The 71425-nt window shown below is 34.9% G+C and overlaps 6 protein-coding genes, 1 long non-coding RNA gene and 4 pseudogenes across 9 annotated transcripts; 7 read left to right on the top strand and 4 right to left on the bottom strand.

Annotated features, from left to right (window-relative positions):
- The first annotated feature begins 686 nt into the window (after nucleotides 1-686).
- Nucleotides 687-5517, top strand: LOC122580674 (4-coumarate--CoA ligase-like 9). Of its 3 annotated transcripts, XM_043752944.1 has the most exons (7): nucleotides 687-1820; nucleotides 3323-3512; nucleotides 3924-4069; nucleotides 4409-4476; nucleotides 4561-4663; nucleotides 4741-4846; nucleotides 5208-5517. In XM_043752944.1, the coding sequence occupies exons 1-7, from the start codon at nucleotides 750-752 to the stop codon at nucleotides 5276-5278; spliced, it is 1755 nt and encodes a 584-aa protein (XP_043608879.1). In that variant the 5' UTR covers nucleotides 687-749; the 3' UTR covers nucleotides 5279-5517. The 3 variants fall into 3 exon arrangements, with proteins under 3 accessions (XP_043608879.1, XP_043608884.1, XP_043608890.1); XM_043752949.1 differs by lacking the exon at nucleotides 5208-5517 and having other exon boundaries at nucleotides 4741-5085; XM_043752955.1 differs by lacking the exons at nucleotides 4741-4846; nucleotides 5208-5517 and having other exon boundaries at nucleotides 4409-4468; nucleotides 4561-4657.
- A 5842-nt stretch (nucleotides 5518-11359) lies between these two features.
- On the top strand, nucleotides 11360-14185 carry LOC122593067 (annotated as a pseudogene).
- A 1499-nt stretch (nucleotides 14186-15684) lies between these two features.
- Nucleotides 15685-16941, top strand: LOC122585946. The gene is made up of 3 exons (XR_006321828.1): nucleotides 15685-15834; nucleotides 16118-16424; nucleotides 16535-16941. It is a non-coding gene; the product is annotated as an uncharacterized LOC122585946 (long non-coding RNA).
- Nucleotides 16942-22080: 5139 nt separating this feature from the next.
- Nucleotides 22081-27612, top strand: LOC122605091. Its single transcript, XM_043777970.1, has 13 exons — nucleotides 22081-22246; nucleotides 23303-23400; nucleotides 23551-23958; nucleotides 24070-24127; nucleotides 24295-24434; nucleotides 24515-24814; nucleotides 24888-25211; nucleotides 25825-25971; nucleotides 26070-26297; nucleotides 26404-26467; nucleotides 26569-26708; nucleotides 26840-27148; nucleotides 27251-27612. Exons 2-13 carry the CDS (start codon nucleotides 23323-23325, stop codon nucleotides 27467-27469), a joined length of 2415 nt encoding a protein of 804 aa, XP_043633905.1. The 5' UTR covers nucleotides 22081-22246; nucleotides 23303-23322; the 3' UTR covers nucleotides 27470-27612.
- Nucleotides 27613-32713: 5101 nt separating this feature from the next.
- On the top strand, nucleotides 32714-33608 carry LOC122586741 (annotated as a pseudogene).
- A 547-nt stretch (nucleotides 33609-34155) lies between these two features.
- LOC122593061 (ankyrin-1-like) lies at nucleotides 34156-37617 on the bottom strand. The gene is made up of 4 exons (XM_043765404.1): nucleotides 37279-37617; nucleotides 36489-36764; nucleotides 36233-36370; nucleotides 34156-35700 (listed from the first exon to the last, which is right to left on the bottom strand). Exons 1-4 carry the CDS (start codon nucleotides 37615-37617, stop codon nucleotides 34156-34158), a joined length of 2298 nt encoding a protein of 765 aa, XP_043621339.1.
- A 6336-nt stretch (nucleotides 37618-43953) lies between these two features.
- On the top strand, nucleotides 43954-45834 carry LOC122593050 (annotated as a pseudogene).
- Nucleotides 45835-46179: 345 nt separating this feature from the next.
- On the bottom strand, nucleotides 46180-48770 carry LOC122581470 (annotated as a pseudogene).
- A 9259-nt stretch (nucleotides 48771-58029) lies between these two features.
- On the top strand, nucleotides 58030-60618 carry LOC122609499 (aminoacylase-1-like). The gene is made up of 2 exons (XM_043782541.1): nucleotides 58030-58223; nucleotides 59053-60618. Exon 2 carries the CDS (start codon nucleotides 59109-59111, stop codon nucleotides 60471-60473), a length of 1365 nt encoding a protein of 454 aa, XP_043638476.1. The 5' UTR covers nucleotides 58030-58223; nucleotides 59053-59108; the 3' UTR covers nucleotides 60474-60618.
- On the bottom strand, nucleotides 60610-62250 carry LOC122609509 (OVARIAN TUMOR DOMAIN-containing deubiquitinating enzyme 4-like). The gene is made up of 5 exons (XM_043782552.1): nucleotides 62145-62250; nucleotides 61911-62032; nucleotides 61328-61368; nucleotides 61021-61119; nucleotides 60610-60931 (listed from the first exon to the last, which is right to left on the bottom strand). The coding sequence occupies exons 1-5, from the start codon at nucleotides 62191-62193 to the stop codon at nucleotides 60769-60771; spliced, it is 474 nt and encodes a 157-aa protein (XP_043638487.1). The 5' UTR covers nucleotides 62194-62250; the 3' UTR covers nucleotides 60610-60768.
- Nucleotides 62251-64073: 1823 nt separating this feature from the next.
- Nucleotides 64074-69576, bottom strand: LOC122607877 (U-box domain-containing protein 45-like). Its single transcript, XM_043780949.1, has 6 exons — nucleotides 69427-69576; nucleotides 68501-68596; nucleotides 67744-67929; nucleotides 67140-67247; nucleotides 65553-66709; nucleotides 64074-65008 (listed from the first exon to the last, which is right to left on the bottom strand). Exons 2-6 carry the CDS (start codon nucleotides 68549-68551, stop codon nucleotides 64234-64236), a joined length of 2277 nt encoding a protein of 758 aa, XP_043636884.1. The 5' UTR covers nucleotides 68552-68596; nucleotides 69427-69576; the 3' UTR covers nucleotides 64074-64233.
- Nucleotides 69577-71425: the final 1849 nt, after the last annotated feature.

Genomic DNA, 71425 nt, shown 5'->3' with positions numbered 1-71425 from the left:
CGGCACTGAGCAGTTTCTTTCTTTCTTTCTAAAGTTGAAATCTGAAAAACATTCGACTTATATAGGCTCGGTACATGGCCGAGTCCAAATTATGTATAACAGCGTAAAACAACTTAGATAGTCAAACATACCAAATTACCAACTCATGAATTGGGTCCATCTCAGCCCATCATGCTTTTAACATGCTAACCCACGAACCACACTTGATCCATGAGTAGGGTGAATGAAATAAAAAACGGGTTATCTTTCTTCTACTTCCCTTTTTTTTGTATTGAGATTTCTTTTTAAGCACTTTTTTTACTTGATAAAGAAAATGTTTTCACTAATGATCCCACTAAACACGAGTTCGAGTCTTTGAACTTTTTTTTGAAAAATATAATTTTTTTTTGTCATCATACATATCATACTATTGGACATATCTTTAACCCCACTAATTAAATTGATAGATATACCTAATAGTAAGATGATGACATGTGAAAAAATCATGAGACAATATTAGGAAAAAAAATTAGTAGAATCCACGTCTTAAATTTTTAAAATTTTAGATTGATTTTTATAAATATGAATTAAATTGATTTATATTTTTCATAAACCAGTTAACATACTCCAAAATTAAATATACAGTAGCACAGTAGTTTCCAAAATAGGCATCTTATTGATTCCTACTCAGGCCTTTTCTTTTGGGGTATACTCCTAAAATCTAGAATCCCCGTCCTCTCCCACTTCCCATCAAATTTTCAGACACCAAAATGACGCCCTCAAATCCAAATTCTTCTTCATCACCATCAATCAACCCAGAAAACGGATATTGCTCAAAAACCAAAACCTTCTACAGCCTCAGGCCACCGTCACGTCTCCCCGATAACAATTCCTGCTCACTCACCAATTACATCTTCTCCCTCCTCCGCAACAATTCATCCCCTACGTCATCATCATCTCTCATCGACGCCACATCCCGCCACGTCATCCCATACTCAGAAATCCCAGTCCTAGTCAGCAACCTCTCACTCTCTCTCCTCCAACCACCATTTTCTCTCTGTAAAGGAACCACTGCTTTCATCCTCTCCCCAAATTCATCATACCTTCCGATTCTATATCTCTCTCTTTTACATATCGGCGTCATTGTTTCCCCCTCTAATCCAGCCTGCTCCATCGGTGAACTCTCTCACCAGATTAAAATATCTCGTCCGGCCGTTGCGTTCGTAACGGCCGAGACACGTCACAAACTCTCGAGTTTCGGTATTCCACGTGTCATTGATATCGATTCTAACGACTTCAAGTCTATAATCATGACGAAAAATTCAAACAAATTGAAATATGAAAGGAATATTCTAGAATACTATAATGTAATACAGTCTAGAGTTCTACAATCAGATACAGCTGCGATATTGTATTCATCCGGAACTACCGGAAAAGTTAAAGGAGTGAAACTGAGTCATATGAATTTAATATCGACGATCGCCGGAGCGATTTCCGGAAAACAAAATAGGGAGAATCCGGCTGTGTATCTGTGTGCGGTGCCTTATTTTCATATGTATGGATTTGGATTGTGTTTCAGGATGATTGCGTTTGGAGATAGTTTGGTATCGATTTCGAGGTTTGATTTAGGGGTGATGGTGAGGTGTGTTGAGGAATTTAGGGTTACTCATTTGGCGGTGGCGCCGCCGGTTGTGGTGGCGTTGGTTGATGAAAGAAATGAGAGGTTGGTGAGTGGAGTTAGTTGGAAGTCGTTAGAGTGTGTTGTTAGCGGAGGTGCGCCAGTTACCGTGTCGGTTATTGATAAGTTTAAGAAAAGGTTTCCAAATGTGCCGTTGATTCAGGTTAGTTGTGTAACCGGAACTTGGAATTTTAGTTATTGCTATATATTGTATGTATATGTGTTTTTTTTACGACTTTATAAGTAGCCACATTATCTGTCGATAAGTACAAGGATGTTACAAATATGTTTGATAATAGTAATTTGAAGTTTGATACTGTATAGAAAAGCAAATTTTAAAGCAGTGGCGGTTCTATATGCATTCTATGGGGGTCATTGTACCACCCTTGCAACAAGTTTTTTTTTAACAAAGCCTATCTTTAAGCCGTATGGAACCTCCTTAGAAATTTATAATGAACCTCCTTAGATTGAGATGAAAAAAAGAATCCTTCACAAGTATTACAAACAAAAATTAGTGTATCATCTAACAAGAATTCCAGACAAAAACCCCTTTGAAATTGGTAGCTTCTCTTCTATGAGTTTGTCCATTTTTCTTTCATCTCATCGGTAAAGTATTTCTTCAAATCTCCATATCCCTAACAGCCAATTCTTTTTTGATACTTCATATATTCATATGGGTTTTTGGATTTAAAGTTTCTTGTTAATGTTAATTTGGATAAGTATGAGTTTATGAGTGATGGTCGATGTATATTGATAGTAAAAATAGGAAAAACAAAAACAAAAATATAACAGCCTCTGGCGTAAAATGAATTGGTTGTATGATATGATCCCACATCGGCCAAGTATGGGATTGGTTGGTGGTTTATAAGCCTAGGTGTCCCCTTTTCCTTGAGCTAGCTTTTGGGAGTGAGTTCTACACTTAATTTATGGCATGATGCAAGCCTATTATGGGATGGGTTCGTATCAATTGGTATCAGAGCCATCCCTACCTTTCGAGGTTCCAACGCTCGGAGTGGTGGCTTGGACCCAAGAAGAAGGGTGCCAACCGTGACCAACGAGGACGTTGGCTCTTCAAAGGGTGGGGTATTAATATGATTCCACATCGGCCAAGTATGGGATTGGTTGGTGGTTTATAAGCCTAGGTGTCCTCTCCTCCTTGAGCTAGCTTTTAGGAGTGAGTTCTACACTTAGTTTATGGCATGGTGCGAGCCTATTATGGGATGGGTTCGTATCATTGTACTTCAAATGGTGCAAAGAAAGAAGTCTAGAAGAGTCATAGGTGAAAATAGGCGGTGGCTGCAAAAAGTAATTCATGTTACTACAAATTTATATTTTATGCATTTTTCTTTTCTTTCATTATACACATTATTTAGTGTTATTGTGAGCATATGATTGTCTAGTATACTTTATACTATAGTTAAAACGTAAGCAAATAGATGTACTATCATTTCATATTTTTATGTTCGTATTTGTGACACGATCGGTTGACCTGACCCGTTATGGTTTCGATTTTTTCCCCCGCATTTTCGTGGCAATCTCGACGACCCCCCTTACTGAAAATCCTAGATCCGACATTGTTTTAAAGTATGATACATTTTATAGTTTTTTGGAGTATTGAATAATTGAACTAATGCTATTGACCTTATGGTAAATGTTGTCTGTTAGGCGTATGGATTGACTGAAACAACTGGTGGAATCTCACGAGTTGCAGGCGCATATGAGAGCACTATAGTTGGCACAGTAGGGAGGCTTATAGGCAATTGTGAAGCAAAGATAGTTGATCCCGAAACTGGGGTTGGATTGCCTCCTATGAACCACGGTGAACTATGGGTTAGAGGTCCATTCATTATGAAAGGTACAAAATTTATACATACTTTCTTTATTCAAGTACTAAATAGTATTAAACCGAATCAAACAAAAGCTATTTTGGGTAACAACTGCATTGTACTTGATTTTAAATCCAATTCTATGTTAAGGCACCATTGCATATGTTAGTAGCCAAGTAGGTATGGTATTTTCACTTTTGTATGTTAACCTTGACCTTGTTTTTCTTCACTTTAATGATTTTTAGCTGTTCTTTTTAAAAGATAGCTCAGTTTTGTTTGTCAGCATGATGAAAACGAGTCCAACCACAATACCACATTGCACATGATTGGTTTGGTTTGGGTTCTTTTGGCAGCCAAAAATGTAGCACTTCCATCCATAGTCAAAAGCATTGAACATTAAAATGTACTGATACTCAGGTTGTTTTAACTTTGTTGTTTAGGGTATGTTAATAATAAAGAAGTTATAGATACAATGGTGGACGCAAATGGATGGTTGAGAACAGGTGATCTTTGCTACTTTGACAATGAAGGCTTTTTATTTGTTGTGGATAGGCTAAAAGAATTGATCAAATACAAAGGTTATCAGGTATGCATTCAAATCTCTATTGCTGAAAGGCAAAATTAGGTTGGGTAATGGGTCAGAATGGGTAATGGTACAGGACGGGTCAGATAGGCCCTAAATGCTGCTTTTCCAAGATTATTTTACATACCATTTCTTATCAACAATTGAGTCGAATATGATTATGTTACTTAGTATTTTTAAACCATTCTCTTTTTAGCTAAGATATTGACTTCACCTGTTTAACCCATTCGAGGTGAAACATTACCCGATTTGACTATTCATAATGATATGGCTTGAACTGCAATCCATGGAAGGAAACATGTTGATGACCTTTCTAAGCGATTTAACCTGCATGTAATGTAGGTACCACCAGCTGAATTGGAACACATTCTACATTCACATCCTGACATTGTTGAAGCAGCGGTGATTCCGTAATCATTTCACCACTTAATCTAATGTCCACAATCACAAAAGTGCCAAATATGTATGTAATTATGAAGTGTGTGATTTTGCAGGTATCCAGATGAGGTTGCAGGGCAAGTACCCATGGGGTTCATTGTTAGAAGAAAACGGAGCACCATTAATGAAACACAAGTGAAAGATTTTGTTGCAAAACAGGTACTTTATTTCTTCATTTGCTTCTTTTTGTTGAATTTAATCATGAATAAGCTTATAATAGCAAAAAATCAAACTAGGTTGCACCATACAAGAAATTAAGAAGAGTATGTTTTGTCGATTCGATCCCAAAGAATGCTCCGGGAAAGGTACTGAGAAAGGATTTGATCAAGCTGGCTCTTTCAGGTGTCTCATCTAAGCTTTAGATAGTATTTTTGGTTATTGGCTTTGAAAATGATGAATAGGGTATCATTCATAACAGGAATGGGTACACGGGTTAGAGTTTCAAACTCGCTTTTATGTAGATTAATTCTTATTAAAATTTCAAGGCGATTGTCTCGAGATTTTGTAAGGTCCCTTCTCCTTGGAGGCATTAAACATCTGGTTTTTCTTACTTTTTAATCTATATGTAAATATGTGTGTAACTTTAGCACTCGCTAGCAGGTATAATTAAGAAGAGAAAGTCCTTATTTACAAACAATTGATTTGCCCAGTCCTCTTCCTAGTTAAGAGATAATCTATTAACCAGCCTTTTATTCTATGTTAGCAACTGAACCTGCAGCCCTTCATGGTTGGAAAAATAGGAACTATGGGAAAGAAAGCAGTGCAATAAGGTGATAATGTGTCGGATTACATATGACATACAAAATTTCAAACAATTAAAAGTTCGATCGGGTATGACTTTTGATGATAGAACTTTATGAACCTCAACGGTCATCTCCTTTGGGGTTTATTTGCAGGCAGCATTGTGTTTGTGACCCCTTCTTGCTGTAATGGTCTATAAGACTATACCCCTTTTATATATAAAGCCAGCTAAGAAATCTTTTTGGTGATGCACCCAGGAATGATCAGTTTTTTAGAAACATTATGAAGTAGTTACTATTACGAAAGGTGGCAAAATGGGCCAGTCATTTCATAGAATAATTATCAATTACTATTAAGTAAGAATCATTTGTGAAAACCAGACACAGCGATTTAATTTTTTTTTCTAATCACTTAACATGATACGAGTATAATGTTATATAAACTATCATTTCGAAATGTGCTGACTCTAGAAATTAAGCTTCGAACTGTAAGTTTAGTACTATTCATCTTTTAATATCTTATGCTATATTTTAATGACTTGCTTGTCATCAACCCCGACTCCGTCTCTGCTTGTAGTAAATCACTTCCCAAGAAAATTGAAATTTATAATTGCTCGATAAATTAATAAAGCAATTGTTTTTAGTATAATAATAGATTTGAACTCTATGTTTACTGTAACATTTCACCTTGGATGAACAGATATTTAAATGTTTAGTTTATTGTAATAATAATAAGAATAAGAATAATAATAACTAATTTGTTTAAGCTTTATCCATTTAAATTGAGCTCCCTTTTATGTTTATCTATTAACAACTATCTTGTATAAAATTATTACGATTTGAAAGTAATTATACATTTGTATACATTGTCGTTGATATTATAATATATAATTATCGCATATTTTAATTTTGGTTGATACAATTTTATATGACAATATAATGCGAGTTGTATATCTATATAATTTTATCATATGTATGAGTTTAATCTAATATGTTACTATAGCATATACGTTTATTATTAAAAACAAATGAAAAAGAAGGTGCTCCGGATATATCAATTTTTTTCAAACATTCAGTCGGTATGCGACATCAGGGAAACCTCACAGTATAATGGTGAAGTTTTGCACGTACCCTAAACAACGAGATGTTGACCATAGTCCATAGGCCGTTATAAGTATTCGGAGGAAAAAACCTCAAGACTTGTCATCCCTAAAGATGAGACCCAAGACATTGAATAAAACTTGAAATACCTCTGAACAGTTGGACTAGTCATCATTGGCAAAGAAGATTAATATCAATATACTACATATAATAAATAATAATGATATGTGTCATACGGAGTATATCATTAGAGAAAGGATAATAAATTAATAATACCATCACTTTTTATTAGTTTACCATAAAATACAAATTTTTCAGCATACTGTATAAACTAATAATGCTTATATATATTAGATATATCACTTCTCGGATACCACTTCCCATGTCATTACTATACAAAGAATATTTATATAATATCTCAAATTCTCAATCCATTGACCTTTGACCATAGTCCATTCACTTTTTTTTTTTTTAAAAGGCACCTAACTGATGAATGGCTAACATCCAACCCGCGTCCCGCCAAACTGATATCCGAAGAATGATATTAATATGTATTCAAACACGTACAAGAAAGATTTGATTCTCATTTTCCAGCCTCTTATGGATGCATTATGGAAGATGGGGGTACTTAAAAGTCAGTTTCAGATTCCGGAAGGAACGAAAGAATGATTGTTTTTAACTAGATTTTAGACTCGTGTCATATAAACATGAGTTTACGACATTACCAATATTAGATGGTAGTATATTATAATTTAAAATTTAGTTTATTATTATTCTTGATTTAGTATATTGGAATTATTAGTTTAAAAGTGTAAATTTGTGATGAAAAACAAAAAAATATACATTAAAGTAAAAAATAAAAATAAAAATTAACCTAAGAAAATTGAAATTTATGATTGCTCGATAAATTAATAGAGGAATTGTTTTTAGTATAATAATAGATTTGAACTCTATGTTTAAATGAACAGATATTTAAATGTTTAATTTATTGTAATAATAATAAGAATAAGAATAATAATAACTAATATGTTTAAGCTTTATCCATTTAAATTGAGCTTCCTTTTATGTTTATCTATTATCAACTACATCTTGTATAAAATTATTACGATTTGAAAGTAATTATACATTTGTATACATTGTCGTTGATATTATAATATATAATTATAGCATATTTCAAATTTGGTAGATACAATTTTATATGACAATATAATGCGAGTTGTATATCTACATAATTTTATCATACGTATGAGTTTAATCTAATATGTTACTATAGCATATACGTTTATTATTAAAAACAAATGAAAAAGAAGATGCTCCGGATATATCAATTTTTTTCGAACATTCAGTTGGTATGCGACACCAGGGAAACCTCACAGTATAATGGTGAAGTCTTGCACGTACCCTAAACAACGAGATGTTAACCATATGTCGTTATAAGTTTTCAGAGGAAAAAACCCCAAGACTTGTCATCCCTAAAGATGAAACTCAAAACATTGAATAAAACTTGAAATGCCTCTAACCAGTTGAACTAGTTATCATTGGCAAAAAAGATTAATATCAATATACTACATATAATAAATAATAATGATATGTGTCATACGGAGTATATCATTAGAGAAATGATAATATTACCATTACTTTTTATTAATTTACCATAAAATACAAGTTTTTCAGCAAACTGTATAAACTAGTAATGCTTATATATGTTACATATATCACTTCTCGTGAGTGGCGGAAGATATGAAGGACCAAAAGGGGTTATGGTCCCTCCAAAATTTTGGACTATATTTAGTTATTATATAATATTTAAGGATAAATAAAAAATTTTATATATTTTTATCCCCTCAGAAACAAAACATAAACGCAGAAAAGAGAAAATCTACCCAAAAAAATTGACTACTTCCCATATGATTACCATACAAAGAAGATTTATATAATATCTCAAATTGTCAATCCATTGACCTTTGACCATTGTCCATACACTTTTTATTTATTTAAAAAGGCACCTAACTGATGAATGGCTAACATGCAACTCGCGCCCGGCCAAATAAAACAGTTCAACATTACTTACATATCTCCAATCTACTACAACATTTCCAGTTTACTTCAAGATGTACGGCCATTCAAGATTTCCAATTTACTTGAAGATTTCCAATTTCCAATTTACAGATCTCCCATTCCATGGGTAGGTAGGTGTATACGTGATTAACAAAAATAAAATAAAATATCCTTTCTATATATAGTTATGATCAAGGAAAAAGAGAAAGTAGGTAGAAATTTGGGGCTGATTGATTTGTTTTAATAAATAAATTGTATCTATCTGTATATATGTTGCCTCTGACCGCCTACAACAGAAACTAAAAATTTTACTATCTAAACTCTAAAGCAATAGTTGTTTTTGGTTGTTGTTTACGATCACAAAAATGTGGCAAATTTTGTTTATTTCAGCAATAGCAAGATCCGTGTATTTAGCTATTCATCTTCTAAAAAATAATGACAAGCCCGTGTATTTAACAAATTTTGTTTTCACTTTTTTTTGAAATTTTTTATATGAATGATTGAATGGTGTATTAATTCATTTTTATTTGGTTGCATTGAAATGAAAATATGCTGGTTTTGCAAACCAGGATGGAGCACAGGAGTCAGATGATGAGAGGTACTGTAATTTTATTTTGTTTGGTTCAACGTTTAATATTTCTCTCGCTATCAAGCTTGCTTTTAATTTGATATTTATACATTTGCAGTCCTTGGAATGTAGCTCCAGATGCTAGTGCGTTTGATGGATTTTTGGCTGAGGTATATTAATTTTCGTCGCTAGAGTAGTTTTTTTGGTTACAAGTTTCTCTATTTGTTTTTAATATTGTTAAATATTAAAATTGTGCATACTACAATTGCTATTTATGTCCTTAGAAAGGAGTAACCTTTTTACCGGAAAAAAAAATGAGTATATATATATGATACTTTTTTATTACAAGATTTATTCATTTTTGCATTACCTGAGATTTTTATTATCTGCTGATCGAAATATATATTTGTGGATGCAGTGGGCTCTTATGACACTTCTAGACCCAGTCCTTAGTTTTGAGAAACTCATGTACCTTGGGTATGCTGGTGATCCTTCTTCTGCAGTAAGAGGTGTTGACCACAAGAAGCAACACTTTGACCGAAATGTCTTCCAGTGCTTTGGTTTCGGGCCTGAGGAGGCGGGAAAGTCCTCTTTGTTGCAGTCTTTTGTTGGAAGGTAGTTCACTAAACTAGATTCTGAATGGGGTGGCACTACAAAGTTATGATAAATCACATAAATTAATGTATGGGTCACAATGGTTAATATTTTAAAATGGGTGGCCGGGTGGGGAAATGAGTCAAATTGGCCCACAAGTCTCTCATGAAACACCTTTTTTTTTAAATCTTCTTCTTGAGTTGTAAATAATTTGTAAGTCATACATGATGAAAACCATTATATTATCTTCGTAATATTAAAGTTAGAGTTTCGTGAACAATTTCAATAGATATGTTTTTTAACATTCAAGGTTTTGTACTATCAAGAGTATACTTTGAGCTAGCTTCATCCCGTTTGACCTGCTTTACTTGAAGTTACTTTGTACTTGTGTGACCCGTTAGACATATCATAAAATTATTTTGTACTTGTTCAGTTGTTTGACACTTTGAACTGTTAGGCGTAGGAAGTTCAAGCAATGTCTATGCTATGTAGTGGACTTGTTTTCCTTAAAATATGGTAGCTTGAAGTTTGTTCTTTTGACATCTGTCTTAGCTGTTTGTTTTCATCTTGAATTTTCTTCTGCCATGTAGTTCAAACGAGGCTTCATGGTTAAGAGCAACAGAATTGCTTGTTCAAATTGCTAATCACGGGGAGTCGACGGGCTATGAGGTTCCCTTCGTCATTGTTGCTGGAAAAAATGACCTTGAACCATACCCAACTGCAATACATGATTTAACAAGGGTATACATATTTTTAGTTATCAAGAATTAAAATCAAACATATTTTTAGATTTTAATGAACAAATGTTCTTTTTGACACCCTAAAAAGCATGTCATTACTCATCCATGACATTATGTCTTCATTTACATTATAAGTGACAAACTGTTGATAATTTAAATATTTATCTTTGTAGGTGAGTCAAGATATGGAAATAGAGGCACATATACCTATTAGTACAAAGTTGGGAGACTTCAATGACATATATGGGAGAATTGTAGGAGTAGCTAACCACCCTCGTTTGAGCATTCCCAAAACAGAATCTGGCAAGACCCGTACACTGTATGACAGGCTTCTTAACCATTTTTTAATGGTTATTTCAGGTAATGTTGATCTTCTACTTGTCCGTTTTTTTAGTAAATGTGTAAATTGAGGTTACAAAAACAGTATTATTACAATATACAAATGAATTTTTGGAAAAATTGACTTGGGCATTGTATGCATTAAAATTACATATTTTCAACTGTCTGTTTGATTGTTTTGATTTTAGCATAAAGGAGGTGGATATGGTAATTCCCTTACCCTAACCACTCTTATCATTTTTTGGTGGGTGTGGTAAATTATCTGCCCTCACTCTCTTTTTTCTAACTATAATACTAATATCCCCTTGGAAAAATGGGACAACTCATAAGAGTTGATGGCTTCGAGGCATCTCCACCAATTAATACCTTTAGGAGTGAATAGTTGTGAGCGGCTTCTCTACCTGAAAGTTGCAAAGTTTGGCTCCGTTTCAAGGTGGCGGTGGTGTACCCGCGCGGTGAGTGGGCACCTACATTAACCTCCCTAATATGTTAATGTGACTTTTTTGACCCATTTGGAACAACACAAAACCACAAGCTGCTCATTCATTGTAAATTATGGCTAAATGATGACCATTTTAAATATTTCTGGCGAGTGTTGATGATGCTAACTATGTTACATTTTTATTGGTTTTTTTTTAAGGATTTTGATGCATTAGGTGTTGAATAAGGGTGTTAATAATACTAGCTTGTGACAGGTTGTAAAAAAGAAGTGTACATGGAAAAAGTATATGAAGAGTTGGATGATGCAAAAGCTGAAATCGAAAAGCTTAGATTAGAGTGTCGTGCGAAAGCTGATCTATGTGACGACTTAAAGAGATCACATGCAGACCAAGTCAAAAAAATCCAAGAACTAAATCAGAAACTCGTGAAACAAGATCAGGAAGTAGAAGCAAAGGCTGCTGAAGTTTTTGATACAAAGCAGTCACTTGAAGAGCTCGAGTGTAGACATAAAGAGATGGAGAGTGTCGTTAAGAGTCTCACTTCAACTAATAGTAAGCTTCGGGCTGATTTTGATTCAAAGCTTCAGGAGAGTGAAGAGGAGAAACAAAGGCTTCTTTCTTCATTAGAGGTGGCCAATGTAAAGATGTCGGATTTAAAGCAACAAAATCGTGCTTTTATGGACAGGATTGAGGTTTTGAAAAAAGGGATTGTGTCAGTTTTACAAAAGAGGGGATATTTTGGGAAAGCTGGAGGAAGAAAAAGTGAAGCTCGAGGAGCAGCTAAATGGAAGAATGAACAACTTCAACACTTAGATGCCCATAAAAAGCTTAGAGATAATCTAAAGGCAAAGGAAAAGGACTGGGATATGGAGAAGTGTACATTTGTTGATCACATATCCGCAATGGAAACAAAGTTAGGCTCTCAGTCTAAAGTTTCTGAAGGTTATAGAAGACGATTAGAGACGTGTAGTGAAGCTCTGGCTTGTGAAGAGAATCGAAGGAAGGGCTTAGATATCCAGCTTTTGGAGCTTGAGGAAATGAAGTCAAGACTTGTCATGTTAACCAATGAGAAAGAGTATGCTTGTAAGGAAATGGAATGTAAGATTGTCAAGTTGGGGGAAGAAAATCAAGAATTGGTTTCCTCTCTCAAAGAATCTCAGATTCGAGAAGCAAGTAATTCTTCTTCAATCATAAAGCTTCAAGAGCATATTAAGTCCTTGGATCATAATCATAATGTAAGAGAAGCTGAATGGAGTTCTCGATTTGAAAAATTGGCTGCAGATTTTAACTCTTGCAAGCTCGACTTAGCTAGTAAAGAGGTCCGTTTGAAGGATACAATGAAGGAATTGGACGCTTGTAACTCTCAGGTGTTACAGCTAAGAACAGAGATCAAATCTTTGGAGCAGATACTTAATATAAAAGAATCCGAATGGAGCTCTCAGTTGGAGAAATTGATTGAGGATTTGATTACTTGTAGATTCGAGTTGGAAAGTAAAGATGCCCGTTTGAATGAGTTAATGACAGAATCGGATGATTATAACTCCCAGGTGTTACAGCTAACAAAAGAGAAAGAGGAGTCTGCACTCATGATGAAGGCAATGAAATCTGCAGCGGATGTTGATTTGAATTCATGCAGACTCGAGTTACAAAGTAAAGAGGCCCGTTTGGAGGAGGTCACAAGAGAATTAAATGACTATAATTCTCAGGTGTTACAACTAACAAAGGAAAAAGAAGAGTCTGCAGTCATGATGGTGGCAATGAGATCTACACTTATGGAAGCCAGATCAAATAATGATAAAGAGAAGCTTTTGGTGCATAAAGAGATTGAGAGTCACAAAAAGAAACTGCTGCAAACAGAAAGTGAGCTGATGCATGTATGCAATTTATTAGAAAATGAACAGGCACGTTTGAAGCAGATCTCAACAGAATTGAATGATTGTAACTCTCAGGTGTTGCAATTAACGATGGAGAAAGAGGAGTCTGCAATTATGATGTTGGCATTGAAATCTACACTTACGGAGGCCAGATCAAATATTGATGAAGATAAGCTTTTGTTGCATAAAGAACTTGACAGTCATAAAAAGCAACTGCTGCAAACAAAGAGTGAGCTGGAGAATGCATGTGATTTGTTAGATAAAGCCAATGAAGAACTAGGTCATAGTTATTGTGAAGTAAATGAAGTTAAATTTGAATTACAAATATGGAAATCAGTTGCTGAAAAGCTAGAAGTCCATTTGGAAACCAGCCGACAAATGAGGAGGGACATAGAAGCTTCTCTCTTGGCTCAAGTGGCCACGGAAGTGAACCTAAAAGAAGAAAACAGCAGTCTTGTTTGTACTGTGAAAGAAAGGGAGAAAACGATTACTGATCTTGAAGAAAAGATTAAAGAAGTCAAGCAAAATACGCATTTGCAATTGGCTAAAATGAATGGTGATGAAAAAGATTGTGTGACACAAGAACGGGAAGCTGCAATTCTTGCACAGTTAGAATACGCGAAAATCGATGAGCATGAAAAGCAGAGTATAAATGAGGTTGTAGAAGAGAAAGATCAGGGAATCGTTAACCTCCGGGAAATTATGAGTTCTCTGGAAAAAGGACTGGATCATAGAATTGAAGTCCAACCGTGGCTCTCAAGGAGATTGAAGTCCAAGAGAGAAGTTTTATGGGCATAGAATTGGAAAAAGATTAGGAAAGCAAGTTGAGTTTGTGAAGAAATGTTACTTAAGTGTCGAGAACTTGTCATCAGAAAACGAAAACTTGATGGATATTATTGGTGGTGCGTCGGAATGGATAAATAAATTATCAAGGGAGGACTGGCAAGTGATGGGAACTTTGAGGAATATAATGTTGTACAAGAACTCGAAGCTGCATTTTTTGCTCAGTTAGGATAAGGGAGAATCCATGAGTATGAAAAGCAGAGTCTAAATCAGTTTGTAGAAGAGAAAGATCAAAGAATTGTTAACCTCTCAGAAATTATGAGTTCTCTGAAAAAGCTGGATCACTCAACCGCTTCTTTTTCTTCTCATCTACAAATATGCTCATTTTGCAAACCAGGATGGAGCTCTTAATGCACGAGAGCTCGATGACTTATTTCTACTGCACCAGAGAGGTACTGTAATTTGTTTGAATCGACATGGTTCGACCATTAATATTTGTCTCGCGATTAAGCTTTTAATTTGATATATACATTTCACTCCTTGGAATGTAGCTCCATATGCTAATGTGGCAGAGAATGATGCTTTGGGAGGATTATCACTTGATGGATTTTTGGCTGAGGTAAACTTATATATTTTTGTTACTATGATTTGTTAGAGTAATTTTTCTATCACAAGTTTCTTTATTTGTTATCATCGTCAAATATCAAAATTGTGCATACTATTTATGTACCCTGAAAGAATATATGTGATACTCTTGGTAGACTAAATACCTAAGCACTATAAAGCCGTCATACCCGAAAAAGGATACTAACTTTCATTAATGTACAAGTACACTTAAAATTTCATAAAGCAAAATAACCTAAAAAATATGTTTGTAATTGTATAAGATATTAACATGATCTTTTTTAAACTCAAGCTACTGTTAGACTTTTTTCTTCATTAGTTTGTGCCTTCATTGGACTTCTTTTTTAGTTATCACTGTGACGATATCCTTATCTTGGCTCATTCTTACAGGGAACAAGGAAAAACTTGATTTTGCAAGAGATTCCTGAAGATACTATTGAAAAGTTGTTTATTCATAAGTATGCTTTGGCATCCTGTGACATAGCAGTAATTGTTCATGATTGGTAGCGGGAAAATAGTAACCAAATGGACCCAAATTATTAAGTCTGTCTAACTCAATCTTTTCAGAATTTTATGTAACAAATTACTGTTTGTAGAGGTGACAAAATGGCCTGGCTGGGTTATTAGGGGGTGGATCCTAAATAAAATGAACCAGAATTATGTTTCTTGATGTAAATGATAGCTAGAGTGACGGCAACCATACAATAGATATGTTTTTTTTAACATGCAAGGTTTTGTGCTTTCAAAAATATACTTTGGGCTAGTTTCAACCCGTTTGACCTGTTTTTATAAAGTTACTTTATACTTGTTCTATCAGTTAGGCATAGGACGTTCAAGCAATGTCTATGCTATGTAGTGGACTAATTTTCTTTAAAATATGGTAGCTTCAAATTTGTTCTTTAACATTTGTCCTTCTAGCTGCTTGTTTTCATCTTGAATTTTCTTCTGCCATGTAGTTCAAACGAGGCTTGATGGTTAAGAGCAACAGAATTGCTTGTTCATGTTGCTAGTCACGGGGAGTCGACGGGGTTTGAGGTTCCCTGTTTCATTGTTGCTGCAAAAAATGACCTCCAACCATACCCAACTGCAATACACTATTCAACTAAGGGTATACATATTTTTAGTTATTAGATTATACTCAAACATATTTTTATATTTTGATGAAACAATATGTTCTATGTGGCACCATAAAAAGCATATTATCACTACTAGTCCATGGCATTATATCTTCTTTTACATTATAAGTGACAAACTGTTGATAGTTTAAATATTTATTTTTGTAGCTGAGTCAAGATATGGGAATAGAGGCTCCTATACCTATTAGTACGAAGTAGGATTCGTCAATAACAAATATAGGAAAATTGTAAGGGTAGCAGAACACTGTCATTTGAGCATTCCCGAAGCAAAAGCTGGCAAGACTCGTAAATTGTATCACAGGCTTCTTAACCGTTCTCTAATGGTTTTCTCAGGTAATATTCACCTTCCACCTGTCCGGTTTTTGAAATAATAAATATGTATGTTATGGTTACAAAAGCCATATTATTACGAAATACAACTCAATTTTTGTCACTTGGGAGTTGTATGCATTAAAAATACATGTTTCTCAACTTTCTGTCTGTTGATCGTTTTGATTTTAGCATAAGGGAGGTGGATGTGGTAATTCCTTTACCCTCACCACTCATCAAATAATAAGATGCTACCTAAGGTTTACCTTCACCCCACCATTCTTATATTTTTTTTTGATGGATGTAGTAAATTATCAACGCTTGGAAAAATGGGATAACTCATAAGAGTTGATGGCTTCGAGGCATCTCCACCAATTAATACTATTAGGAGTGAATAGTTGTAAGCGGTTTCCCTTCCTGAAAGTTAAAAAGTTTGGCTCGGTTTCAAGTGGTGGCGGTGGTGTACCCGTGGGTATGATGAACCCATCCTGTACCTCTAGCCGCACCCAAATCCACCTCTCTAATATGTTAATGTGACCTTTTTGACCCGTTTGGAACAACACAAAACCACACGCTGCTCATTCATTGGAAATTGTGGCTTAATTATGACCGTTGTAAGTTTTTCTGGTCAGTGCTAATTTTTTTTCTTTTTGTTTGTTTTTGTAAGGAGTTTGATGTTTTTATGTGTTCAATAAGAGTGTTAATGATGCTTAGCTTGTAACAGGTTGTAAAAAAACGTGTACATGGAATTGAAAGTATATGAAGAGTTGGATGCTGAAATTGAAAAGCTCAGATTAGAGTGTCGTGCGAAAGCTCATCTATGTGACAACTTAAAGAGATCACATGCAGACCAAGTCAAAAGAATCCAAGAACTAAATCAGAAACTCGAGGTATTTTCGCTTTTTATCTCTAAAGTGAAAATTACAAAAGAACTCTTAGAAGTTGGCATATTTAGCAATTTTCGCCTCTGGTGCTATGGCGTAATTTGTTGTTAACAATCTTGCGGGTTTCACGTGAGCGGAAGAAAGTCTTTCAACATTTTTTGCAAGTTTTAATTGCAGTTTCGTCCCTCAAGTTTTCACTTTTCATTTTCAAATAAAATATTAATCCTTTTATGCCTTTTTTAACACTTTTTTTTTCTTATTTTTTTATATAATATATTTTTTAAAATTAACCCAATGTAATTTGTATCATTTATGAAATTAGTTTTATAAGTAAAAAAAAAACTTTTTTTATGATATTTGATTTTTTATAGTTTATTTTTAATCTATATTGTTGAACTTATGATATTAGCAGATAACACAAACAGTCAATTTTTTAAAACTTTTTTTTCAAAAGTTATCTTCTACGAGTAAATCATAAGATAACACTTTTTAGATTTCAATTGTCGTCCCTCAAGTTTTCAATTTTTCGCTTTTCATCCTTGAATAGAAAAACAATCCTTATGTCTTTTTTAAGTCACTTTCTATAAAAAAATTTTTAATTTTTTGATAATTTGTTTTAAAAATAACCTATGTAATTTTTTTAAAAAAATCAATCCTTTTATGTCCTTTTTAAAACACTTTTTTTATAACTTGGGGGATGAAAATCGCAAAACTTGACAACTTGAGGGATGAAAATTGCAATTTACACTTGCGAAAAATATCGAAAAACTTTCTTGCCTTCACCCGAAACGCACGCAAGGGGATTAACGACAAATTGTTAACGTCATTTGCGCTGGAAACGGAAGTTGCTAAAGTCGCCAACTTCAATGGTTTTTTTGTTTAATTTTTTCACTTCGGGGATGAAAAGTGGAATTTGTACCTACTTTAGGAATGAAAAGTGTGATTTTTTTTATTGTAAGAGAACGGTACCCACGCGTTGTGGCGGCCGTCGAGTTAGTGGCGATGAAATGGTGGAGTGATAGGTTATAGAGTGTAATTGGTTATAGAGTGTGATTGGTCATAGGAGGTGATATGTCATAGAGTGTGATAGCCAAATGCCTTAGCCGTCCGTCCTCGGATTTAACAATTCGTCAAAAGTATATCGAATGACATCTCTAATGAAAGAGCATGAAATTTTAAGAACACCCATATAATTTTTTATAATTTATCGATGTACGGTTTTTGAGATAAAATGTTTTGAATGAATTGGAAGAATAAATGATTTATGGAGAATAGAGAAAAAAATTGATTGGTTGAGATTTTGAAGAGAGAGAAAGGGTAATATTGTTATTTTAGGTAGATATAGAATTGATAGGGGGACATTTTGGTAAATTAAATGTTGAAACTTAAAATTTAGACAGAGTTTTTTTACTTTATAATATAGTATAAATAAACGAGATATGTCAACGAGACATTGTCCCAAAAGGCATTTTGTTTGTTATATGCGATATCGGAAGTTGGAGTTCTGTATTTTTTCAATATTTTCATAATAAGTTTAAATTTATTTAACCACCTGAATAAAAATAGAGTTGCTTCTATATGGACGTTTTTGCATGATATCTAGACGAGCTATATAATCTTAACACCACCCTCACACACAAAAAGTATTTCCTTATACTATGACCATGCTCCTAGGCCAACCTTGGTGTCTGTTCTTGCACACTTCTGGTCAAGAAACAACATTTCACGTGACTGTAAATCGTAACATAACTTTATTGTATTTTTACTAATGGTTCAAGCAGAGTAGGCAATTTCAGTACTTTTGAACAGTTTATTTCAACTATATATTTTATCTTTAACGGGTCAGATGAATTAATATTTATATAAAACGGAGATATGCCTATTAACTGTGGCAGCAACAAGTGTATTACAACAACTGTTGGATGATCCAAGCAAAACCGGGCTGTTTCATTCATGTCTACTACCATCAAGCATAGAATTATGTGCAAGTCTTCTTTAATTAGAAGTTAAAGGCCAAACTTGTTAATGTATACTATTATCAAACATCTTAAAAAACGTTAATATTGGTTTCAAATGTACCTTCATAAGGGTCGACGACATCAACAAATCCTCTGCACGATGCATTGACTAAAGCGTTAACTGCATAGGTTTAATGAGCTCGGATGCCATTAAGGTCTTAGCCGGCCTGGTTAATGCAAGACCAGATCATAGAATAATTACGGTTACTAAAATTTTCGCAAAAAGTTGTTCAAATAGTTTGAAGTTATTTGGAAAAATAAACACTGTACATGCTTGTAAAATAACACTTTCTAAATCTAAATATATTTATTAAAACTACAAATCTTTTTAACAAAATAAAAATCATTTTCAAATAATTAACATTTGTTTCCAAAATATTTACATTTTGACCAATTACATGGTTTGAAAACCAAGCCAGTCGGTTGGAACGCGATGTGATTTATAATAGATTCACACCCAATTTCATATATTTGTAAAATATTAAAATAAAGAACAGTTTTTCCGGGCCGACCGCGATTGAACGTTGAACCGTTCGCAAAACATGTTCGATATCCGATCCGAATCTGAAATTGAACAAAATCCCATATGAAGTCTAATTTAAAAAATTCGGCCCAAACTCCTATATAAAGTCCATGAAAAGAGTTCGGCCCAAATAAACCAGCCGAGGCTGCCGACTGCCGAGCAAACTTTTTAACAAGTTAAAATCAAATAAATAAATTTAAGAAAAAAGGGAATGGCAAAAAAGGTAAGCCGGGGAGTCGAATCGAACTCACTACTTGCAAGTGGTTAGCGGGTTTAAGTAAGAGTCAATGATAAATCTATCTGGTGCATCTTGTGTTTAATGTAATCATTAAAATAAGGGAATTGATACTAATCCCAGAGCTTATTTATTTTTTGTTTTATTTTAATTAATAGTAGATTCTTATCCGATAAATCACCTATTCACGTTTTCAAAGTAAGTCAAATGAATTCTTTTTTTTAGGTAGCCAAATGAAAACAGATCTTTTTATATAATTTACAAAGAAAGACCCATTTTTTTTCCGATCATTTTCTATTTATGAAGTAATTCCCCATTTATTTCAAACTCCTTTGAACAAGACTATATCATCTTCATGAACCATTTTCACATTAAAAAACAACAATTCTCAATTTCTAAGGTAAAGGTGCCGTCCATTTTGCAGTGTTCATTAATATACATTATGATATATCATAGAAGAATATATGTTTACAAAGCAAATAATTATACCCTTATTAAAATCTAATAAATAATTCATGTTCTAGTAATAATCATGGTCATTCACTGAAAACCATGCTAAATAATTTCTTTGTTCGGATATATTGGTTTTAGTTGATCACAGTGAACAACAAATATAATACGTTTTTTCTTTGTAAATATTGAATTGAGTGTATAAAAAATCTTTTGAAACAAAATGGGTGTTGCTTTGTAAACAAATATAAAATGATCTGTTTTCATTTGGCTAAAAAAAAGGAATTCATTTGACTTACTTTGAAAACGTCAATACATGATTTATCGGATAAGAATCTACTATTAATTAAAATAAAATAAAAATTAAAAAAGCTCTTGGAGGCAACCTTAAGGCTGTTAACATCAATTCCCAAATCAATGTCTATTCTAGATTATATTATAACCAGTTAAATATGGTAAGATAAGATTTTATTTTATAAAATCACTACAAGAAAATGTCAAATGTTAAGCCAATACCATAAAAACTATCTTTTAGACCAATATATAGATTGATTGACTATCATATCACTTTGAATATATGATGTCAACTCCAAATGAATAAAATTATGACCATTTGTGCTATAGTACTATATATATATTATGTATATAAAAACCTTGTGATCCATAAACTATGTTGATATGATAAATCTATGACTCACCAACTTTATGTTGACGTTTTAGCATGTATTTCTCATGTAACTAGTGTTATGGAATTTCATGGAGCGGAGTATGAATCTCAAGTATTCAAGAGTCGTGTACTAGATAATAAATAAGAACTCTTATGTATTTCCTAGCTACTTTATTGTAAGGTTATATCTTGTGACGTTGGTATTCATGAATAAAAACAACACGTTTAGTGGTCATTCTTTTGTACAATTTGTGTTATGATCCTTTGTAGTCATAACTCGCCAAAATGATTTGGCGGGGTGTGACAATACTGCAATGTACAATTGTTCGTGCGTGAAAACCGCGTTTTGTAGATAGAAACCAATTTACATAACATTGTAAAAAAAATATTTTAGTTATTTGTTTTTTATTAATTAATTAAAATTATGTAAAAAACTGAATGATGACATCAGCGAGAGTCAATTTGATGAAATTTGAACGATAAGATTGGTTAATAATTTGATGAAATTGAGCAATAAGATTGGTTAATAAGTCATTAGTTCAACTGTCTTTTAGTGTATATATATAGAAAATATATAGATAGATTAAAACTAAAACTAAAATAGTACAATTACTATTAATATATTTACATTAAATTTAATTTGTTTAGATAAATATTAGTTATTATTCTTATCGGATATATATTAGCTATTAATATTTATTATTATGCTAAAATTATTGAGTAAAAAGTGTAAATTTGTGATGGAAAACAAAAAAATGTAAATTAAAGTCAAAATTGAAAACAAAAGTCAACGAAATCGAGAACTGTGATTAGTCGATAAGTTATTAGAGCAATTGTATTTTATTATAATAAAAGATACTGTACAAAAATGACAACTAATCAAAAATTTAAGTTGTCAAACTCTTATAAGACCATTCGTAACTGTTCACTCTTTCACCTACACTTTTTCATGCCAACTCAGCATCACCTTCTCATTTCTTTCACTTTCCCCTTTTTCCCTTAACCATTCACCTATCATTTAGTCTCCACTTTTATTTTATACCTCACAATGTAGCCAATCAAAATAGAACAAAATGACACAAATAATTAGATAAATTAAATTGGACCACATTTATCCTTTCACCTAGGCTAAACTATTCAACTATCTTAGATAAATTAAATTGCACCACATCTATCCTTTCACCTAGGCTAAACCATTCACGTACCACCTATGTGCTTTAACAATTCACCCATCTATTAATTCATTTCACTTGTAGTATTCACCTTTCTTTAAAAATGGTCTAGACTCAAAAGGCCAACTAAGAAAAATATTATGCTCTCTTAGTCAGAGAAGATATATGAGAAGAATCCGACTCATATTTATTCAATAAAAATAATTTTTAATTATTTATATGGCATAAAAAAAAATTAAATCTAAAAATAAAAATAAAATATAAATTACTCAAAATATAATCCCTTTTGACTATTTGACATAAAAAAGATTAATGTGACAGCGTTATGTTCGTTGCGGCTTGTTTTTCAATTCACCGGAAAAACTACACCAAAACACCCTTCTTCCATTTTACATAAGTAGACCACCATCCCTTAAAAAATAATCATCATTCCCAATTCTGTTGCAGCGAGACGGTTGGAAGTGTGGTTGTTGATTCTTTCGTTCAGGTAAAACTGTAAAACAATCTTTTGATATTTATATTTTATTTTGATATATATAATTAGGAGGCTTGTATTTATGTACCTTAATTTTATTTTTCTTTGTTTTCTGGTCGGTCCTACATTTGTCAAGTTTACTGTCATCGTGTTCTTTCTGATGTTGATATATAATAAGAGAAAAATGAGTATGTGTCATACGAATTTTTTAATACTTATTGTATAATTAATGGGAAAATGATACGTACTGCAGACTTTACCTAAGCTTAGGTACTGTTACATTAAAAAAAGTTACATATTAAACCTTTGAATTTAATAAACATACATAACCCCCTGAAATTTACATAAACTCCCCCTGAATTTTACATAATCACCCCCTGCTTTACCTAAGATAGGTATTGCATGCTTTACCTAACCTTTCCCCATAATTAATAACTAGAAAGTAAGTAAGTAACTCCCAATGCAATACAGCCTTACCCCTACCAAAGGTAGAGAGGCTGCTTCCAGGTTCTACCAAAGGTAGAAAAGGACCTCCAGCCATGAGGATCGAACCCATAACCTCTATTTCTAGAGGCAAGGGCTCCAACCACTGATCTAACCCAGCTGGTCTTTGTATAATTAATAAATGATTGAGCTGTATAATTAATAAATGATTGAGCTTTTATGGATTAAAAAGTTAATTTGTGAGTGGTTTCGTACCCAAACTTGGTATCTAACAACCACCTATTCTCATTCCCATTCCTCATATAGTAATGTTATATTTTCTTACAAAATTCGGTTTGTCTAAGTTCGGGAGGTCTGGGCATCCCTCTCGTCGAATAGATCCCCAATATAAACCCCACCCTATCACCCAGAAATCTGGGAAAACTCGAACTTGAGACCTCATGTGAGAAAACCGGCCTCATTGCCACTAGTCATTTTGGTGATGGTTCCATTCCTCTAGTGGTTTGGTTAACGCTTAAACAACATACTCATACTTGTTGTATCATATATCTGTTATTTTCTTCTATATACAAAAAACATATTACTAAATAAAGAAGATCATTTACATATATTTATGCTTCTCAGGAGGTTGTTTGTCTTTTGGCATGGAAATGGAGATGGACATTAATGACATTGATATGGATGAAGAAGTCACCGATCCTACGAAGATAAAGATTTTGAAGGTAGTAAACTTGTTTCTTTTCGTCCCTTTATGTCACTTATTTTTCTTAAAGTATCAATTTTCTCTTAGTTATCCCTTGTATATTACCTTATGATTGTTCAGAAGACAAACCTGTTAATAATCGAGACTCTTTTGTTATAACATTTTGCAGCAAATTAAGTCCCTGCATGGTCTACAGCATCGTCATCCTCGAGGGATCTTCACCGCCCCCTTTTCTTGTCATGTGATTGAAAGTAAAATCAGGGATGGAACAATGCTTATAATGGGCCATCCTATCATGAAAGCTACAGTCTCTCCATCTTTGATCCCGATTAAAACATTTTCTGAGTCTGAAAAGTCAAACTTTAAGAAGATTTTTGAAAAGTCTTCACGTTCTGGTATGCATCCAATGCCAGATGTCTCAGTGGATCGTTTTAAGGTTGCTGATATAAACAGTAGCCCAGTTGCAACACTTGATGATGAAGTTGTTTTGAGAAGGTATGAAAACTTCAAGAAGTTTGATTTTGCCGTGGACCATTCGGATCATCTTTTTTCAGCATACCCTTCTGTATATCAGCAGGTAAGGGTTCTCTCAACGGATTTTTCACTTTGTCTTAATAATTGTACTTGTAATGATAATGAAAAAGTTTTCTAGTTGTTACCTTTTCATGCTTCAATTTACAATTTTCAGCCAAACTGGCTTAAGAGGATCAAGCAAGATCGTAAAATTCTGGAGGAACACTTGCCTGGTATGCACAGCCTATGTTAATAGATATAGTAATGAATAGATGTTGTCATTTTTTTCTATCTTTTTTTTTCCCTCTTCTTTATTGCCTGTCTATGCATCTGGTTTAATATTAAATAGTAATCGACAGTCGCGGCCATATGCAAATATAATTTCTTTTATTTGGTACAGATACCATATTTGTAAGGGCTTATGAATCGAGGATGGATCTTTTGAGAGCTGTAATAATCGGACTAGAGGGAACTCCTTATCAAGATGGTCTCTTTGTCTTTGATCTGTTGATTCCAGAGTGTTATCCTAATGGTCCACCTGTATGTCATATTCCTCCTCTTATGTATTATCTCACAGATTGTAATTATTTATTAAATGACCGATTGATGTTTTGTTTCAGCTTGTGCGCTATCACTCTTGTGGTATTAATCCAGTTATTAATAACTTTGCTGATGTTGACTGGAGTGTTTTCAAGATGTCTGGCAGTAAAGAAACGTTATGGGGGCCTAGCATGAATGTTCTCCACCTTCTGGTCTTCATACAGCATCTGATTTTGCACTCAAAGCCTTACTATAACAAATTCATATATGCACATTATAAAAACTCTGTGTTCGGAGAATGGTCAGCCTTATTATACAATGAGAATACCATTATTAAATCACTCAAAACTATGGTGAATACCATGTACAACCCACCCAAGGTAAGATTTTTGCCCTTAGTTCATGCTTGTTTGGTATAGTTTACTAATTAGATGATTGGATGAATGGGTGCAGAACTTTGAGGATTTGGTAGTTGGGCATTTTCGCAAGAGTGTATGTGACATCCTGATGGCATGTGAAGCATATATGGAAGGTCTGCTAGTTGGGTGTCTTGTCACTGATTACTCTGAGCCCTGCTCAGTCAAGTTCAAGAATGATGTGGCTTCATGCATCAAGCCCCTTATAGACGCATTTAAGAAAATCGGAGCGAATGAGGCTCAAGAATTCCATTATCTTATAGAGGCTTCTAAGAATATCAGACCAAAAGAATCTCAAGGATTCCATCATCTTGTTAACCTTAAGAAGGCCATCCATGTCACAGTGAACAAAAAGAGGAAAGTATAAGTTCCTTTTTTTCCCTTCCACAATTAGATATCGATGTATCTTTGTACTTGTCTATGTTTCTGATTTTGTTCTATGCTAGGCATGCAAATCAATCTCTTCTGAACCTTTTAAATTAGATGAATTTATTCTCAGCCTTTTCATACTAGGATGCCTGATTGTGAGTGGTTGAATATTGAAAGTGTTGCTTGCTGTCACCTAGATGCACATTTGCGACTCACTGCCTCTTTTACAATGTGGTGGCAGACTCAGCCACACATGACAGGGTTAAACAGAGTCGTCCATAGGGTATAATTAATGCGTGCAAGTTGTTATACTTGACCCAATCTGTTCTGGGACACTTTGACCATCTATGCAACCTTGTGTAATCGTCCTTTTCACGAGTTCTACTTGTTATGATTCAACAATGGCTCAGCAACTACACCATGAGTCTCTTTGCTGCATTTAATGAGCTCTAATTATTATGGTCCATCCAAATAGTGTCACGAACTTACATTAAGTGGCGCTTCAAAGATCATGTCTAAGTAGAAAAATGTTTGAGTGTGATGCTTCTCTTTTCAGGGAGAAGGAATTTGTTATCAGTGTGTAACCTAGACTCTTCTTTGGTTAGATGTTGCAGGACATAAAAAACTGTGAGTTTCTGCCATGGAATATCTTTGCCCGCAGGGATGGTGTGGTGACTAAGGTTCTAATCAAGTGTCCAACGTGGGTCGAAAAAGGGCAACCTTTGTATGTCTATGATGTAGTGAGACCAGAGGTTAAAATTCAAACCTTCTCTAGCATTCTCTCTTTCATTTATTCTAAAGTATAGCTTGTAACCTGTGTTTTTGGTTGTCCTGTTCAATGGTCCGCTAGAACTTGGTGTTTCTAGAAGTATCAGCTTTTGAAAAGATTGCGGACGCAAACCATATTTTTTCCATGAAAAATTTGTTAGTGGACCCGGATGATACTGAAACTTCAAGAAGTTTGGAGAGGCCCCATCGTGAAGATGTAAATAAATGGTATTATAACTTCAAGAAGTTTGAGTTTGTATCGGACCACATGAATCATTTTTTTTCAGCACACAACTGTGCTATGAACCAAGTAAGTGTGTGAGTCTTCATCTAGTATGAGTAATAATAATAATGACAAAATTAGAATAATATTGTTATAACCTATCCACATATCATACGAGTATAATATGTTACAGCCGCCAAGCGACTGGGCCAACAAGATACGTGAGGAGTGGAGGATTCTCGAGGAAAGCTTGCCAGGTATGCCGGTTCATTAGATGTTATGCATAGATTCTAACATTGGGGATATATATTAACAACATTGGTGATAAATGCAAACGAGTTTCTTTTATTTGGTACAGATACTATACTTGTCAGGGTTTATAAATCGAGGATGGATCTCTTAAGAGCTGTTATTATTGGACGAGAAGGGACTCCTTATTATGGCGGTCTCTTCTTTTTTGATTTGTGTTTCCCAAGCAACTATCCCGATAGTCCACCTGTATGTCATCCTTGTCATGTTCTTTTATATGTGCATCACATGCGCTCACGCGCGCACACTTACACACACACGTACATATTTGCCAGTTAGCTCAAACTTATATAGTTATAAAAATTGATTTTTTTTTTCAGCTCGTGCACTATCACTCTGGTGGTCTTGATATCAATCCAAACCTGTCCAAGTGTGGTAAGGTTCGACTGAGCCTTCCGAAAACAAGCGGCGGCCAGGAGACTATTTGGGTGTCTGGCACTTCGACTATGCTCCAACTTCTGACATCCATACAGACCCGGATCTTAAATGCAGAACCTTTATTTAATGATCTTAAATATGCAATTATGAGTGGCTCTAATTATGGACAAATCTTATCGTTACGATACAACGAGAATATAATTATAAAATCACTTAAAACAATGGTGCATATTATGAACAAACCACCCCAGGTAAACTTGAAATTGTCTAAGATTATGTTTTTGGATTTCCTTCCTAATATTTGTTGTATGTGTATCTAATACTCGTATGATTTTGTTGGATGATGCATGCAGAACTTTGGGGAATTTATTCCTGGGCATTTTTTCAAACATGCACCTGATATCCGAAGGATGATATTCTACAAGAACAAGTACTCAGTCATGTACAAGAGAGATTTAATTCTCATTTTCCAGTCTCTTATGGATGCCTTATGGAAGATGGGGGCACTTAAAAGTCAGTTCCAGTTTCCGGAAGGAACGAAGTTGTCAGAAGTATTTCGTTTTTTAATTTGAGCTATTGGTCGTCATTGGTGAAAAATGTCACAATTTTACTGCTACATTTCACCTTGGATGGACAGATATTTAAAAGTGTAGGTAGTTTATTGTAATCAGGCAATATTTTAAATAAATAAAAGTAAATAAGTTAACATTTGCAAGTCGTCTTGTTATGGGTGGTATATTTGCAATTTTCCCTAATTAAAATAAATAACATCTTTCTTAAGTTGGGTATACTTCCTAAATAAAGATAATACAGTAACAATTTTCTTTAGTTGGTATATTTCCTAAATAAAAGATAGAGTAAATTACATTTTTCGTCCCTGAAGTTGACACGTTTTTCACTTTTGATCCCTAAACTTTAAAAATTACAATTTTGACCCTAAAGTTGGCTAAGTTTTTCAATAATCGTCCTTTGGCCTTATGGCGTTAAAAAATGACCGTTAACGTACGCACGTGCTAGACATGTGAGGGCACTAATGTCATTTCACCTTACACCGAGGGACGAAAAGTGAAAAAATAGCTACTTGAAGGACGAAAAGTGAAAAAATAGCTACTTGAAGGACAAAAAGTGAAAAAATAGCTACTTGAGGGACGGAAAATGAAAATCATACATATAAATTTATTCTTCCATTCATTCTTTTCCGATCATCTTTTCCGACTAGACATTTATTTTCCCTTTACCCCCAAGCCTCTCCAATCACCACCACCTAATAACCACCAACAACAGCCTCGCTACCAGCCACCGCCGTCTGTAACCAACACCAGCCACCGCTGTCTACATTCACCACCAACCAACTGCCGCCACCTAGAATCACCGCCATCCACCGTCTTCCTTTCAATTAAAATCAAAATTTAGAAAAGAAAAAAAAAAGATGACTGACATGTTTGAACTATAATTTGTTTGATTGGTTGTGTTTTGAATGTCATGAATTTGAGTAAATGATTTTGTTTGTGGTATAGATTTGGATTCAAAGTCGGAAAATTCCATCGGTAAAAATGATCGGAGAAGATGATCGGAAAAGAAAGAATGGAAGAATAAGTTTATTTGTGTGATTTTCATTTTTCGTCCCTCAAGTCTATTTTTTCACTTTTCGTCCCTCAAGTAACTATTTTTTCACTTTTCGTCCCTCGGTGTAAGGTGAAATGACATTAGTGCCCTTACGTGTCTAGCACGTGCGTACGTTAACGGCTATTTTTTGACGCCGTAAGGCCAAAGGACGATTATTGAAAAAATTGGCCAACTTTAGGGTCAAAATTGTAATTTTTAAAGTTTAAGGATCAAAATTAAAAAACGAGCCAACTTTAGGGACGAAAAGCGTAATTTACTCTAAAAGATAACAACGTTACCAGAATTAGGAATTAAATGATTTTCAAAGATATCATGTGTGTTAGACGTTTTCTTTTTTAAAAAATGTTAAATGAAGCCCTTAGGCTTTACTTAACGTGAATAAAAAAAAGTTGTACGTTTTTATATCAGAAACTCACCCCCTACATTTTATGATAAATGTACAACTATATAATGCATTTTAACAAAAGCCTTTAAGGTTTCGTTTAACAAAATATTTTTTTTCAAGTTTACATTACAAGTATGTTTGACAGCAAGCTTTTAGGAGCTTCAAGCTTTTAGCTTTTGACAAAAAACTCATATTCAATAAAAACTTTGTTTGGTTAGTAAGGCTTCAGGCTTTGTTTGGTTAGCAAGCTTTTAGGAACTTAAGCGTTATAAATTTTACTTAATTTAATGATGCATCTTTTATTTTTTTTTCCAATTACATGTTTCACATCTTTTTTCCTTACTTATCCCTTAATATAGTGTATTATTTCTAATTATTGAATACAAAAATGAAACCTTACATAGTTTTATTAAAAAGAAAAATCAAAAAATAAATTATACCACTTCCATTGTTGCGTTTGCCAATTATATTCTTACACCATATATATACATATTGGTTCGGTTCGATTTTCACGGCTTTTTCTTTACTCAAGCTGTACCCGGACCAACTAACACGGTTTTCTCAAACCTTAAACCGTCAGACTAAACTTTAACAAGTTGATCCATCCAAACCAAATCAGATTCCCCAGTCTGGTCTGACAGGTTTAATGGTTCAATAAACACCCCTAAAAGTAACTACATATTACATTTATTTATTGAAAAAAATATTATTTTCAATTAGTTTTTTATTTCTCCATTTGTTTTTTTTAATGGTTCAATTAGTTTAATGGTTCTTATAAATGATTACTCTTTCCAAATTTTTCAAAATAAAACTCGAGAAACCCAAACTACATCTCTTTTTCATTTATTAATTTAAATTTTTTACTTAATACGCTCGTTGCAAGAGTTAACTGAACAACAAACCGAATCTTTTTGTGAAAAAAGTGCTTATATGAACCGTACGAGTACGTCCTTTGTCGCCCCCCCCCCACCGCGTTTACGGCTCTATACCCGGATGGTGAACTCTTCCAAGTCTGTAACGAAGCTCATATGGTTCAATGTAGATATAATATCGTTAATAAAACTATTTATAACATACATCAATAAACCACTAAAATAACTACATAACCTCATTAATTTACATACACTAATAATAATTATACCGACACCACCCATTTCCGCCAACACCACCATCACCGTCATCAATACCTATTGCCGCAAATTGTATGGACACATGTGTAGTACTATTATACTAAGATAAGATATGCGGCTTGGTAACATTTTTGACTCTACTCATCATCACCCAGCAAAAATAATACACTAGCAATAAAAAGAAAAAGGCTTTTGTAATTCTTGTGCTATTTTATTTGATTTTATTCACGTGTGAGCAATTCCACAATAGCAATAGCAAAAGGAATCCTAATTTTCCGTATTCACTCCACCGTCATCAATATATATAATCAAAATCAGAAATTAATTCAAATTACTTGCTTTCCCCCCAATTCTAACAAACTTCTCTCTCTCTCTCTCTCTCACACACACACACATTACTTCTCTCTCAGACACACACTTTTCATCATCTTCTTCTTGTTCTTCTTGTTGTTTGAAAGAAAGTATCATGGATGAAATAGATGAAAATGCAGAAAATGTGATGAATGGGCATCATGAAGATGAAGTAGCGGCCGGAGAGGGCAACGGTGATCATTTGGATGTGGAAGGCGATAATCATAACGGTGAGCAGTTGATGAATCAGAATGGAGCTGAATTAGTGGATGTTGTGAATAATTTTTTTGATGATGGTATGGATGGGCATCTTTTGCTTGGTGATCATTTTATTGATCAAGGGATAAATAATAATGGGCATCTTGAACCAGTACTTGTTGTGGAAGGCTGGGATTTTGAGCAGGTCTATGATGAATGGCTTCAACAACATAACGGGTTGGTCAATGGTGTTGGGGTTAACGGAAATAATGGGTTGTTTAATGAAGTAGCCGCCGGAGAGGGCAACCAGAATAACGGTGGCGGTGATCATTTGGGTGGGCAAGGCAATAATCATCATAATGGTGGGCAGTTGATGAATGAGGATGAACATGTATTATTCGATCTTTTGAATAATTTTTTTGGTGATTTGGATCAAGGGATGAATAATGACCCATTTGCTGTGGAAGGCTGCAGGGAATTTGAGCAGCTTCAACAACATAACGGGAATAATGGTGTTGGGGTTAACGGCGGTGGTGATCATTTGGATGGGCAAGGCGATGGGATGAATCAGAATGAAGCAGCTTTATTGGAAATTGAGAATTTTTTGCTTGCTGATATTGATCAAGGGATGGCTGGGCATCCTGACCCACTGATTGCTGAACAAGTTTTCAATGAATGGTTTCAACAACTTAATGGGAATGATGGTAACGGAAATGCAAATGTGCAAGTTAATGGTTTGACAAATAATGTTCAAGTGAATGGTGGCGTTAATGGGATCATGAATGCAGCTAACGGGAATGCGGCTAACGCATGCAGGTGTCAATGAGAATGGGAATGCTCCTTTGGATTTTGAGGTGTTAAATGATGAGGAAATTTAACAGCTTCTCGAGTTTCTTGCTCAATGATGGTCTTTTTGGCATTCAAGGACAGGGCTTGAGTAAATTTGATATTTCTGTAAATTTGTGATTTTGGTACAAACTACAAAGTATATGGTAGAAAAAAATAGAGTAAACTTGACAATAGTTAAGTCAATTACATTAGTATTGGTGAACTACTAATGGGGGATTATTTGAATGGATAATTCATTTACAGTAGCCATAGTTATTAGTGAACTACTAATGATAAACAAGAAAACCTTTGCCAGCAGCAATCGTACAAACTTATCACATTTGATTTTAAACAACAATTAGCTATATATGCCAGGATTATATACTAGCTCTTCGATCCATTTTACCCAAGGGATTGATGACTTACTTAAGAATCATAATAATCCAAAGTTTGACGCTTGTCACAGAAGCTATATATTGTTCCGAAAAATATAGCAATATATATATAATTTTTACGTTAGTAGATGGGGTCTGAATCACTTTGAAGTTGACCTTGACATCCATCGTTTTAGTTACATACCAAGAAATGGATTAGAAGCATTTTGTGATCTTCTTAAAAACGGGATATTGAACTTAGGTCCACAACTTAGGTACAATGAGTAGTAACTGACTTCTGTTTCATTTCTTATTTGGTCACTATATGTTTTGATGGACTACTTTCTGTTTGTTCATAAATAAGGTAATTTAAGTGTATGTTAATAATCTAAAAATTGTAGGCTCAGAAGCAAGAAGAGTTACCAGAGACGGTGCCATGGTGCCTTCAATGAAACAAGATCGACTTTTTCCGTCATGGTCGATTAAACAAGATTGACTTTGTCAATCAATTAAACCAAACCAAACCAAAATCAGTTTTGGGTAACAACAACATTGTAATTGATTTTAAGTCCAATTCTATGTTAAGGCACAAATGTTAGTATGTATGGTGTTTTCATTTTTGTATGTTAAAGCACAATTGTATTTGTTAGTAGGTATGGTGTTTTCGTTTTTGTATGTGAACTTTGACCTTGTTTATCTTCACTTTAATGATATTCAGCTGTTGTGTTAAAAGATAGCCAATTTTGTTCTTCAGCATGATGAAAAAGAGCCGAACCACATTGCACATGATTGGTTTGGTTCGGTTCTTTTTACAGCCAAAGACGTAGCACTTCTATCCATAGTCAAGACCATTAAACATTAAAATGTACTGATACTTGGGTTTGTTATAACTTTACAGTATAGGATATGTTAATATAGATACAATGATGGACTCAGATGGATGGTTGAGAACAGGTGATCTTTGCTACTTTGACAATGAAGGCTTCTTATTTGTTGTGGATCGGCTAAAAGAACTGATCAAATATAAAGGTTATCAGGTATGCTTTTAATTTCTATAGCTGAAAGGAAAAATCAGGTTGGGTAATGGAGTAATGGGTCAGAATGGGTAACGTTTGGTACAGGTCGGGTCAGGCACCCCTAAATGCTGCTTTTCCAAGATTATTTTACTTAGAACTTTTTATAAACAATTGTGTCATATATGATTATTTTACTTACTGTATTATTGTTAAATCACTCTCTTTTTAGCTAAAATATGGACTTTACCTGTTTTACCCATTCAAAGTAAAACATAACCCCATTTGACTATTCATAGTGATATGGCTTGAACTGCAACAATTACAATGAAACATGTTGATGACCTTTCTAAGCAGTTTAAGCTGCATGTAATGTAGGTACCACCAGTTGAATTGGAACACATTCTACATCCACAATTTCACATCCTGACATTATTAAAGCAGCAGTGATTCCGTAATCATTTAACCACTTAATCTAATGATGTGTGTGATTTTGCAGGTATCCAGATGAAATTGCTGGGCAAGTACCCATGGGGTTGGTTGTTAGAAGAAAGGGAGCACCATTGATGAAACACAAGTGAAGGATTTTGAGGCAAAACAGGTACTTTGTTTCTTCATATGCTTCTTTTTGTTGAATTAAATCTTGAATAAGCTTATAATGGCAAAGAAGCTCAAACTAGGTTGCACCATAGAAGAAACTAAGAAAAGTATGTTTTGTTGACTGTATCCCAAAGAAAGCTCCCGGAAAGGTACTGAGAAAGGATTTGATCAAACTGGCTCTTTCAGGTGTATCTTCTAAGCTATAGGCAGCATCTGGTTATTGGTGTGGTAATGATGAAATGGGATAGCGTCGACAAAACATACTCTTCTTAGTATCTTGTATGGTGCAACCTAGTTTGAGTTTCTTTGCCATTATAAGCTTATTCAAGATTTAATTCAACAAAAGAAGCAAATGAACCTCAGCAGTCACCTCCTTTGGGAGTTTGTCTGCAAGGGCATTGTGACGACACCCTTCCCGCTGTAATGGTCTATAACCCATTCATGTATAAAGCCAGCTAAGAAATCCTTTTGGTGATGCACCCAGGAATGATCATTTTGGATACATTATCAAGTAACTATTCCAAAGGTGGCAAAATGGGCCAGTCATCTGTGAAAACCAGTCAAAGAGCGATTTGATTTTTTTTTAATCTCTTAACATGATATTATGTTAATATAAACTATCATACAAAATTTGCTTACTTTAGAAATTTAGCTTCGTACTGTAAGTTCAATAATATACATCTTTTGATATCTTATGCTATATTTAATGACCCGCTTGTCATAAATCCTGACTCCGTCTCTGCTTGTAGTAAATCACTTCCCAAAGATAGCTTCTCGTGTCACAATTTTAATCCCCCTAACCCATAACTCGGCCATCTCAACACCACCCTCACACACAAAATGTACTTCCTTATTCTTCGTAGTAACCACCCGAAACAAGCCAGCCTCGTCACAGTCGTTTTTCTTCCTCCGGTTCCACCTAAACGAAGAGCTTGGGCCCACCTCAGCCCATTTACACACCACGTTCCGCCTACTCGATTTCCCCCACCTCAATAACCCACTCCCTTCAACCATAACTAACCTTTTGTTATGTGGGCACCCTTTACCCGCTTTACAATGCTTCTTGACCCGACCCCCAGTTAACACCAGCCCGCGAGCCAAATGGTCTAATAAGACTCCTTCAGCATCATTTCCACCAGCGTGTGCACGTGATAACTTTAGGGCTGTTTCATGCCTCGCATTCTCAATGTCACAAGTGGCGCCTTTTGAGATCAAAAGCTCACATATTCTCCCGTGACCTTCTCGTGCGGCTAACATAAGTGGCGTGTATCCGTCACCATCAGGGGCATTTATGTCATTTTCACCATTTGTTAACGTTTGTACAGCATCAAAATTGCCTTTCAATACCGCACGATGGAGGGTGTAAAATGTATTGTTACATGAGGTAGGGGTACCTTTAGTAAGTGCATATTCTTGTAAAACTTTTTCAAAGGCACCACAATCTACATTTGCTCCTGATAAACTAATTGCGGTTTCGTTATACTTGTTTTGAAGGTTAACATTTGCTCCAGCATAAACAAGCAGCCGAAAGGCCTCCACATGACCATTTGTAGCAGCAACCATAACAGCCGAGTACCCATTTTCATCTTGTTCATCAAGGTCAACTAAACCCGGTTTATCAACAATCTTTTTCAAAGATTCAATATCATTTACTCGTGTAACAAACATCAAAGTTGAAAATATTGAAGTGTCACTTGAAAAAAGAACCTTCCCAGTTCGAACCACGTCTAAAATAGCTTGTCTTAACCCAAGTGTCCATCTAGCCGAACTAGCAACCGACTGAACACACTGGTTAGCAGTATTAACCAAACCGAAATCAGCACCAGACGCAGCTAGAAGCTTAAGACAGTCAACATGTTTATACCGTGCACAAATCATCAATGCAGTTTCCCCTGATTCTGTTCTCGAGTCAAAATTACAACCCGAGTTAATTAGGTGGTTCAGCACACCATAATAACCTAACCGCGCAGCCAAATGAACTAACCGGAACCCATTCCCTTGGGTGGTTGGAATCAGGAGCTCGGGGTCAGCACCGGACTTTAACAAAACCTCAACTGCTTTTAGGTTTCCACAAAGGATGGCATGGTGGATAATTGTTCTGCCGAAATGAGAAACATTTGGGGAGCTGTATTGAAGAAGCATGTTCAAAATTGTGCCCGTTTCTTCAAAATACTCAACAGCACACCATGTAATATCGTATGGCTCGGCTAGTCCAGCACCTACTCGAAATTCTTCTCCTGTGGTCATATCCCATGACCATGCTCCTAGGCTAACCTTGGTGTCTGTTCTTGCACCAGCCTGGTCAAGAAACAACATTTCACGTTAGTGTAAATTGTAAAGTAGCTCTTATTGGTTTTGTACTAATGATTCAAGCAGAGCAGGCAATTTCAGCCTTTTTACTTTTGAACGGTTCATTTTGATTATGTTTCATCTTTAATGGGTCAGATGAATAAAAGTACTTTTCAAAAAAAAAAAAAGATGAATAAAAGTGATCAGAAAAAACACAATCAAATTGGTCAAACAAGTTGAGATTTACCCACAGTGTCATAAAAAAGTCAAATGGGTCAAACAGTCACATTATTAACATTAATTAGGAATCACTTTATTCAAATCTATACTATTATTGCAATATACACCTTTGTAAATTGTAACTGAACTTGACATAAACTATTTTTTGAAGAAGTCTGAACAGCAAGTGCTTCAGCCCATTGTGACCTGTAGCCACAAATAATACTTCTTTTAACGTGTTATCCGACCCACCCATTTTGTCACCTCTGGGTTTGTAATACACCAAGTCCTGTGAAAATGTGTATAGATTATAGAACATTACCTGTAGAAGAAGCCGAACAACAGAGATATGCCTATTAACTGTGGCAGCAACAAGGGCATTACAACTAACGTTGGCATGTAAAAAGGGCTTGGATGACCGAAGCAAAAGTCGGGCTGTTCCATTCATGTCTACTCCACACTACCATCAAGCATAGAAATATATGCAAGTCGGTTTTAGAAGTTAAAGGACAAACTTGTTAATGTATAGTATTTTATCAAACATCCTAATAAACATTAATATTGGTTTCAATATGTACCTTCATAAGTGTGTCGACAACATCAACAAATCCTCTGCACGATGCATTAACTAAAGAATGAACTGCAATGTTAGGTCGAATGAGCTCAGATGCCATCAGAATTTTAGCCGGTCTGGGTAAACCGAGTTGGCTAGATTCAAGCAAAGCCTCCTCACACGCGAGCTGAAAAGCTCCACCTTCTAGTAACAACTCTAGTATCTCAACATGGTTTCCCCTAGCCGCTGCTGTGGTCGCGTAGCCACGGAACAATTTCTTGTTTACATTTGCTCCAACACTCTACAATTTAGCACCAATATTTTAAAAGGTTCAAATTGTTAATTAAATTTTAGTCAAAAGTTTCAAACTGTTAATTAAATTGATAACTGAACAATGAGATGATATGATTTATCATTTAATTTGAGCATTAACTCCTTGAATTTGACCAATAATTTAAATTTCAAATTTAGACACCCTCACTTACATAATCCAAATAAAACACCTAACTCAAGTGTCTCTAGTTATTTTTCCAAAATCAACCCATGATTGAACTACAAAAACAGTACGGAGTAGTACAAGACCAGATCATAAAATATTTCAATTACTAGCAAAAAATTGTTCAAGTAGCTTGAAATTATTCGAAATACAGACATTGTGCTTGTACAATGACATTTTTTGAAATGTTTATCTGCTTGTTGCTTTTTGAAATAATTAAGCTAATCCAAACTGGCCTCTTATAGTCTTATTTCATTAATAACTAGCATTTTCTGGTATAAAAAAAGCAGAGCAAAAATCGATCATGTATATATATTACCAGGAGCTTTCTAACTAGTGACACGTTTCCAGCATGGGCAGCCAAAAAGAGAGCAGTAACATCCGTATTAAACTCTTCAAACTCGATCAGAACCTCACTAGGAGACTCATCATGTAACATGATTTCCGACTTCTTAGAACTCAAACACACGGTCCCAACAAAGTTAACATCGACAAAAGGATCTGCCAAGCACTCAAACGCTGTTTTCTGATCATTAGCATGTGCAGCTTCAACGAGTCGTCTTGATATTTTCTCTTGGTAATCTTCTACAGGAAATACGTGCTTCATGGCAACGTATCTCGCTCCGCCTTTGGAGTCGCCGGCGTTGTATACCGTCATATTTTTTCTGGTGTGATCAGAAGTGTGTCTACCGGAGGAAATGTAGTTTAGCCTGCAGGGTGTATGTATGTGTGTTGAGAGTTTGTAGGGGTGTTTAATTTTCTTTATGTTCCTTTATATAACCCATAGACTTATTCTTAACCGTTTTCTTTTAACTAATCAATGTATCGTATTTTTTTATTTATTTTTTTTTATGAAAAATATCGTATATATTCATTAACTTTTTTTTTTTAACATAAACTATTTTATGTTTAGAAAAAAAATATATATATATATATATATATTATTGAAAACTTTAAGAAACGGTCATTAATATGCATAAAAAACTTATATCTTTTATATCAAAAACACACTATCATTTAATACACTTTAGAGATAAATTGAATATGTACGCTTAAAATCGTTTGTCTTGTTAAATAATATAAAATGTTATGCGTATACTAATTTGGTCTTTTTTTCTTAAATCAAAAACATATATTTGAGTTAGCATTAACAATATAAAAAAAAAAAAGTTATATTGTTAATATATTTTAATTTGAATATATAATGTTATAGTAATTACTAATGGGGTGCCATAGTAATACCGTCATCATGTGACCATATAGGCCAATAGATGAACCCTATAAGTCACATATATGTTCAAAACTTGTTAAATATAAGTGGAGAAAATATATCTTGTGATCTCATGTATAAAAATGGTGACTTATCAGACATTAGTTTTATACAGTATATATTTTGGGTATCAAAAATGGTACATAGGACCTCAGGGTTTTTAACCATTTAACTTTTTTTTTTAATGTTATAGTTATATTTTTGACACCAAGTAAAATTAACAGGATCGTTTCTAAGTGGTTGTAAACGGTGAACAAAGTTGTTGGCATTACATGACAGCCGGATTTAGCCGGTCCAATTCATGTTTTTTAATATTAATATGGATTATTATACAAAAAGCAACCTAATCTTGATTTCTTTCTTAATATATGTTATTTTATAATTAGTACTAGTTTTTATTTGAAGTCATGGGCGATATTATTCTAGAATAATACTAACATACAGTATCAATGGTTTTGTGAGATCGTATTTTGTAACTTAACGTAAACTAGTTACTTTATTTTATTTGTATCATATTAAATATTTAATTTTGACTTTTTAAATTTTTTGTTTCTAATTTATTTTGTTTATATAATATTTATATAAAATATATGTAGACTTTGGAAATTTAAAATATGATATTTTGATCAAATATGAAAGGTATAAATTTTCAACTTTGACCGTGACTCAATTTTGACTTGTCAAGTTTTCTGTTTTCATCAAATATTATGTTACAAAAATCAAAATATTTAAGGTTAATATAATGTTTATAAATGAAGATTTTAAAAATTAACATAAGACATTTTTAGTGGGACCAAGAGTAATTTTTTTTTACTAATAGTCACACTACTTTTTTCTGTACGTTGACACTGTTATAGTGTGTATATACATAGGGAAGTAATCTGTTCACCACCAGATTTTAACCGTACATCACCAAACATGTTATATACTATTGTAATGTACAATATTCTAAACCATATTTAGTAGTGTATGGTCAAAAACAGGTAGTGTACAACCAGAGGCGAAGCCAGAAAATTATGTTAAGGGGGCTCGGCGACGACAAACATATATTTTTGAGCATTTTCGAATATTAGCATATTCTATATGTGATATTGTCTTCTAAAACCTTTTATTCATCCAATTTTATTTAGAATAATAAAATGATGTTAATCTTTAAAAAGTAGAGGAGTGATAATACTATCTTGGAGGTAATTAGAGTCAGAATTGTTTTTCAGGTAATAGTGATTCGTGGATCGTGTAAAAAGCTTTCTACTAAAATCCTTGTCGTTGTAAAATGTGATATTTGTTTGTTTGAAACTTGAAAGTAGTGAAAATGGAAAAAAATTAAAAAGTTAGGGACCAATGTGAATTGTAAATGTATGTAAAAGGTGTTTTTCACAAAATGGGTCATTAAATATACGAAGTATTCAAAATTTTAGGAAAAGCTGTGTATGTAGACCATCTTCTCCACCATATTCACATTAAAAAAAACCTCCATTGAAGACCGTAAACTACATCTTTTTCTCTCAACGACTAATTTAAACATAACAAAAAATATACATTAATCATGATAGAGAGCATATAGGTTGTTCAATATTAATCGAAAATCACAAGTAAAGTCCAAGATAAATTTTGATCTCCAACATATTTACAGATTGGGGGTGGCTGGGTTGGCAAATCTTTGAGAATTATGAACCTCGTAGAAAAAATGGCAGGTTGGAGGAGGCTGAGCACCGGCCAGCCCCCTACTGGCTCCGCTACTATGTACAACCCATATATACATATATAATACTATTGATGATCATCTAATAGTTTTTTGGGTAAAAAGTTACCCTTTGTTTATGTTATTATATCACAAATACAATCAGGCGATAAGGTAGATCCCGATCGACTTTACAAATGTCTATGCGCTAAAAGTGCAACATCCACACAACAAAATGCCAAGCAGCTGGCGGAAATTACATGAAATGCCTAATATCTAGTTACAAAACGAAAAGACTAACGGGAAATGAGAAGCGACAAAGGCAGATTCCATGCATCCAACATCCTTTCCACTCTAGGATTTTTCTTGAACCTAAAAGTAAGAAGTTTTAACCTAACAGTAGAAATAATCATCTCGCTCAATTTGTTAGGTGGCTTCTTCTCTTTTCTATATAACCGATTTGATCATCTAATAGTTATAATTAAATATTTTAAGTTTTTCCGTGGTTAAGGTTAAGGTTATATATCTGGATGACGAGGTATATTTGACTCCTTGTGTCCGTCTAACCGAGTTTAATTTGTTTGTGTACAAAGAATCCGAGAGTAACTCTTGTCACTAGAGCAATTTCTCTTTTTTCAAAACATTCGATCGGAATAAAACATCAGGAAACACCTTAAGATATAATGGTGAAGCCTTACACGTACCCTAGACAACAAGAAGTTGACCATGGGTCGTTACAAGTATTTCGAAGGAAAAACCCTAAAAATTATATCATCATCATGATCGAACGCAAGATTTTAGGTAAAATCGAAAATATCTTTTAACCAGCTAGGGTGGCACGAGACCAATTTGGTAATGGTTTTTAAAATTTAACGAATGTTACAAATATGATATGGCATTAATTAGTCTTGTATACAAAAAAACCTAAGATATGAGTTTATGTTAAACCTTCTGATCATGATTGATTCTGCATGAAATCATTATCTTTAAATTATTGTTATTGCTGTATCTTTTTTTCTTTAATTTTCGATACTGTTAATTTTCAGGTAGCCGATTGGGCCTCCCTTCTTGGGCCGGGTTAGGGATCTTGTATATATTCCCCTTTTAACTCTGTAACCTTTTTAATTCGTAGGTTCGGTTTACTCTGTAGCCGAGTCGGTTTCTTTTTAAAAAAAGTCTATTTATTACAGCTTTATTTTTTCAAAATCAACTGGTACTGTTTTTCTATATAATCTCCAGGCACCTTGAAGAATCATCATACTCATGGCGGGTGCCGTTCCTGAGGTTTCTATTTATTTATTTATCTATTTTCGTTCATATTCCTTTTTTCTTTCTTTATAATAATAATAATAATAATAATAATTCTCGTTCTCAATCAAAAACATATATTTTCACGTTATAGTCATCTGCGTTGACAATTCTCATTGGATGTCGTCTCAAAAGAAATTTATGACTCAGTGTGATGCTATTGAACATTATTGCTAATCACACTTTTGCCCCATCAAAGCCTTGATGATGGATTCATATATAGACCTTAATCCCCTCCAAGAAAACGGTATCCTTCAAAAACTCGTTATGATCGATCATGGAGTAAAATTGGGGTGTTCTTCAAAAACCAAGTTAATTAATTGTCTTAAATATATCGATCTCCTGGTTTTTCATTTTTGAGAGTATAGTATCCCACTCGCTTCTTTCCAAGTTTCAACCTTCCAGTCAACAGTAGCCGAATGGGCCTCCCTTCTTGGGCTGGGCTAGGGTCTTAGGCCGCAAGTAACCTGTTAGTTTTTTCACTCCGTAGCCGTAAGACCGTAACCTTGTTTATCTATTTTATTTTTTCTAACTTAAATTCTCACCATCCTGTTAGTTTTTGTTCGATTGATCTGTTTTAGATGATGATTGTTTGGTGATTTTTTTTTTTTTTTTTAAAAAATCAACTGGTTGGTGTTACTGTTTTCCTATATATATAATCTTGAAGCACCTTGAAGAATCATCATACTCATGGCGGGTGCGGTTGCCGAGGTTTCTATTTATCTGTTTATCTATTTTCGTTCATATTCTTTTTTTCTTTCTTTATAATAATAATAATAATTCTCGTTCTCAATCAAAAACATATATCTTTCAGGTTATAGTCATCTGCGTTGACAATTCTCATTGGATGTCGTCTCGCCAAAAACTTATGACTCAGTGTGATGCTATTGAACATTATTGCAAAACTAAATTTGCAGAACGTATACACTACAACAAATATATTATTTACTCACACTTGTTTTTTCATACCTTTAAAAAGTATAAAAATTTTTGTAAATTTATTCACATTTAAAAATGTGTAGAAATAATTTACATTTCAAAGTGTGAAAAAATTTTAAAAAATCACAATATTTACATACTTATACATGTGGAAAAGAAAAGTTCACACTTTCAAGTGTGTAAAAATATATCAATTGTTCACACTTTAGAGTGTGAAAGTTAATTTGTAACACTTGGTGTAAAGAAATAATGTGTTACAAATTGACTTTTATACTTTTAAGTGTGAAAATATTTAACACTTATTCACACTTTTAAGTATTAAAATTTTGTTTACACACTTATAAGTATGAAAAATTAAACTTTGAAATTTATTTATACTTTTAAATGTAATTTTTTTTCTACACATTTTTATATATGATTAAATTCATAAACTTTTTCACATTTTTTATAACAAAGTGTGAACAAATGAATTTTTTTTACAGCATGGAATTTTCATGCCCAATTATAATCTCGTTAAAAAGTTTTTTACACTATATATATATATAAATATATTAAAAGTGATGATTATGTTTTATGTATTTTATATGTTTTGTTATTGTTACAGGAACATCAAGATACTGTCGTGGCCTTATACACATTGGGTTCGTCTCGTTATCATAATCTGCTTCGTCCTACTAGATCTCTTACGCAAATTCATGATTCCCTCCAAAGTAGGCTTCTTTTTAATTAATGCAGGTTTTATTATAATGTAGGTTTTATTAACCGTGCCTCTTTCTCAGAAATATATCCCTGCGATTGGGAAGGTGAGTTGGACCTTGTACGTACATGCGTTAACACATGCTCGCTTTCCTCTTATACCGTCGCTCAGGCTCCGGGATAAAAAACCAACGATGCTTTTTTATCATTGGAGGGTATGTAATTCTAATTATTTATTTAGCGTGTGTCTCTATACATAATTATTTATTTCTTTTAATCTTATATATCATCAGTCTAGCTCTTACTTGATCCTATTAAGATTTAATGGGGAAAAAAACCCTAACCTTTTTTTGATGTTGTCCTAACAATTAATATTCTTCGTTCTTTGTTGTATTTACTGGTTTGGAGTGTACACAATTTGAGTTGCTTTTCTACCCACACTTAGAAAAGCATGCATTTGGAGTGTACACAATCCTTTAGAGGAAAAAACTTTGTTCGTTACTTTAAATAACCATCGTCATCGATTTTTTAGAAAAGAAAATCATCATCCTGATTCAAAAAACTTGAATCTCTACTTGAGTAAATGGCAACTATTATCACATAGGAACTCTCCACCACCACTGATTCTGAACTGTTGGTTACGTTACCCACACTATAAATAAAGTTAAAAACAAATCACCCCTTTCTAGTTTATATTAGATGTATATGTATAGATAAACATGTTGGCTTATTAATTATGTTTCTTTCTTGGTTGCCAGTCTTACAGATCTGACTAGTCAAGATGCTAAAGAATTTGGTTGCCAGTCTTATAGAGAGACAGGTGTAGCTGTTGATGTTGTCAACTTCTATCTAGGTAACACCCCCGGGGATAAGGATGGTGAGGATGAGATTCATGACGGTTATTACCGATATGGGAGGAGTGAGCTTCATTCTTTTTTTGAAATATGCAATTGCAATGACAACGGCCACTTTGAGCGTGGATCTGATATATGCATGTCAACTCATATCCGATTCCATGTTCAAAAAGACACCCCTTCTCCCCGAGCAACTGATTGATTGAGTTGGAGCTGTCTTGCAATAAGGAAGCTGTCGCACATGATATGGAAGTTAAAGCATCACAGGTAAGATTCAGACTCTAGTAATGAGACTGTGTATGTTGCTGTTGAAGTGTACATGAAAATGGTTTCCTCTAGTAGTTCTTGTGTTTAATGATCTCCGTTAAAAAATTGATCTCTTCTCAAAGATTATTACCGGAAGCTTTACCTATACTATAACGGCATGTTTATTTTCTTTTCATGTTCACACTTTTATGAGAATAAATGAAGCATTGAAGCCATCGTCAAATGAAACACTAACATGGTTGGAGAAGTTTTTGTGTGCACTAACATGGTTGAAAACACAAACTTTTTTTTTCTTTTCATTTTTGTGTGCAGATCTTTCATTTGATGCTCACACCACAAGGAGGCTTTTATGTGTATGATGATGTACTCTGCCTGAACTATGCTTGAGGAGAGGTGTGTCTATACAACCAAGTGTCTTGGTTAAATACAGGATGTGCTTGTGAAGATTTGTTTCTTGCTAAGAAATAGTGTTATGATTGTTTGATAACTGTAATTGGATGGAATGGTTGTTTTTGGTATCTTAAATGTTGGTAATACAGTGAGACTCTATCTGTTATAAGTTTTTCCTTATTTAGAGTCTATCTGCTGAATTTCATACGTGATCATCAATCCCCTTACGTTGTGCCTGTGTGTCACAACGTGAGGGAGTGTCCATAGTGTTTTCTCTATAGCAGGTCTCATTATTTGCTGTGTGTGATGCGTGTCCATTGATAAATTACCTGATATTTCAAAATTTTCTACTTGTATTAGCTAGTGTGCAACCATCCTTTAAACAATAAGTATGATCTTGAATCTTTAAAACTGGCTATATGTAATCATAAATTCATTTAGGAACATAGTTTAGAAATAACCACCGGAATTTGGGAATTGGCAAGTTGGTGTCTGTGGAATCCATCGTCGACACAGAGTGTGTGGTGTGTAGTTTTACAATATTCACTATTTTAGTCTGAGATTTGACCTTGTTGCCTTGTTGGTTTGAAGGGATTCAAGGCACAGAGAAGTAACACGGAGATTACAGTTGTTTTCATGTTCAAATAATCCTAAGGGTCATACTATTCCGCTTGATAAACATTTAGCAGCTGATTGTAGAGGGCCTCAAGAGGTTCAAATTGATAAGAAATTTTCTAATTTGTCAGAGGCGTTGTATGTTGTAGAACAGAAAGCTACATAAGGTCTTGACATGAGGGCAAAGGTTCCAAAGGAAATGTTGATAAAAAAAAAAAAAAAGAATAGAATTCAGGAACTCCGTGCTTTAGCTCACAAGGCGAGATTTCAGAGAGTTGATACTGGTGGTGTGACACCTGCTGATGTTGTAAATTCTAAGATGGATATCGATGAGCCCATGATAGATCATGGAAGGTTGCAAAGGGACAGGATTCTCAAGGACAGACGCAGAGAGAAAGGGAAAGAAGATTAGATGCAAAATGGAGCAAGTTTACTAGTGACAAAGACCGTGACATCAGTGAAAAGGTGGCTCTTGGAGTCTTGGTATGGCATCTGTTGGTGCAGCATTTCAGGGTAAGGCGATGTATGATCAGAGATTAAATGGGGACGGATTCAGTTTTTGCAATGGACGATCAGTACAATGTGTATGACAAAGGCCTATTTACTGCTCAACCTACTCTTTCCACCTTATACAAGCCAAGGAAGGACACTGATGAGGAATTCTATGGTGGCGTCGACCAGAAGAAGATTAGGAAGATATGCCAGTTTAAACCAGATAAGTGGTTCACAGGTGCAAATGAAAAGGGTGGTCCTAGAGATAGACATGTTGATTTGGACAAGATCTTGACAAAGGTTTCGGTTAGTGGGAACAAACCACTTGATAAAGATGAACGTGGTCAATCGCTTAGGATATGATCAGTGTTTGGCAGAACACGATAGGTATAAAGGTTTTTCCTTTTATGATCTGTTCTTCATATTTTACATATGTTCTGGTTCACTTTTGTCATTTTAATTTTAGTAGCTCGTGTGCCTCCTTTTACTTTATCAACAAATTTTGGCATTCTTATTTGTTTGCTAAATCTTTGTTCATTTTCTGAGAATCCTAATTTCCTCATGATTCCAATAGTATACAAAAGTTGAGTTTAAAATTTCCCAGGACCCTTGATGAAGATGGTGAAAAGAACCCCATATGTATATTTATTTGCTTTTACAGGTTTAGAGGTCAAGCCATTAACAAAAAGCTCAAAGTTTAACAACGAATTATCAAAGCAATATTTCACCTTTCTTATTCAAAACAAACTGTCTAATACATGATATTATATTATACAACAATGGGTTCTGCAATCTAAAATAGGATTGAGATAGAATTCAGCAGGGACAAATGACACTTATGCTGACATGTATAGATACAACAAGCAATCAAAAAGATAAAAATGGGCGTCCATTATTTAATCTTGTATTTGTAATCAGGTGTTTCTCCTTCAAAGGAACTCAAAGCCTTGATTGATGGATTCATAGACCTTAATTCCCTCCAAAAAAACGGTATCCTTCAAAAGTTCATTATGATCATGGAGTAAAATTGGGGTGTTCTTCATAGGTGAAAAACCAAGTGTCGGGATCCCCAGTTGTCTTAAATATTTAGCATCTGTAGTTGAAGTCAATATCTCTGGTTTTGAGAGTATCTCACCAGACACTTCAATAGCCCGTTTGAAAACAGCCCACCATGGATTTGACTCGTTTGTGGCAGTCATTAGAGGCCGCCCCAAATAATCTCTCAGCGGTCCTTTCTCGAGAATATGATAAGTCATGTTCCTTGTTGCAGGTGCCCATTCATCAGCAATTCGTTTCCTCAATAAATCTGGATCAACAGTTGGTGGTAAACGAACATCATAACCAGCTTCCGCTTCAGACGGTTGCATGTTCATGGCAAAGTTACCATCCCCAGCAGGTATTCCTGCTTTCAAATAGACAGGGTTTGCTGATATAACCTCGGAGTTTGCTAACACCCCAGCCTTAACCAAGTCAAACTGGTTTTCCCTAAACTTGGACACGACCTCGGCACTCTTCATCAAGTTTTCCATGGCACTGTTATCAAACATCCTTGAACCATGTCCTGGCATCCCAATAGCCTTGATTACAAGATTCCAAGGAGATCTGTCAGCGTAAAAAACCCGATACTGATCATTAGTCGAAGCTTGTCCCTCATCAAGAAAAAACCCAACATTCATTTTTTTGAACTCCTCTGATTCTACAAACTTGGCCATCCCATCAAACCCACCAATTTCCTCATCAGGCACATAACATATATGAACTGTTCGTACTGGTTTGAACTCGGGGTCTCTTAGAAGGATGTTTCTAATGGCTTCTAAGTACTAGATAGCAATGCATTTGTCATCCTAGGCACCTCGAGCAAAGATCTTCCCATCATCGATTTTGACTGCTGAGAAGGGAGGATATAACCACTTTGAGGGTTCAGCAGGGACGGAATCAAGGTGGGAGTTAAGGAGGATGGATGGGAGCCATGGCTTTGAACCAGGGAAAGTGACGAGAAGGAGAGGTTTCTGTTGGGTAGTTAAGTAGAGTGTTTGCGTTTGGAGGTTGGGAATGGATTTGGCTAAGGTATTGAGAAAGGAAACGGCAGTAGAGTAGTCTGGATCAGGGTGGGAGGTCTTTATACGAAGATATCGTTGAAAGTGGGTGACGGCATCTTCAGGTACTTGCTGTGTTGTTTCTGAGAGAAGGGATAGGAAGACGAGCGTGAGGTTTAGCAGATGTACCAACTTCTGGATGTTCCACATTTGCTTAACTACCAACAACCCTGAAGTTCTTTAGTATATGAATCTGATGAATAAATATACATAACAAAATAAATAAATTTCATGGCTGTTGGCTTACATTTTAGTAACTAGTATGATGGACTCTTGAGAACATGGCTTTATTTAAACGGCAAACCAAATCAATGTCCATCTCTTTAGCCTATCTGACCGAGTCCAATAACAAAATTTCAAGCATTAGACACTCAAACCAAGACATTGACATCTCTACACCAGATATATGCTATGTATAGAAAGCAGATGAACTCAGTTCCTAAGCCATGGGTGTTGCGTTTATAAGATCGAAGTCTCTTATCGTAGTCTCGGTATCATAATCATAATAATAGTATAATATGTGTGTTCAGTGGCTGATACAAGAAAAAGAAAACCCAAACTTGGGGTACTAGTTGACCCAATTAAACCGTGCCTTCGGTTCAACCCAATACGATGAGTTTGACTCATATGCAACACTGTCTATTTTTGACCCGTGGTTTCTACAAATTTTGATTCCATGTGTATATTCATAGCATTCATAACCATTGAAAAATCGACACTCTAACCTTAAGCAACCGAAAAAATTGGAGCACATAGATTGTTTTTCAAAAGCTATATATATATAACACCATAGTGTTTGGCTATTAGATCGAGTTTTAGCATATATAATTACATAAAAAGAAAAAGCACTTATTTTTAAGCCAGATAAGTGGGTTTCCTATTTTGAACAAGACATAAGCACTTATTTGAACAGAGCTCAAAAACCCCTTATGAAGGGTTATTCAAGAATCATGATATATGTTCAAAAGAAACTTAGTACACACATATAAAGTATTTGAAAAGGACTAACCCAGGCAAGAAGTAGACGTTAGGAAGCTGGAGTTGGATTGAGACTGCCGGTTAGTTGTCAGAGGCAGAGTGCCGGTGCCGGAGAGTGACCGGCGAATCGCTATAATTGAATTTTTAGAGCTTTTGATATAGCACGTGACTTCTACTGACAGCACGTGAGATAATTCCAACTTCCAAGAGAGTGTGTTTTCTAGTTTGATAAGAAAATAAAAATAACAAAAACTCCTAAATTTTTAGCCTTACCTTTTAACCCATTATATTATATATATAACAATCCCAATTCCAACCGCTACAGTACCATCTGAACTGGTACCGGTACGGTAGCGGTTCAGTTACAACAACAATTTACAATTTCTCATACACAAGGTATAACTTTTAAAGCATAACAATTAAGACATATGCCACCGTCGGCCAACAACCAACGCCGGTAACACACTTCTTCCTTCACCACCGCCGGCCAACAACCAGCGCAGGCAACACCCACCGATTGACCACCGCCGGGTAACAACCAGCACCGGCGAGACCCACCGCACCGAACGACAGCGGAGCGAATCTGATGAACCATTTTTATAATAACATCATTAGAATAAACATCCCTAGATCTAAACTACTACAAGGAAAGGGAAAAAAAGACAAAGAAGATGCTACTGGTGTTAACCAACGCGGGATCTTCATCTGATAACTTTGCAACAACCACTACCACCACAAAGACATATCTTCATCATCAACAAAAAAAAAATAATGGCTCGAAATAACTACTTACTCTGTCGGCCATCATCGGAAATAACAACGGTGACCGGAAAAACCGTTATCACTTCACAGTCATCGTCTTCAAACAAGCAACAAATAAGATGTACCGATAACGACTCAAAATAAAAATTACCAGAAGATAAAGATGAAGAACAATGTAGTGGTGGTGTGTCAACGGCAGGGTCGTGTCTGGTGGTCGGAAAATGCGTGAATAATTACATCTAGGTTAGATTTGCGATGATGATTGAAATAAGTTCATATGTGTGTTTAATTGTCGAAGCGCGTAACCCGACCAGGGGAAAAGGTGTAACCCGACCACCCACTATTAGCGGCGACGTCGCCGCTAATAGTGGGCCCCTCTGTCAGTCAACGTCTGTAACCATTCACGTGATGTCTGTAACCATTCCCGAATCTCGTGGGTGTGGACCCCACTATTAGCGGCGACGTCGCCGCAAATAGTGGGTCCCCCCACTTGCGCTTGTCGATATAAACCACGTCTTCTCCATTCATCTCCTCCTGCGTTTATTCATCTCCTTCTCCTCCGAACTCATCCTCCCTTCCTCCGTAATTTATTTTCTTCTCCATTCGTTTAACTCACAAAATCGGGCCATCTATCCCCTCATCCTCGTTATCAACAATCCTTTTTACACGACCCACGTTTTCCGACGTCCCGGAGTCCATTTTCAGGTTGGGTTTTAGCGGCGACTTTTTTCCGGCGAAAAAGATTTCCGGCCAACCAGTTTTGCGGGGAACGTATTTTCCACTGATATACGCCAAACCAGATTTTTTAGTTTTCCGGCGAACTCCGGCGCTTTATTTTTCCGGCGACTACCTTTTTTCCGGCCAGCCAGACACCACGTTTTTTGTTGTACTCATTTTTCCGATGAACCATTTTTCAGACGAGGTAACACTCATTTACCTTTTAAATAATTATTTTTATTTTAATATATGTTAATGTTAACAAATATATTTGTTGTACTCATGCTATGCTTGGTCATATTCATGTATGGTAACTAGTATTATATGTAAGTATATAATAATAATAATAATCATAATGATAATATAGTAAATAAATACATGGAGTATTATTTTAGGGAAAAAAATATTAATATCAGTTATTAACTACTCTATTTTATGTAATCTATGTTAAAAAACAAGTGTTAGTAAATATATGTTAGAAAGTATTAGTTATAGAAATGTTATAGTAGTATAGTTAGGAAAGATTATTTATGTTATTATAGTTAGGAATGATATGATTTTTAAAAATTCATTAATTTTTAGGAAAACATTTGTAGTTATAATTATTGTTTATTATAGTTCATTAATATAGTTTTTATTAGGTTCGTATTAATGTTAGAAACTAAGGTTTGAAAAAAAGTTGCAAAAATGTGGGCATTTTAGGTATAGTAATTTTGAAAAACAATTTTGTGTCCAAAATATGTTAATTTAATTTGCACCTTTTTTTATAACATTTATGTTTGTTTATATTATTTTATAAATTGTATAACTGATGTAGGTTAAAATGGCTGCACTTCACAGCGGAGATGGTGGCAACGACCCTCCAAATTGGGGGTGGAACCCCGAATGGGGTTGTAGGCGTACAGGTGGTAAGTATATATTAATGTACGTTGCATATAAATATATGGTATATATTTATACATATATATATATATATATGTTTGTTATTTTATTTTGTTTTGCAGGTATTAGCACAGGGAGAGCTGTTGCTGCTAACAACGATCTGGAGCGCGAGTTTCAGAATTCGGGACGCCGAATCTCGCTTATGTTGAATAACGATCTTAGTAGGTGGCAGGCAATCGGGGACCACGCCAAGTGGTACAAGAGCTATTTGGGGACCTATGTCGCTACCGTCCCACATAATTACGAGTCGTGGGATCAGGTGCCCCAGCCCATCAAGGATGGACTTACTGACTGGCTTATGGTATAAAACTATTTTTTTTTACTATTTAAATACGTCATTTAAAAAATATGGTAGATGCTAACTATTACTTGGTACTATTGCAGAGACGGTTCTACTTAGAACCATATCTAGGTCACCCAGAAAATCATCCGTTACGAGAGGCCGTGACCAGGATGATTCGTCAGGTTGCCCTCAAGATCTACAGGGATAAAAAAGCAAAATTCAAAAAGACTTGGTTCACTGACAGGGGTGGGTCCCAGAGGCTGGCAGAACTTGAGGGTCAACCTCCGTACGGGATGCCTCCACAGGTGTGGAGTTATCTACTGGGTTACTGGACCAGCGAGCCCCGGATGATTGCTGCCCAAAGAAACACGACAAACAGGCAGCAACAAAATAATTTTGTCAGTACTCACGGTCGGCAGTCATACGCTCAGCGTAAATGGCGTTACGCTGTAAGTTATACGTAATTATTTATATCCACGTATGTAAACATATATCTATACAGAGATACACATACAAATATATAACTTTGATTAATGTATATATAGGAAGATAATGATGGGCGACGTGAGGAGCCGCCTGAGTTTTATTTGCGGGCCCACACGAGACGATGGTATCTCACCTAGTACCCAAGCGTAATTTTTGGAAAGACTGGCGTTATACGGTTCCGCAACATACCCAACCCAACTGGCCGATGACTGTGCCCCTAACTCTGGATCTGACACCTACGCCTGCCTTGATTCATATATGGGTTCATTTCTAGATTGTGTATGTGGTGGCCCGAAGATGTCATCAACTAAGTTGGAATATGGTTGGTCATAGTTGAGCCAATGGTCTTGGGACGTATCGCCGAATCCATATAATTTTTGTGTCACATATGGTGTATCCCCGTCCCTGTAGGATTGGGACGGCTCCCCGAAAGTATATATATCATCAAGACCTGGATATGGGTGCAGGTTTCCGAAAATGTCAGGATTATCTTTGACCCATTCTGATTCAGGGTGGGATTGATCGTCGAACAAGTTTCGTTTCTCGGGATAACGGCAGGACTGGGACGGCTCGTACGTACTGTGTTTGGCGTGTTGCGCAGGTGGAGGTTTGTTCAAATCTGGCACCTTGTATTCCCTCAGTCGACTGGACTTGGATTTTCGTAGCCCAGGTGGGTTGGTGTTGAGATCCGGCACCTGGACCATTAGTAAGAATCAGTTTCCTTAACTGAGGTAGTTATATATACTGTATTTATTGAATAAGACAAATATTTTTTAAGATGTATTATGTATACCTTTGGCGGCTTTTGTTTCGAGCCGACTGGTCTTCCGCGTGTGGTCTTTTGAACAAGAGGATCTTTCACTTGTGTCTTACCAGGCTTAAACATGTCTTTAATTTTTGACAACCAATGTTTCTTTTGGGCCTTGGGTTGCTGATCCAAGAAATTCGTAAGACCATCAACGACTTTATGGACATCGTCTTCTTCGTCTTCGTCTTCTACGCATGTCCACGGTGTTAAGTCAAGCTTTTTCCAAAACGGGTCTATGACATGAGGCTGTATACGAGTCCCTGCATTTTTTTGAGATAAATAAGTGTACGAAATTATGTGGTTTTGATGAAAAAATACAAGTAATAAATCGTACTAACCGCGTTGCATGTACTCGGCAATCTTGCAGGCACATGGTAGCCCGCAACTGGACTGAACCTTGCACCCACATTTGTTAACATGTCTTTTAAGGACTTTGTCTAAGCGTACAATTTCATCAGCCATGATGTCCAAAGCTTTAAGTGAAATCTTTCCCAACAGGTCCTTCATACAGTTGTAATTATGTTTCCCCTTCTGGGTCCCGTTGCTATACCCCAGTTGGCCCCTTATTTCTGCTTCTTGACTGATCAGGACAGAATCAACACATTGGAGGATTCTAGTAAATGTGCATTTCCCCCTCAATTCTTCCTTCAGTAAATGGTGCTCGGCCTCCACTCTGTTTGTGGTGTGGTTTTGGTAGTTGAGGTGTTCATCGACCCAACAGGACACAAACTGCTCTCGGTATGGGGACAACCAATTATCGGTCAGGTACTTGTAGACGCCTGGAAAACCCACAAGTTTTTCCTTTAACTCCTTCTCATTTGACTTAAACTCGTCAAAAGTCCGAGACTGATAGACTTTTTTCCACCAAACGTTAAGCATGTCAATGTTAACATCTTTCTTCATCCGCAATGCCGGTTCACAGTGCTTGATTATGTTTTGCCATATATGGTACCTACACAGCAGTTGTTTCGCTTCCGGCATAACAACCTTTAAAGCTCTCATCAGGGCCAGCTCCATGTCAGTAAGAACGACACGAACGGCAAAGCCATCAACAAGGGTGGACTTGAGACATTGTAAAACCCATTGATAATTTGCCTCCCGTTCGTTTACGATAAACGCATACGCTAAACTGAAGGTCTTCCCCGTTGAAGTCACGCCGACAATCTCAACTAGCGGCATGTTGCAGATGTTAGTTTTGTACGTGGAGTCTATTTCAATAACCCAGGAAAATGCGCGCCATAGGGTCATTGATTTTGGATGAATGAAAAACAGGTTCTCCAAGCGTCCATTTTTGTTATTTGTGGTGAACCGGTAAAAGTACCTTTTCTCTTGCAACAGTGAAAACATAACCTGCGATTAGTGACCAAGATATAGTAAATAAGTCAATTCCAACAACGTAGTACAATAGAATATTTAATGTTTGTACCTGCATTGGAGTACGCCCTGCTTGGCCCAACCTTCTTCTCGCTTTTAGGAAGTTGGTAATGTCTCCTTTCCGAGTCAAGTTTCCTGGAAATTCAAGTTTGAGGTTTACCAGGATCTGATGTGGGTACAAACCGTGATCCGATTGGGTCCCCACAAATTCCTTTTCTTCATCCGTCATCCGTCTGGCGTATGCATTGCCTTGCAGATTGGTAGTTGGATCATGATTGTGTCTCCAATCCTTGGCAGTTAACCTCCAACCACCATCACGCCCAGGGCGGCCTATTAAAGTGAAGGGACAACCTATCTTACTGGACCGTTTGGGTGGGCCAATTAACCTTGCATCGCGCGCTCCACCGTGGTGACATATAAGTGTCACTTTATTGACCACCTCTTTTGAGTTTTTGTTCGTCCGCCGTATAACTAGAACATAACCCAAATCCATTGCTGTTCTTTGAGCCCACTCCGTTAATTCTTCAAAGGAACCGAATACCTCATCAGTTTCAAAGTCCCCAGCTTCTCATTCATATTCACCGTCTGCATCAGGTTGCTCAAACACATTATCCGGCACTTCAATACGTACATTTTTTTGGTCTGCCCAAATATCCTCGAAACTATCCATCTGAAACAATTCAAGTAAATATCAACATCATTAAGTATTAATGGTGTCCATACTATATATATATAAACAAAACGCTTGAAAACGAAAGATACACAATACCAGCAACTACAAATACTGTTAAAGAAAGATACACAAAGTCTTGAAAAAATATATATCTATACTCAAGAAATTTTTTTGAGAAATTTACATTTGAAAATGAATGTGATTTAGTTGGTAATATATAATATTCGAAAATGATGGGCTGTCATCATTTTATCCTATCAATGTATGGAAAGTATTGCTCGGTATGGCACATAATGATTCCTAAAGTCGCAGACCAGTATGGTACTGCATGATGTTACTGGACGACGTTGAATGACAGCCATTTGGGCGATGGTACTGCATGATGTTACTGGACGACGTTGAATGACAGCCATTTGGGCGATGGTACTGCATGATGTTACTGGACGACGTTGAATAACAATCATTTGGGCGATGAAAACCAAGCGCCACGTCACCAGTATTAGCGGCGACGTCGCCGCTAATACCCTGGTGGGGTTGACCGTTGACCTGGTGGTGTTACCCAATGCCTTAATTGTTGATAATAGTATGCGCATTTTGAAGAAGGATAATGGTGGCCTGGTGGGTGACTGGATGCGGTAGAGAGTTTGAAGTTGAATGTAACGGTGGGGTGTTTTAGGTTGAAGTGTTTACTCATATACATGGAAAGGTACATACATTGATATGTGCTTTTTAAACACGTATAGAACCACTCAACCAGCTGGCAACATAAATGGGGAAATGAAAACCCACAATTCAACACTAAAACAAATATGTGTCTCTCTTTTTTTCTTCTTTTATCTATTTCTTCTATAACAATTTAATTTTATTAGATCTTTAAATTTTTTGAAAAACGTTAAAAAAAATTTAAAATTTACATTTAATAGTAGTAATAACGCCTAATAAGATCTATTGTCGTCGTGCATAAAAATTTTGCACATTCCATATCAAAAGTTTTTTCCTTAAATTTAATATACAACTATTTAATGCATGTATAAAACCTTTAAAACTTTGATCCCACTAACACATTATTCATAGAATGCGACTGGTTGTGATAACTGCGACTATTGGTGGTGGTTACGGTGTTGAGGTTGTGGTATTATATTTCAAAACTATGTCTGCAGCAACGCGCGGCCGTATATAACTAGTTTATAACAAGTATATTTCACTTAATCTTTTACATTGAATTTTCATATGTCATCATTCAATAAATTAAAATGGTTTTTAGGCTAATGAATTAAGAGGATTAATCATTCCTCAAAAATAATATTATGTTTAATGAGTTTAATTGTTAAATTATTGGATAACCGTATTCCCTTTTTTTTTCCTTCAACAAAACAAAATATCTTTATATTTTTATTTTTTTATAATCTTAAGTTATCATATACCATGTTTATATTAATAATTCAATCTTGTAATATATGATGTTGTTTTCATATGCAGCGACATTCGTCTCAATAACTTTGTGGTGGGGATCATTATTGATGGTGAAGATGACGTCGAGCGTATGCGAATGGTTAATTGAGATATTTTTAAAAATAAATAATTGATAAAGTCATATGTTAAAATTTAAAAAGGTGCTACATAAAAATATTACATATTTTTTAACACTACTAAAAATAAAGTTCTATTTTTTAATAGTATAGATATACTTATGTGCATAAATCAAATAGATTTAGGTAGAAATTGATGGGATTGTGGGAAGTATCTACTTTACATTTAAAACTCATGCTGCATAAAATTATTGTACTGCGCTTTTTAAGTGTGCCTTTTCCTCCTTCTTTCTTACCATGGCAAGTCTATGTTCAATATTTATTTATTTTAACATAAAACTATTATTAACAACTCTTTCTGGATTAAATGAAGTCTCTCCAATCAAGTTGGGTATCGGGGTTCAGGCTACACTAGTGATACTATATTGAAATAATGTTTGATTAAAAGTTAATAAATTGTATCGATTAATGTATATCAACACGACAACACTGTTTATTTATATAAAAAAAAATATATCCCATTATTTATTTACTCGATCATTTTATCAAGTCACTCATATTTATATGTATACTTCTTTATAAAAATTATCACGCCCCAATTTTTAGAAATAGTTACACAGTAGTTATATACGAAATTACTAAATTACCCTTAATAAACACCCACTATGGAAAGAGTTTTTATAAAATGTCAAATTTGCCCTTAATGAATTAATTAATACTCTAAACCTTTATTTTAATAATTAACACTTTAAGCGTTTATTTTCTAAAAATTTTCACTATCACAATTATATCAATCTACATCATTTGACACTGTCACCACCACCAATAGTATCATCACCGACGCCACTAGACCACCTTCTCCACCACCGTTGCCGCATTACGCGAATACCATGATCGTAATAATTACAAAACAACAGGTGCTAAATGGTAGGGCTGCAAACGTTCGGTTCAGTTCGGTTAACTAAAAATTTCCAATCGTTTTTCGGGTTTTGGTTCGGTTCGGTTAGTTAGAAATTTTGAACCGTTAATTTCAGTTACCCGTAAATCGGTTACCCAAAAAAATCAATTAATTTCGGTTTTATTTTCGGTTAACCATTAATTAAAGTTTTGCTAATATAAAGTTTAAATTTTCAATTATAATAGTCAATTTACATTGTATTAGATAATTTTTCTATGTAAAATAGTAATTTAACTACATTGATATTTTGTTCTATAAATAAATACAAATTACTGTACATATAATTTTGAATTACTTTTTTCTAACGTTATATTTATGCAATGCAAGCTTCTATATAAGAGTATTATAATTTACTACTCAAAATATCTTCTATATGATATCACTAATATTTTTGATAAATATTTTAAACAAAGTTAACAACTTTTTATTAAAAAGAGTATATATATAACAAAATTACTTAGAATATCCAAAATTAATCATAAATTCCGAAAGAAAGTTAGTAAAATTGTTAATATTTTAGGCAACAAATACAAAAAGTTAGCTAAATAAATATGTAAATGATGTATTTATTCGTGTCTCACTTCTCACATTTGTGAAGGTGGATTAATAGGGGTTTTTCAAGAGTCCTGTTTTCCAGGCATACGTGTAATTTAGGAGTAGAAATAGAATAGAATGTCGTTTAAAAAGAAAAAGAAAATACATATATATATAAATATACATATATACGATTATATGTAGACATATATCAAAATTCGGTTCGGTTCGTTAATTGCGGGTAACGAATATTGAAAACCGTTACACGTCGGTTTTTTTGTTTTCGATTTTTTCGGGTTTCAATTTTTTTAGTTTCGGATCACGCGGTTCAGACCAGTTTTTCGGTACATTACTTACAACCATACTAAATGGTACTGAAATCTATATCAATATCACTTTAGGAACACAAAGATTAAATTATATTTCATTTTATTTTTTTTCCCTGAGAAATAAATTAAAAGTATTTTTCCACAAACAAAATCTTAAGGAATTTGACGCGCTACATCATCGAGTAAAAATGAAGTAATAATCTATCCGAACTCCAATAACAACAATTCCACGCTCCTCTCTGTCTCCAGCGACTAGCCACCATCGTCAACAGCAAATCCACTGGTCCGTTATTATTTCTACTTATTGTTTCCAAGCTTATTGTAGGTTTATTTTTTGTTGAAAGGTTAAGTATTTCTAGGCTTATATTGGTTTTGGCTTATCTTTAGAAATTAGAAATGTAGGCTTATATGAGGGTATCATGTGTTTTATAACTTCTCACAACGTATAAAAGATTAGATAACGTAAGGTTCGAGCTTGTATCTCTTATAAGTTATACTCGTAATACATTTTGCTGTTAAAAAAAAAAAAACAAAAACAGATATAAGACGTTAGGACAACTTACCACTAGGTGAGCTTGGAGATCGTTTGTAAAAGATTAAGCCACTACTACAAAAGATGTCAAAATGAAAACATGAAATTAAGTAAGAGAAATGAGTGTCAACGACCCTATACTTAAAAGTATACATAAAATTGTAGGATGATATAACAATGCTCAGACCCTATACTTATAGGTTTTATTAGATTAATTGTTTGTTTTTTATGGAAGGGGTGAAAATACATTACAAACACACTTAAACACTCCCAATGAACAGTGTGAAATTCCCAAAGAACAGTGTGAAACAGCAACATGAACCGTAAAAAATGACATGATAGCAGTTGTAAGTATAGGTACAAAATTTGTGCTTTGTGCTATAAGCCTATAATCTTATAGATTTTTGTTGATTAAAAACAGAACACATTTTAATTCGATCATACTCAGGATTCTGTTTGATTTTTGAACATATTTATTTTATCTATGATACTGAATTATTTGGTGAATTGACTTATTAAGTTATCGAAATACGACTGTTTATTGAGTCGAATGCTAATTATTTCCGATTATCAAATGCAGGATTAGTATCTTACATTATTCTGGTTTCTAAACCAGAAATCTTATTTCTAACCACTATGGCCCAAACAATCAATTACAACCAAAGTTTCTTAATCCGATCGACCCTCATACTCATAATTCTAACACTCTTCTCACAAACAACGCAACAAATACCTGAGGATGCAGTCACTCGTTTTCAACAATACCTTAGAATAAACACAGCCCATCCAAATCCAGACTACTCTACTGCGGTTTCCTTTCTCAATGACTTGGCCAAATCCATTCCTAACCTCCAAACCCAAACCATTTACCTAACTACACCACAGAAACCTCTTCTTCTCGTCACTTTCCCTGGCTTAAATCCATCACTTCCATCTATACTCTTTAACTCCCACCTTGATTCCGTCCCTGCTGAACCCTCAAAGTGGTTCCATCCTCCCTTTTCTGCTGTCAAAACTGACGATGGGAAGATCTTTGCCCGTGGTGCCCAGGATGACAAATGCATTGCTATCCAGTACCTAGAAGCCATCAGAAACATCATTTTAAGAGACCCCGACTTCAAACCAATGCGAACAATCCATATTTGTTATGTCCCCGAGGAGGAAATTGGTGGGTTCGATGGGATGGCTAAGTTTGTGAAAGCAAAGGAGTTTGAAGAACTCAACGTTGGGTTTTTTCTAGATGAGGGGCAGGCTTCGACTAATGATCAATATCGGGTTTTTTATGCAGATAGATCTCCTTTGAATCTTATTATCAAAGCTGTTGGTATGCCAGGACACGGTTCAAGGATGTTTGATAATAGTGCCATGGAGAATCTGATGAAGAGTGCCGAGGTTGTGTCCAAGTTTAGAGAAACTCAGTTTGACTTGGTTAAGGCCGGTGTGTTGGCAAACTCTGAGGTTTGTTCAGCAAACCTGGTTTATATGAAAGCAGGAATTCCTTCCGGAGACGGGAACTTTGTAATGAACATGCAACCTTCCGAGGCAGAAGCAGGTTATGACATTCGGTTACCACCAACTGCTGATCCGGATGTGCTAAAGAAACGCATAGCTGATGAATGGGCACCTGCAACACGGAACATGAGCTATCACATTATTGAGAAGGGGCCACTTAGAGATTATATGGGGCGACCTCTAATGACATCTCCAAATGATTCAAATCCATGGTGGACCGTTTTTAAAGATGCTCTCAAAGCTTGTGGCAGGGAACTCTCAAAACCAGAGATATTGGCTTCAACTACAGATGCTAGATATCTGCGACATCTTGGTATTCCTGCGTTTGGTTTTTCTCCTATGAGGAACACCCCAATCTTACTCCACGATCATAACGAGTTTTTGAAGGATGCAGTTTTCTTGGAAGGAATTAAAGTGTATGAATCCATCATCATGGCTTTGAGTTCCTTTGAGGGGGCAACACCTGGCTACAGACACAAGATTGAATAATGGACCATGATTATCTTAGTTATCTAAACAAGTCAACATAAATGTCATTTTGCCTGGATTGTATTTGTTTATAATTTCTTGTTTATATTGGTCTCATTGCTGTACGATGTGAAATGAATACATGAATATACACATATTTGCACAATTTCATGTTTTATTGTAACAGATTCCTGTGAACTACGGAATTCATTTATAAAGTAGTCTGAATTCCCTAACTTCCCTAAAACATAAGCATTTGTCAGACTGTTGTGTGCCCGCTTTACACTTTCAACAAAGATATTGTGTAACACGATACTTAGTTGTTATTCCCAGTTAGAGGACTCTTCAAGAGATCATAGTGTCCGTAAGCATGATAAAGAACAGTGACTGGGTTTTCCTTCCCATATTCTCGTCCATATTGTGCTACAACTTTAATAGAACTGGACTTCTTGTCCGTCATATAAACCGTTATAGGTACCCTGCCAAAGAAGATGAATGTCATGACTGAAGTAGAAAAGGTTCAAAACAAGTTTATGAAATTTTAGGCTGATAACTTTGGCATACATACTTGAGGACATGTGAGGACATAAGGAGTTCTGGTTCACCACCCCAAACATGTGACCGCTGCATATGTGAGACATATGCCTCAAAATCACCTTCAAGAAACCTGGAAAACCACGGTCAATTGGTCAGCGAATCCACATGACTTATCTATCTTGTTATATTACACAGAGATGTTCCACATATATAGTTAGTACTCAATCAGCTATGCTGAACCAAGTATTGTATTACAAGTTTTAATATGTTTTTTATTCAAAACGGTTCAAAGAAAGAAAACACTGGCCCGTTGGCCACTACCCAAAAACTAGTCTTACCACTCAGTTTCAGCCCGTCTCTTGATCAACTCGTTCACGACCTATCAGATAAATTATAACCACAATTCATGAAAAGCAACACCATTAGTAACAAAATGCAACCAAGGCACAATATTTTACGAAGAAACAGAGGAACTACCACTCAATTTCACACTTTAACAGCCTTAAAATGCAAATCCTCCGAAAAATAATGAAGCATTGTCACAGCTCACAGGGCTCCAATATTCTATACATCCTAATTCCTATGTCACAGGGCAACCCTCTTTGAGCCCGAGATGTTTTCCAAATGGTTTCATCTCCATAACCAACTAGTTTACTCACTGTAGGTAAGTAGGTTATACATTTCTACCTTCAATAACCAACACGTCATCTCAATTCGGCATTAACTATACATTCCTAAAACTGTATGTATTATGAAGGGATAAAAATAATATTTAGTTGTTAACTAATCTATACAATCCTAAGTTTTCTTTCGGGCACTTCTTTGGGGACAATCTTCTTTTTTTGATCTACTCATCTATTATTCAATATTGATTCATATTATGTAAACTGTTTATGCAAATTAGCAATAATTTAAGAGTACCTTGGTTCTGAGATCATCAGCAAGTTCCTGAATAACATTCTCCTTTGGAACTGGCCTTCCTGATCTCAAACAAGCACCGTGCACAACCGATCGAAACAAGCATCTTCCGTCACCACGTATACCTGCAGTTCATAAAACAGTTTACAAACAATAAAAATTTCTTCTAATTCGACTTGAACATATATATAACTTTCCTGAACATAAGTGATAAGTATATAATCGAACGGGACATACTAATTACACGAAAATCGCTACCCAATGAAACTTTCTTAGTTTTTGACATGAATAAAACAATATATCAGCAGTCTCGCTTAATTGCTAAGACTGACATAATATATACATTTATTTATATAGATTGAGACACCTCAAGAGATGAAGAATATGTGTTTGGAATGTTGAAAAGTGGAGTGATCGGAGAATCAAATTCCATAGGGATCAGCTTTTCTGACCTTTATTTCATATGGTTCATATTCGTTTTGGGATATGGTATGTACGCTACAAAAATTAGTCATACACGACAGTTCCAACTTCCAAGCATAATGTGTAACTACATAATGCGTGCAACTATCGTGTACAGACTAACTGTTGTCGTGTGCATTTCACTTCCTTATTCATTTATCCTCATGAAGAGTAAAGGAAAAAAATTATCGTGTGAAATGTAGACAGTCATGTCTCTACCCAAGAATAGAGACTACTTCAAGATCTACAAAAAAGTGTGTTGTAAAATTTGTTGGGATGCAAGTGTTAGAAATAACTTGTTAAACAAAGTTACAAGATCTCTAAAAGTTAGACGACTATAACTACAAGATTTACAAAGTGAAAGGACACCCTTATTAATTTTCGGCCTTGTAACATTGTCCTATTCTATCGGTAACAAACCCCAAGTTTCCCTTGTTTATTGGTACCAAATTTTCGGACATTTTCAAGACTCTTTCAAATCAAATTATGTAACAAACCATGTGTTACTCGATGTGTTTATCGACAACAAAGTATCTCATTCACCAATGGCTTCATTTCATCAAATAACAAGTTTATGGGTCTCGTTTCGATTTCTATACGAACACATTTCTTACCATTCAACATCTTCCCCTCGGCCATCATCCAAGAGCCAACACCCAGCACTAAAATGACACCTCATAGGCGTCGCATATTGTTCACTCTTGCAACATTATTCATATCCATTCTCCAGTATGTCTTGAAACGAATGCACATTTTCACAACCCCAAAAGGAAAAAAGGCAAGAATATTGTATGGAATGCGACATCATGGGCTAGCAATCCTATTATTTTTTGATGATCATATTTTGATAATCGAAAATATAATCGAGACCCTTATCCCATCATCAACCCGTGTGTTTGACAAAATTGATAACTTGCTAAAATCCTCCGAGTCTTTACCGCAACGAATCGAAGATTTCATTGACCATGACGTGCCAATGTTTATGCAACGGATACCTTTTCTTGCCCGTGTTTTCAAGAAAGACGAAAAAGAAATCATGATTGATATCACATGTCATGGATATAGATTTGAACCTGAAAACTCATTCCAACACGAAAATGTGGCCAAACCAGACAATGTAAAACCCGAGACATGTGACAAAGAAGATGTTATGGATACCTCAAAGACCGAAAGTTATTTTAGTCACAATAAAGAGTTTGAAAAGGCAATACAAGAGATTAACGACGAATTTGACAAAGAGAATGATAACATGGAAGACGCTAACGGCGAGTTTCTTTACTTGGCACGAGCTAGTAGCAACGAAATTGTTCAGTCGGATGATCAAATATTCGAGCTATTTGAAACGGGTTGGCATATGTCACCAAGGGCATTGTCAAGCACATCGTCGTCCTTATGAGAAGAAGACCCTTGTTCCTATGTAATTGTAGCTTTGCTTAAACAGTTAAAAGATTATTTCTGTTTAATCCTTTTTAATAAGTTTTCATTAATCACTAAGTTCATTTAGTACTTTGAATATTTTGATTTTACTTCTGTTTTATTCAAGTTGTCAATTTAGAAAACAAAATTACTTCAAGATCAAATATGCACAATTCCACACACACACAATTACTTGCGGGCGTTTCATGTAACTAGAGAAAAGAAATGTGATATCATATGTATAAAACTAGATTAAAACTAGATAAAAGAAATGTGATGCCATATCTATAAAAAAAAGAAAAGGACAAAATTCTTTTAGAAAAAGACTGTACATCTCCTTTCGTGGTAAAAGGGAGGGAAAAAACTGCAAACTAAATACCAATGGTAAAAAGAAAAAGAAAACTGAAACTTTTCCTATTTACACTTTCTATCCATAAGAATCAAGAGTTCAACATTGGTAGACAGAAAAACTCTTGTTCTTCCTCCAAAAACTCCAAGCTCTTCCCATCTTCCTCCTAGATGTGGACTTACTTAACACCTTCCGCTCATCGCCACCCTCACACTGTCCTACACTGCCCTGAACCACCACCGGTGGATCTCTCTGCCGCTGCTCTCGGAAGACCATCAACAGCTTTTGTGCTTTTTGTTTCCCTCTCATGGTCCCGTTAACAGAAATCGCTACAAGAGAAGGTATCACCCCTTCTTGAAGCACCATTTCACTACACTTAACGCTTCCAGTGCACAAAATCAGTAAACACGCTGCAGCCTGCTCTTGAATCTCTGATTCACCCATGTCAAGTAACATTGACAGCCCACTAATAAGACCTGGACCTGCTATAATCTCGGCTCTGCCTGAATTAGTAACTGCTAAGTTTATTAACACGGCTATGGCTTTCTCAGTCCATGAGTTGGAATCTAGATCGATAAGAAAGGGTTGAAGGGCGGTTATGATGCCGGATGATATGAGTCTCGGGATGTTGGAATGGAGGGATGAGAGGTGGTAGAGAGCATGAAGGGAGTCACTTTTGCATTGTGAATCGTTAGTGCCTCGAAGAACCTCAATTAAGAATGGGACCGCCTCGCTCGAACCTATGATGGGTTTGGCTTGATCTAGACACGATAGGTTTAGGTACAGGGCTATGGCTGCATTTACTGATTTTGTCCCTTTAATCATCTGCAGCATCAGAGAAAGGATTCCAGCTGATAACAACATTTCTTTGTTTCTGAAAGAAAAACACGTGACCATAATAGGGTTTGTTAGCATTTAATCATGTTTCTTGCAAAAATATGCGATAAACGAATACCAACCACAAGATCTTAGGATGTATACGTTAGATTGAATTGACGAAGTGGGTTGTCGAGCAGTCGTGTAACGGGGCCGAAACATATAGTTCTTCATGTTGAACATAACGTATTGGGTGGTCGCGAACATATTTACTTAACTTACACTCCCACCAGGCCACCGTCACATTTAAAATGTCCTAGTTTGACTTTGTAAGTCTTTTTCTTTTAACTTTGACCGTAAATATTTTTGTTTATATTATATAGTAGTTGATGAAAGCTATATTAATGAAAAGTACATTTAAAACTCAATCCATCGGTATATTTTATATCAAGATCTATATAACACAAACAAAAATATTAACGGTCAAATTTGAAAGAAAAAGACTTAAAAAGTCAAACTATGACAAGTAAGACTAAGAAAACTCTTAACGGGCTGAAACATGCAGTTTCTGTATGTTGGATACAAAAAATCATAGAACATACCTATTGTTATTAACCGCAAGGTTGAAGAGAGCCATAGCTCCATTTTCTTGAGAAAACTCATCTTGTTCATGCAAACTGGCCTCCAAAAACTGCAACAGCGCGTCAGCAAAGCCATTAGCACCCATATAAATCCGAGCCTCTTCATCATCTTTTAACAAACGCCGAATTTTCTCTACAACTCTACACTTTTTCCTCAAATTCTCCTCGGTCTGTAGAACTTTCAATAATTTATCATAACCCTCAAGTACATTACCCTCATGGTCAACTGCAATCTCTGACTCATCACCTTCAATAACATAACTTTCATCCAAAGGTAAAGGTGCCACCTTCATACCCTTATATTTGAACGACCCAATACTTTCCATGGGTTTTGAATTTACAGATTCACTTTCTGACAATGAAAGTCGCCAGTAATTTAAATCAAGGGAGTCAGGTGGTCCTTCAGGAACCATAACCCCGTTATGTTCACACCAACTCGCAACCAAACCCTTGACACAATAATTAGGAGTCAAACCTAAATGACTCAACTGCTGTTGACTCTTTGGACATGTGTTGTGCCCGTCACTAAACCATTTCTCTATGCAGATTCTCTCGTATGTCTGCCCAGATGCAATTATGACTGGATCATACATAAGCTGTAACGAAATTGGGCATCTTAGCTCTTCAGGTGGCATAGGGACTTGCCCAGACCGACGGAAGTTCGGTTTGAAGTTAAAAGAGCTAAGTTTCGATAGTTGCCTTTCAAAGGTGTGGGTCCCAGACCCACTGTAACCCTCGAAAGATCCATGTACTGTAGGTGAACATGGTGTCGAGCCCTGTGAATCATTATCATCTGAGAAATCACTTCTAAATAGTTTTGTGTATTTTCTCATGAGATGTAAAAGATAGGCTACGATTGATTCTTTTCTTTTATCTTCTTCTATTCGGGCTTTCTCTACGAGTTTCTTAAGAGCCCGCCTCTCTCGAAGAGCGGCCCGTGAAGATGTAATCCCGAGCTTAGACGCAGCTTGATGAAAAGTTTCTAATTCGTTATTGTCACTAGCGTTACTAAAATTTCTACCTTGTTGAAGCAGCCCGATTAGCTCATCACCTATTTGCTTCTCTGATGGATCAAGTGAAAACTCTATCCCTACAAGCTCACCTAATATATCAGAAATCTGGGACATGAGAATTCATCGTTAGATAAATATACTTCATGCTTTAGCTAAGGAATTGCAACCCATTTATTTTGAATGGGTCTATCAGGTTATGCATATCTCTAACAAATAAAAATAGATATAGGCAGTGGGCAAATAATCACCCAGAGTATACTTTTAAAGCATAAAACCTCCTAAATCAGTTTATTCAAGATACCAGCTTATCATTGAAATACTATTTAATTTTGTAATTAATATTCGATCCAATGATTATTAATAGAAAGTAACAAAATCTTGGACAAAAAAGTGCTTCAACCAACCCGACCGTTTTGCCCATACAAAAATTAACAATTTCAACCGAACTCATTTTTGACCCACTTATCAGCATGCCTGACCCATCCATCTTGTTACCACTAATAAAAAGGTATGGCAAAAGGTTTGCATTTAATACCTGACAGCCTATAGTTTGTGGAACTATATCTTCAACTTTCCTAAGGCCATCTTCAAGAGCTGATCTCGCCTTCTCAAATTTCAAAACAACAGAGTCACCTGTTATGGCCTGCAAAACAATAAAAACATGTGCAGAAGTCATTAAGGAATAAAAACGTTACTCGTCCATTAGAAGCTAAAACAAAACAACCAATAACTTTTATAGGCAGGCAAATACAAGATATCATTCATTTATATCATTTCCTTCATTCTGTATCATGTGGGTTCTATCTTCGCTTTTACTAGCGTTGTGTAAAAAGGACATAACTTCTTTTCATGTGGCAAGTATACAACCTGTAAACCAAGGGACAACTGCAACAATTATCTAATATTTAGTCCCCGAGTGAGAACTACAGTATTATACTAGGTAGATAATCTAAACTCGAAAAATCTTGCAACGATGCCATCTTGTAATGATTGTAAATGGGAGTATAGGTAAATCTGGATTTTAATTCTTACTGAAAAAAAGGTGCATTTACTTCACGATAACCGGAAACGGTGAGTATTGCCCTTTTTATGGACAATTGAGTACGAAGTAACAATCATGAAAAGGATAGAGACATTACCAAGTAAATTTTGCTACATTCGGCACAATGTTGAAGAACTGTCTTGGTTTTCTCTAATGCTATGTGCAAAGAACATAATGCTTGAATCCCTGAAGTACTTCGCGGACGAGCAGCTTCTAGCTCAGGAAAAACACTCAACACTTTGACATACATCAAAGAGAGTATCTTGCACATTTCTCCATGTAGCTACAATAAAAGTTCAAAACCGCTATTAGTCCAACAAACAAACAATCTAACACATTTGTAACACATACAAAGCAGTTCATCTAAAAGGGATCCATCACAGTTAGTGGCAAATGAGTACATATCATTTGGGCACATGACATTCAAGAGAGGGCCACTGATCCTAATAGACTAAAACCGTGCAGCAAATTTCCCATTTTGATCAGGATAATGCAAAACTTAGGAGCTCAAGAAATAAATATTGAGAAAGAAAATAACAATCAGAAATCATCAAAACACAACTAGTTCAAGTTGGTTGAATCTATTATCTAGATGCATTGGCAACCAATGATTGTTTGAGGCGTATGGTTTAAAACTTCTGAATATTGATGACATTAATCTCTTTTTATCATATGAATGATTATACTGAATATCAATGAAATGTCAACTCATAGGATTCATAATATACTAAGAAGAACAACCGGAAAAGATGCATACATACGCTTCAATGTACATATACATACATACGAATAGGAACGAGTGAGTACCATGCTTGATCACTCAAATTACATTGAAGGAATAACCCTAAATATACCTTTGGTTCACCAAGAGCAAACAAAGTCTCTTCGATTTCGGAATTTTCCATGATTTACATTCACCTAAATATGACTTCTCTTCAAATATAAATAACCTGAAATAGTCAACATTTTACAGCAGTTACATTTCTGAAACCACATTTAAATCTCATCAAATCATTCAACCTCATGAGTAGCATTTAATATACTTATATTTAGAAAAATCTTGAATAACACCTTTTTTTATTGTTTTTAAACAAGATATAGTCGTATACACCAGATTTGAAGATTTGACCAGTAAATGACAACTATAACAAAACAAAAAAGTTTACACCAACGGCCAACCCATATATCACTCATGTACAGAACTTCTAACCAATCAAATAAAACAGCTCTGAGCTGCTTGAGCTCAGATTGAGTCAAACTCGAGTTAACTGAGTTCGAATCGAGATTAAGTCAAGTTTAAAAATCGTATAAAAAACAGACTTATAAATAACCCATTTGCAAAAAAGTCTTACAAATCAATAAAGAGTATGAAAAATATGAACTTGACATCAACCCAGTTGCAAAATCTTGATCAAATTATAACAACAAATAAACAAAAATACAAATAAAATCCAATAAAAAATACAAATAGCCCATTTGCAAAAAAGTCTTAAAAATGAATAAAGAGTGGGAAAAATATGAACTTGACAACAACCCAGTTGCAAAATGGTAATCAAGTTATAAGAATTATATATATCATATATATTTTAAACAAAAATTTTAAGAGCAATATAAATGGATTTTGCTAACCATTAACAGCCCCTAAAAATAACTTTAACTGTATATATCATTGTTACTGCGTGTTATGAAAATCCAATATAAGTAACCCATTTGCACACAAAAAGATAAAAACAAAAAAGTTTGAAATCAATAAATAGAAAGATGAGGATTTAAAACATACCAAGATAAACAGGAAGCTTCATCAAAAGAACATTTAAACATAAAACTATGAAAAACTAAACAAATATTGGATATTTTATAACCATTGTTGCTAAAAAAAAAAAAAATCTGTTGAGAAGCAGAGTTAAGGTGTTGATTAAGACTGTGAAAGAAAGAAGGGGGTTGGGGTTGGGGTTGGGGTTGGGGATGGGATGGCTTTAGGTGCAAGGTTTTTAAGGTGATAGTTTCTTTCTTTTTCAAATCTTGATGTGATATTGATTATTATTGAGATCGAATAATTATATTGATTAAATATTACTATTGCGTATCTAATGTTTCGAATTTCCATGTTAGGGGTGTTCATCAAACCGTCAAAATCGGATCAAACCTTGAATTGGTTTGGTCGGATTGAGTTGTTAAAGCCTGGTCTGACGTTTTAATTTTTGAAAAACCGGGTTCCTTGGTCTGATTACGGTTTGAGCAAAACGTAAACTGTCAAAAACCGGACCGGACCAAAAGATATATATGTATATATATAATATATTTACTTCACATATTTATCAACTTTTACTGAAGATATTCTACTTGCATATTTTAGTATTATGCGTAATATATTATCAGATATTTTAGTTCAGATATATTATAAAAAAAAAAAATTGATAGACAATTATAAGATATTCTAATAAACATTTATTTATATTATATAAATATACTTTTTCTTTCATTCTTTCCTATTTTTAGTTTATCCTTTTATTTTTTTCATCTTCATTACTCCACTATTTTCCACTCAAAGATCAAAATTATAAGACTCGAGTCTTTCATCACCTTTAATATTTCATATTTTGTGAGTATAAAACACAATATAATTGTAACTTTATTAGTGTTTTTATTAATAATATTAAGATCATAGTGTTCGTGATATTTATTTGAGTAATAAAAGAAAGTAAAAAATATATATACGAAATATATATGCATAAAATTATTTGGGGATAAAAATGAAAAAAAAGAAATCACGAAACCGTTGAACCGGCAAACCGGACCGGCTTACATGGTTTGGTTTGGTCCGGTTTGACAACACACTGGTCTGGTTTGGTTTGAAATAAGTTGAAACCGCGAATCCTGGTTTGGTTTGAGATTTAGTCAAAACCGGACCAAACCGAACCACGAACACCCCTACATCTTATTATGAGAAATGATATTTCTCGTTAAAAGAAAGTTTTTGAAAATCTTCTTAATATACAATTAAGATCTTTGTTAAAATTAATAGGATTATTTAGAGGATGTATTAACAATTTAACAAACTATACCAATTATAATCTGTATTGGTTTGGTTATTAACGTAAAAATAATTTCATTGTGGTCAGAAATGTGATGATTGGTTGCGGTGGGATATGAAAGGGGGGAGGAGGGGGCGAATTTTGAGTTAGGTTTTTGTTATGTGTTTCTGCGTGAGATAGAAATAGAGGTTTAATTCTTTTTAAGGACATTTTAGTCACATTCTATACAATGAAAATAAAAATGTATTAAGATTAAGGGTATATGTATCATTTTATATTCTTAAAATTAAGAAAGGATAAGGGCAACTTTTTTATAAAAGGAGTATAGACAAAGAGTAGTTTTGAGTTTCATTGTTTTCTCTCCGTTGCATGTTAAGATTGTTCATGATATAGCATTCCCCTTTTTCAATTCTTTTGTTATTAAATATATATATATATATATATATATATTAAAAAAAAAGTTAGGGAAATGCGTGTAAAGAATAGTAACGGGCCGTTTTATTTCTTTGGGCCCAATTTATTTTTTTTAGTGGGTCGCTTTATTTTCTTTTGGACCAATCTTATATTCTTAATTTTGGGCTTGACAAATTATGTTTTGATATTTTAAATTGCTTCCAATTTGTTTACAAAAGATCACTTATTTTTATTGCATATTATTATTTTTTAAGTTTTTAACATTTTTAAAATTATCTCATCTTAGTACAAATGAACTATTACATAGTATATATACACATAACAGTAGGA

Source organism: Erigeron canadensis, chromosome 1, assembly GCF_010389155.1.
Source record: "Erigeron canadensis isolate Cc75 chromosome 1, C_canadensis_v1, whole genome shotgun sequence".
Taxonomy (NCBI): domain Eukaryota; kingdom Viridiplantae; phylum Streptophyta; class Magnoliopsida; order Asterales; family Asteraceae; genus Erigeron; species Erigeron canadensis.
This window is presented reverse-complemented; position numbering and strand designations above follow the sequence as displayed.

Bases quoted from the DNA above. Each gene is read 5' to 3' on its own strand.
- LOC122593061 (XM_043765404.1), bottom strand. From the start codon at position 37,617: ATGACGGTATACAACGCCGGCGACTCCAAAGGCGGAGCGAGATACGTT. The intron at 36,765-37,278 runs GTAATATATATA...GCTAAATTGTAG, and splicing joins CACTAGTTAGAAAGCTCCTG to AGTGTTGGAGCAAATGTAAA. The intron at 36,371-36,488 runs GTACATATTGAA...GCTTGATGGTAG, and splicing joins TTGTCGACACACTTATGAAG to TGTGGAGTAGACATGAATGG.
- LOC122609509 (XM_043782552.1), bottom strand. From the start codon at position 62,193: ATGTCAAAAACTAAGAAAGTTTCATTGGGTAGCGATTTTCGTGTAATT. The intron at 61,120-61,327 runs GTAAGACTAGTT...GTGGTTTTCCAG, and splicing joins AGACGGGCTGAAACTGAGTG to GTTTCTTGAAGGTGATTTTG. The intron at 60,932-61,020 runs GTATGTATGCCA...CTTCTTTGGCAG, and splicing joins ATGTCCTCACATGTCCTCAA to GGTACCTATAACGGTTTATA.
- LOC122580674 (XM_043752944.1), top strand. From the start codon at position 750: ATGACGCCCTCAAATCCAAATTCTTCTTCATCACCATCAATCAACCCA. The intron at 4,477-4,560 runs GTAATCATTTCA...GTGATTTTGCAG, and splicing joins GTTGAAGCAGCGGTGATTCC to GTATCCAGATGAGGTTGCAG. The intron at 4,847-5,207 runs GTGTCTCATCTA...ATTCTATGTTAG, and splicing joins GATCAAGCTGGCTCTTTCAG to CAACTGAACCTGCAGCCCTT.
- LOC122609499 (XM_043782541.1), top strand. From the start codon at position 59,109: ATGGCCCAAACAATCAATTACAACCAAAGTTTCTTAATCCGATCGACC.
- LOC122605091 (XM_043777970.1), top strand. From the start codon at position 23,323: ATGGAAATGGAGATGGACATTAATGACATTGATATGGATGAAGAAGTC. The intron at 24,435-24,514 runs GTATGTCATATT...GTTTTGTTTCAG, and splicing joins GTTATCCTAATGGTCCACCT to CTTGTGCGCTATCACTCTTG. The intron at 26,709-26,839 runs GTATGTCATCCT...TTTTTTTTTCAG, and splicing joins ACTATCCCGATAGTCCACCT to CTCGTGCACTATCACTCTGG.
- LOC122607877 (XM_043780949.1), bottom strand. From the start codon at position 68,551: ATGGAAAATTCCGAAATCGAAGAGACTTTGTTTGCTCTTGGTGAACCA. The intron at 67,930-68,500 runs GTATATTTAGGG...CTTTTATTGTAG, and splicing joins TTGCTCTTGGTGAACCAAAG to CTACATGGAGAAATGTGCAA. The intron at 66,710-67,139 runs GTATTAAATGCA...CTCATGTCCCAG, and splicing joins CACAAACTATAGGCTGTCAG to ATTTCTGATATATTAGGTGA.